Source organism: Gorilla gorilla, chromosome 3 (genome assembly GCF_029281585.2).
Source record: "Gorilla gorilla gorilla isolate KB3781 chromosome 3, NHGRI_mGorGor1-v2.1_pri, whole genome shotgun sequence".
Taxonomy (NCBI): domain Eukaryota; kingdom Metazoa; phylum Chordata; class Mammalia; order Primates; family Hominidae; genus Gorilla; species Gorilla gorilla.
Window position 1 is genome coordinate 140,102,651 of NC_073227.2, and position 72,089 is coordinate 140,174,739.

A 72,089-nucleotide genomic window follows, 5' to 3' on the forward strand; every position below is an offset into this window, starting at 1 on the left:
TCAATCCCCTGTACTCCTGTTCTTTGCTCTGTGAGAAAGATCCACCTATGACCTTAGGTCCTCAGACCGACCAGCCCAAGAAACATCTCACCAATTTCAAATCCGGTAAGCGGCCTCTTTTTACCCTCTTCTCCAACCTCCCTCACTATCCCTCAACCTCTTTCTCCTTTCAATCTTGGCGCCACATTTCAATCTCTCCCTTCTCTTAATTTCAATTCCTTTCATTTTCTGGTAGAGACAAAGGAGACACGTTTTATCCATGGACCCAAAACTCCGGCGCCGGTCACGGACTGGGAAGACAGCCTTCCCTTGGTGTTTAATCATTGCAGGGACGCCTCTCTATTCACCCACGTTTCAAAGGTGTCAGACCACGCATGGACGCCTGCCTTGGTCCTTCACCCTTAGCTGCAAGTCCCGCTTTTCTGGGGAAGGGGCAAGTACCCCAACCCCTTCTCTCCTTGTCTCTACCCCTTCTCTGCTTTTCCGGGGAAAGGGCGAGTACCCCAACCCCTTCTCTCCTTGTCTCTACCCCTTCTCTGCTTTTCTGGGAGAGGGGCAAGTACCCCTCAACCCCTTCTCCTTCACCCTTAGCAGCAAGTCCTGCTTTTCTAGGAGAGGGCCAAGTACCCCTCAACCCCTTCTCCTTCACCCTTAGCGGCAAGTCCCGCTTTTCTGGGGGAGGGGCAAGTACCCCTCAACCCCTTCTCCTTCACTCTTAGTGGCAAGTCCCGCTTTTCTAGAGGAGGGGCAAGTACCCCAACCTCGTATCTCTGCGCCCCAATCCCTTATTTCCGTGCCCCAACCTCTTATATCTCTGCACCCCAATCCCTTATTTCAGTGCTCCGACCCCTTATTTCCATGCCCCGACCCCTAATTTCTGTGCCCCTACCCCTTATTTCCGTGTCCCTACCCCTTATTTCTGTGCCCCCACCCCTTATTTCCGTGCCCCTTCCCCTTATTTCCATGCCCTGACCCCATATTTCTGCGCCCCATCCCTTATTTCTGCATCCCAACCTCTTATCTCTGCACCCCGACCTCTTATCTCTGTGCCCCAACCCCTTTTCCCACTTTTCTGGAAGGTAAGAACCCCCTAACCCCTTCCCTCTGTTTTTCTCTCTTTTCTCTAGGCTTGCTTCCTTCACTATAGGCAACCTTCCACCCTCCATTCCTCCTTCTGCTCCCTTGGCCTGTGTTCTCAAAAACTTAAAACCTCTTCAACTCACACCTGACCTAAAACCTAAATGCCTTATTTTCTTCTGCAATGCCGCTTGACCCCAATACAAACTCGACAGTAGTTCCAAATAGCCAGAAAATGGCACTTTGAATTTTTCTATCCTGCAAGATCTAAATAATTCTTGTCATAAAATAGGCAAACGGTCTGAGGTGCCTGACGTCCAGGCATTCTTTTACACATCAGTCCCTTCCTAGTCTCTGTGCCCAATGCAACTCATCCCAAATCTTCCTTCTTTCCCTCCCGTCTGTCCCCTCAGTCCCAACCCCAAGCGTCGCTGAGTCTTTGTAATCTTCCTTTTCTACAGACCCATCTGATCTCTCCCTTCCTCCCCAGGCTGCTCCTCGCCAGGCCGAGCTAGGTCCCAGTTCTTCCTCAGCCTCTGCTCCTCCACCCTATAATCTTTTTATCACCTCCCCTCCTCACACCTGGTCCGGCTTACAGTTTCCTTCCATGACTAGCCCTCCCCCACCTGCCCAGCAATTTACTCTTAAAAAGGTGGCTGGAGCCAAAGGCATAGTCAAGGTTAATGCTCCTTTTCTTTATCTCAAATCAGAAGCATTTAGGCTCTTTTTCATCAAATATAAAAATCCAGCCCAGTTCATGGCTCGGTCGGCAGCAACCCTGAGACGCTTTACAGCCCTAGACCCTAAAAGGTCAAAAGGCCGTCTTATTCTCACTATACATTTTATTACCCAATCTGCTCCCGACATTAAATAAAATTCCAAAAATTGGAATCTGGCCCTCAAACCCCACAATAGGACTTAATTAACCTCACCTTCAAGGTGTACAATAACAGAAAAAAGTTGCAATTCCTTGCCTCCACTGTGAGACAAACCCCAGCCACATCTCCAGCACACAAGAACTTCCAAACGCCTGAACCACAGCGGCCAGGCGTTCCTCCAGAACCTTCTCCCACAGGAGCTTGCTACAAGTGCCAGAAATCTGGCCACTGGGCCAAGGAATGCCCGCAGCCCGGGATTCCTTCTAAGCCGCGTCCCATCTGTGTAAGACCCCACTGAAAATCGGACGGTTCAACTCACCTGGCAGCCACTCCCAGAGCCCCTGGAACTCTGGCCCAAGGCTCTCTGACTGACTCCTTCCCAGATCTTCTCGGCTTAGCGGCTGAAGACTGACACTGCCCGATCGCCTCGGAAGCCCCCTAGACCATCACGGACACCTAGCTTCAGGTAACTCTCGCTGTGGAAGGTAAGCCTGTCCCCTTCTTAATCAATACAGAGGCTACCCACTCCAATTACCTTCTTTTCAAGGGCCTGTTTCCCTTGCCTCCATAACTGTTGTGGGTATTGACGGCCAGGCTTCTAAACCTCTTAAAACTCCCCAACTCTGGTGCCAATTTAGACAATACTCTTTTAAGCACTCCTTTTTAGTTATCCCCACCTGCCCAGTTCCCTTATTGGGCTGAGACACTTTAACTAAATTATCTGCTTCCCTGACTATTCCTGGACTACAGCTATATCTCATTGCCACCCTTCTTCCCAATCCAAAGCCTCCTTTGCATCCTCCTCTTGTATCCCCCCACCTTAACCCACAAGTATAAGATACCTCTACTCCCTCCTTGGCGACCGATCATGCACCCCTTACCATCTCATTAAAACCTAATCACCCTTACCCCACTCAACGCTAATATCCCATCCCGCAGCATGCTTTAAAAAGATTAAAGCCTGTTTTCACTCGCCTGCTACAGCATGGCCTTTTAAAGCCTATAAACTCTCCTTACAATTCCCCCATTTTACCTGTCCTAAAACCAGATAAGCCTTACAAGTTAGTTCAGGATCTGCGCCTTATCAACCAAATTGTTTTGTCTATCCACCCTGTGGTGCCCAACCCGTACACTCTTTTGTCCTCAATACCTTCCTCCACAACTCACTATTCTGTGCTTGATCTTAAAGATGCTTTTTTCACTATTCCCCTGCACCCCTTGTCCCAGCCTCTCTTTGCTTTCACTTAGACTGACCCTGACACCCATCAAGCTCAGCAAATTACCTACGCTGTTCGGCCGCAAAGCTTCACAGACAGCCCCCATTACTTCAATCAAGCCCAAATTTCTTCCTCATCTGTTACCTATCTTGGCATAATTCTCAAAAAAACACACGTGCTCTCCCTGCCAATCGTGTCCGACTGATCTCTCAAACCCAAGCACCTTCTACGAAACAACAACTCCTTTCCTTCCTAGGCATGGTTAGCGCGGTCAGAATTCTTACCCTAAAACTTAAAGTATAATAAAAAAAAAAAAAAAAAAGGAAAAAAAAAAGAATTCTTACACAAGAGCTAGGACCACACCCTGTAGCCTTTCTGTCCAAACAACTTGACCTTACTGTTTTAGCCTAGCCCTCATGTCTGCGTGCAGTGGCTGCTGCTGCTTTAATACTTTTAGAGGCCCTCAAAATCACAAACTATGCTCAACTCACTCTCTACAGTTCTCATAACTTCCAAAATCTATTTTCTTTCTCATACCTGACACATATACTTTCTGCTCCCCAGCTCCTTCAGCTGTACTCACTCTTTGTTGAGTCTCCCACAGTTACCGTTGTTCCTGGCCCAGACTTCAATCCGGCCTCCCACGTTATTCCTGATACCACACCTGACCCCCATGACTATCTCTCTGATCCACCTGACATACACCCCATTTCCCCAAGTTTCCTTCCTTCCTTTTCCTCACCCTGATCACGCTTGATTTATTGATGGCAGTTCTACCAGGCCTAATTGCCACACACCAGCAAAGGCAGGTTATACTATTAGTACTAGCCACTAGCCCGCCTCTTAGAACCTCTCATTTCCTTTCCATCGTGGAAATCTATCCTCAAGGAAATAACTTCTCAGTGTTCCATCTGCTGTTCTACTACTCCTCAGGGATTATTCAGGCCCCCTCCCTTTCCTACACATCAAGCTCAAGGATTTGCCCCCACTTAGGACTGGCAAATTAGCTTTACTCAACATGCCCTGAGTCAGATAACTAAAATACCTCTTAGTCTAGGTAGATAATTTCACTGGATAGGTAGAGGCCTTTCCTACAGGGTCTGAGAAGGCCACCGCAGTCATTTCTTCCATTCTGTCAGACATAATTCCTCAGTTTAGCCTTCCCACCTCAATACAGTCTGATAACAGACGAGCCTTTATTAGTCAAATCAGCTAAGCAGTTTTTCAGGCTCTTAGTATTCAGTGAAACCTTTATATCTCTTACGGTCCTCTGTCTTCAAGAAAAGTAGAATGGACTAAAGGTCTTTTAAAAACACACCTCACCAAGCTCAGCCACCAACTTAAAAAGGACTGGACAATACCTTTACCACTTTCCCTTCTCAGAATTCAGGCCTGTCCTCAGAATGCTACAAGGTACAGCCCATTTAAGCTCCTGTATAGACGCTCCTTTTTATTAGTCCCCAGTATCATTCCAGACACCAGACCAACTTAGACTGTGCCCCAAAAAACTTGTCATCCCTACTATCTTCTGTCTAGTCATACTCCTATTAACCTTCTCAGCTACTCATACATGCCCTGCTCTTGTTTACACTGCTGGTTTACACTGTTTTTCCAAGCCATCACAGCTGATATCTCCTGGTGCTATCCCCAAACTGCCACTCTTAACTCTTGAAGTAAATAAATAATCTTTGCTGGCAGGACTATGCTGAATCTCCTTAGGCACTCTCTAATCAGATATCCTGAGTCTTCCCAATTCTTAGACCTTTTATACCTGTTTTTCTCCTTCTGTTATTCCATTTAGTTTCTCAATTCATCCCAAACCGTATCTAGGCCATCACCAATCATTCTATACGACAAATGTTTCTTCTAACATCCTCACGATATCACCCCTTACCGCAAGACCTCCCTTCAGCTTAATCTCTCCCACTCTAGGTTCCCATGCCAACCCTAATCCCGCTTGAAGCAGCCCTGAGAAACATCGCCCATTCTCTCTCCATACCACCCCCCAAAAATTTTCGCCGCCCCAACACTTCAACACTATTTTGTTTTATTTTTCTTATTAATATAATAAGGCAGGAATGTCAGGCCTCTGAGCCCAAGCCAAGCCATCACATCCCCTGTGACTTGCACGTATATGCCCAGATGGCCTGAAGTAATTGAAGAATCACAAAAGAAGTGAATATGCCCTGCCCCACCTTAACTGACGACATTCCACCACAAAAGAAGTGTAAATGGCCGGTCCTTGCCTTAACTGATGACATTACCTTGTGAAAGTCCTTTTCCTGGCTCATCCTGGCTCAAAAAGCACCCCCACCGAGCACCTTGCGACCCCCACTCCTGCCCGCCAGAGAACAACCCCCCTTTGACTGTAATTTTCCTTTACCTACCCAAATCCTATAAAATGGCCCCACCCTTATCTCCCTTCGCTGACTCTGTTTTTGGACTCAGCCCGCCTGCACCCAGGTGAAATAAACAGCCATGTTGCTCACACAAAGCCTGTTTGGTGGTCTCTTCACAGGGACGCACATGAAAAGTAATAGCATAGAAAAGTGGGGATTTACTTTCTTTAGAAAGTTTTAAATTTATCCTTTGTGGGGCACAGTATAATATAAAATGTTTAAATTGGGCAATTATCTAGATTATTTAATATGCAATTATTTTTCAAATTAGGAGTACCATAAAGCATGGTTTAATCTTGGCCTAATCTTGACATCACAAAGCAGAAAATATAGCATGTTGGTTATTTTTAGGCATCCAATTATACAAGCTTTTTGAGAAAGGTGGGGAACTGGACAAAACTTGCTAATAGTTGAAAGAGTAAGTACTAAATAGTCTTATTCACAAGCCATAGTATCTAGAAATGACATATAAAATAAGGAGTATTGTACATTTGTATTAGGTATTACTTAATTAAATACTGGGCAATAATCAACTGTTTCACTGCTGGCGCTTTTATGTTTTGTGATATTGGACACTAAGATCAAGATGGCCAAGATTTAACCTCATTCTTTTTAATCAATTTTTGGAGATCCTACCCTTACATTCTCAGCTATCGTTAGTCTTCTGAAAAAAGATTGAAAATAGAGTAAATTTGTAATTTAGACCATATACCTTCGTTTTCTATACTTTTTCTCATTTTTTGGTCCTTCCTAGATTCCCTAATACCACTGCGGACAATCCAAATTATTTCAGAACTCCCATTGAGCTCTGCTCTTTGCTGCAGAACTAATAGGGTGACGTTTATTAAGATACTGATAATCACGTATTACCTCCCAACTGGATTTGTAACTTAATGTTTGTGAAAATAACTCACAATATAGTTTCTCTTTTTCTGTTTTAGGAAATTATAACTCTCTTTTGACAATTTTATATTCCAGCATTTTCTCTTACTTGTCCAAGAAGCTATTTTCTTCTTTGAAAGGATTAAAAGCCAGCAAATTAATGCTGGCATTGAGGCCCAAGGCCAAAATGAAATCAGTGTTTTCATAGTACCAATAATATTATGGACAAATAAAGTATGAAACAGAAATGGAAAATGGAATCACCATTCACTACAGATCTTGAGAGTACTGGCTCATTTGGCAACGTGGAAAGAAGTGTAGAAAGGCAGTGCTCTGCAAAAGTCAGTGCCCAGTGCTTTCTGAACAAAAGGTGGCTTTTTGCATTACATACTCCATCCCCCAAAGACTTACAGGCTGCTTTTATGTAACTGAGTGTGTGTGCATATATATTCCACTCAATAAATATATCATAGTAATTAATCCCCACCATTGATGAAAATTCGTTTTCTGACACAGGTAGCCTATGAGTGTTTTCCCTCTGGAATAAAATAAGATATCCATTTTATGTACCGTTCCCCTGTTTTTGGAAACCTTTAATCTTAATTACAACAGTACGTACAGACTGATTAATGATTACACAATCTTACTCCCAGCTGTGGTAAAGGCCACTATCAGCCAGTCTAATTGCCTTTGACTCACTCTAGATTACACTGTTGGGTCCTTTTACAGTTTATCAGTCCCTAGGATCTTTCTTTAAAATTAACAACTAAATTACCTTTCTCGAGGAGACGTGGTGCTTGAATACCCTGAGGGGAAAACTATCATTTACTAAGTACAGTATTTCCATATGGCAAGAATCTCCTCTATGAGTTGCAACTGACAAATCGATGGAATCTCAGCTTTTCTTTACTTTCTTTTTTTCTATCTCCTTTTCACATTTCAGAGAATTCTGTATATCTTCCCAACTCAAAAACTCACAGATGCTTGCAAAGCATATTTTTTGCCTGTTGTATTTTGCAATTGTGGATAAGATAGTCTAAAATTCTTTTCACACAAATGCAAAGATATTTAAAAGATTTTTCACAAAAATGCAATTATCCCCAAATATACCATGTCAATATTTCCATTTTTTGGAGGCTGAATACATAAATTATATTCCAGTATGTCCCCCTGAATAAATAAAGGCTAAGTCATGTTTTTAAAACACATTAAATTAGTCAAGTTAATGTATTACCACTCACTGAAATTTTATATATGCTCTTCTACCTCTTCCATTTTAAAGTATACAGACATTACTAATCCATGTAAAATCTCTACATTCTTAGAAATGTGCACATATTTATTAATATATTTTTACCAGACATTGAGCAAGCCTTTAAAAGTAATATATTTTAAGTAACATTCTTAGAACAAAAAGTAAAAATAACCTAAAACAAATAACAAAATACAAGATATAGTCCTTTACCACAACAACTTTATTGTGCTGGACAATATATAAACATACTAATATATTCTTAGTGGTACAAAGCAGCATGTAAGCCATTGCCTACTGGGGTAGGGTGCTCATGTGTTCTATGGGAACAATTAATTTGAGCTGGAATGCTCAGGGAAAACATAGTGAAGAGAAGAGCCCAAATAGCTTACCCTGTGTGTGGATATATAGAGACCAAGTGGACTGGAGGATTATAGTTAGAAAATAGAGTAAGTCTTGTTTAGGGAAGAGTAAAGTGTCTGACCTTTACTAAAGCAAAAGATCTACACTGGGAAATAGCAAAGTTAAAATTAGATCAAAAGAGCAGTTTGCATTGTGGAGGATCTTAAAAAGGACATTTTACTGGAAAAAAAAAAAGCAGAGATCCATTAGAGGTTTTAAGTTGGTAAATGAAATGGTAAAATCTGTGATTTAAGAAATAAATTTAGAGCAATATTTATTCATGTATGTTCTCAGGAATAGTAATTAATGGGGTTACTACAAAAGTGTCTGCAAGGTCAAATACATGTGAAAATAGAAAATACTGCGAGTTTTCTCTACGACTTTAAGATGTTAATAGATATTTTGACTCTCCTAAACAAAAATACAGGATTTTGCCAATGTGACCAGGGACCCTTTCTAGGAAAACCATGCATGGATCAAGGATCCCATATGTAGTGGCACCAATCTAACTCTATAAACTGAGATATATAAGAAATGTACTGTTCCACATTTTAAGTAGCTCATTTAATTTCTACTTTGATCCTTTCTTCTCAGATTGTAGAACCTCAAGATTTCTTCTTTTTCCCCATGAGGGTGTGTTCTGGAGTCTAATTGTGCCAAGGAATTAGAGAGTTGTAGAATAGTAGAGTGGCACTTATCTGGTCCTCTCTGTCATCTACGTAAGTTGGCATCTGTGAGATGGTCTAACCACTATCTGGTCCCGAACAATTGGTCTATACAACTGTTGCTGAGACATGTCTCATTCAAATCCACTGGCTCTCTTTACTTCCATACTATTCTTGGGCTGATGGAATAATTGTCCTGATTTGTTCTATGATGAGGTACAAGAAACTGTATGAATGTGCAGAGCTCCAAACTCACAAGCCACAAGAGCTCTTTTCTTCTCATATTTCTGCTATAACTTCTCTTCTTTGAGCTAAGGGCCCAATTACCATAAAGGAAGATGGATGGGGGCAAGAAATACCTGAGAAAAAAGTTTGTTATTATTTTAAAGATATTTCCTTCCACTCAGGGAATACTCTTTAGGAAATGCTAAAGAATGGAGGGTTATAAACTGATCAGTAAAAGGATGTGTGTAGTAGTGATGCTGCCTTGAGTTGTGATTATTATATGTGGCAGATTACACTAATAGCTCTCAATAGCAATGAATTACACTTTGTTTTATAGCTTTGTATTTTGTCTTTACATACCTTGTGCCATCTCCTGCATTGACTCTAAGCTTGACCATGTGACTCTGGACATTGATCAACGTGACATTAGCAAATGTGAGGCAAACAGAGGCTTGAACAGCATTTACCCTTTCTTGCTGCTGTATACACTTCTTCCTTCAAACAAATAAGGCTGAGATGGCTTATTAAAGACATGAGGACCAAATGAGAGCAAACACTAACCGATAGACACATGAGTTAGCCTCAGCGGAGCTGCGAGCTGACTGACGATGCATGAGGATCCAGGTAAGACCAGAAGAAGAACTGCACAGCTGAGCCTCCACCAAAACTCTAATGTGAGTTATGAACAAATAAAATGGTTGCCTAGGATATTGAGTTGCAGAGTAATTTTTATTGCATCAGTAAATATATACACAATACAATACAATAAAATGTAGTACAACAGACTCCTGGTTTAAAAATGCCATGATAGATTCAAGCTGGCTTCACTCTCAGGAACCAAATGTGAGAATGCATTAGTTCTCAGAGCCACAAAGAAGTGAAAAACATCTGAGCAAATGGTAAGAATGTTGGATTTTCATGTTTGTGATGACCCTCCCCAACCCCTAATCTATCTGGCACCAAAATGCAGAAAATTTCCCCTGAATCATGGTTTCTACACTGAAAAACATAAGATTGAGGTGGACACCAGCTTCCTCACCATCTTGGGTTCCCTGGCAGGAGGCCAGTCTCTGCCTCACCCCACGGGAAGCATTAGGGTGCCTGAGGAAAGAAATATCCCTGAGGACAGTTGCAGACAAAGGGAGGAAGTGGGACTACTATCCCCAGCCCTAGAAACTCTGCTTTGTGACTCCACCAAAGCAGATGTTAAATCAGAGTCGTGGTTCAGCAGCACCACATTATAGGATGTATGTTGCACAGGGGCCCTGGATACAAACCCTTAGCCAGTCTTTCCACGCTGCCTTAATATTCCCTTTAGGACTTTCCATGTTCAGGATAGGCAGTGCTCTGATTGCTTGCTAGAGCCAAGACAAACCTGGGCTTAAGGTGCCATCTAGTGCCAAAAAGAACACAACAGTCTTGTGGGGAAAAAGAAATTTAACAGTCAAATTACAAAGAATCTCTAAGCAAGCATACTGAATATAAGCCAAAACAAGCAAGACAGAGAAGATTAGAATACATAACCAATCCATCAATGCAAAGGCACAGACATATATCCACAAGAAACAGCAGCAAACAGGGAATCATGACCTCTCCAAATGAACAAAGCAAGGAACCAGTGACTGACCCTAATGAGATGGTGATATGTGAGCTTTCTGATCAAGAATGCAAAATAGCAATTTTAAGCAAATTCATTAATCTCTAAGATAGCACAGAAAAGCTACTTAAAACTTACCAATAAATTTCACGAAGATATTGAAATGATTTTAAAAAAATCAAAGAGAAATCCTGAAACAGAGAAATACATTTATATTTGCTGAACTGAAAAATTCGCTACAGGCTCTCAACAGTGGAATGAATCAAGCAAAGAAAAGAATCAGTGGGCTCAAAGACAGACGATTTGAAATTATGCAGAGGAGAAAAAAAACCAAAACAGAATACAAAGGAATGAAAATCGCCTACAAGACAAAATTACCTCAAAAGACCAAATCTAAGAAATATTGCTGCCCAAGAAGGAGTGAAGCAAAAGTAAGGTGTAGAAAGCCTTAATCAAAGAAATAACAAAAAATTTCCCAAACTTGAGAAAGATCTGAGTATTAGGTAGAGAAAAGTGAGAGAACACCAAACATATTTGACCCACACAAGACAACCCCAAGACACACAATAATTAAACTCTCAAAAGTCAAGGACAAAGAGGATGTTAAAGGCAGCAAGAGAAAAGAAGCAAATAACATAGAAAAGAGCTCCAATTTATCTGGCAACAGAGTGACAATGGAATCCATACAGGCCAGGAGGGAGTGAGAAGACATTTGCGAAGTGCTGAAAGAAAAAAACAACGGAGCTTGAGAACGAGATGACTAATAGCAATGACTTGGAAAAGTAAGAAATTCAACAGCCAAATTACAAAAAAATCTCTTTGCCAATATGAAAGAGAAAAATATCCCTGAACAGAGAAATATCAGGGTGTGGCACCCTGAATATCAGTTGTGAGCCCCAGTGATGATGTATATTCCACCTATCTTGATTATATTTTAGGAATGTATCAAATCACATAATGAGATAGTTTGAGTATTTGTTCACTCCAAATCTCTTTTTGATACCTGATCTGAAATGTGATAGGTGTGGCTAAGTGGGAGGTGTTTGGGTCATGGGGGGTGGATCCCTCATGAATGGCTTGGTGCCCTCCCCAAGGTAATGAGTGAGGGCTTGCTCTATTAGTTCACAGGAAAACTGATGGCTTAAAGTGGCTGGCATTTCCTCCCATCTCTCTTGCTTCCTCTCTTGCCATGTGACCCACCTGCTCTTCCTTCACTTTCTGCCATGTATAAGAGCTTCCTAAGTCCCTCACCAGAAGCAAATGCTGATGCCATGCTTCTTGTAAAATCTGCACAACCTTAAGCCAAATAAAATTCTTTTATTTATAAATGACCACACCTCGGGTATTGTTTTATAGCAACACAAAACAGACTAGTATGCATATACACAATATGTGCATTTATTATTAATAATAAAGTAATACAACATGGAAGAAATGGGAAGATAGATAATCATGTGGGAATATTTTCTCAAACACAGATGCATGGGATTAGGAAAAGGAAAGTTCAAATGGGAGGAGCTGGGATCTTGGAATGTCCTCATTCAGTGAGCACAGTGAAGGAGGAGCAGGTGACCTTCTCAGCAGATGACCTGTGAGCCAACCTTATGAAGAATGAGCAGATGGAGTCCTGGGTCCTGCATCATTGTGCTTGGGGCTTGCCCTGGACTCCAGGACAGCCACTGCCTAAGCATCTCTCATGACTCCTGGCATCCCCACTCACTGTTTCTCATCAAAACCAACTGAATTTTTCAAGGTACCTGAAGCATCACTGTTGTCACAAGTCATTGAGCTCTTCTCCAAGAGGGAAGTGATGTCTTCTCCAAATATGGTGAGGCAGTTTTCAATGAGAAATTGTACAATAGAAACCTGTAACACAAAAGGGAAAAATAGGGTGCTCTTTTCATTTGGCATAGCTATAAATCATATTTCATCTATGAATCTTGGAGTGAAAACATGAAATTCAGAATTCTAAGAAAAAATCAGAGTAGATGTAGAAAGATATGAACCAGTTTTCTCTAAGAAAAAACTATGATCTTTTCAACAGCATTTAGGGCACGTATCTTAAAATACTTATAATCAGTGGGCTAAAGTTATAATTTATAGCATAGCTTAATAGCTAACATTTTATATCGATGGTCACATCCTTAAAAATAGGATAATTTTCAAGCAACTCATATATGATGTTTGGGGTAAGGATATATATTCTCTAAATTTATAAAGCACCCAATGGATAAAAACTTGTGCAATTCACTTGTTAAGTATTTTAAACTTGGGAAGCAGACATTCTCTGAGGGTCTTTTGTGAAGGAAGGAGGCAGCTGGAGAGAAAATCTCTGCTCTTCTAAGTGCAGTACCTCTCCATGCATTGCCTGGCCTCAGGATTGCTCTCTGGGTGATCTTCGGAGAGAGCTGGGGTCTTTTTATTAGGTACATTGTAGCTCCATTAGGATATTCTAGAATGTTTTACTAGTTTTCTCATTCGAGTGGCAGAGACAAAATAGTAGCCAAGTAGTTCACTGAATGCCAATTGTGAGCCCCGATTGACAGAGAAAGGCAATATGTGTGGAGCCATGAGTGTTCATATTATCCAAACCACCAAAGAAGTGTCAGTAATGACCAGAGGAGCTGGGCCTTATCACTACTGCCATTGTTGAGATGAGGAAATCTTGGCTTGGAATCTTTGCCCCAGGTTACCCATCCCTCAGTGATGAGACTGAGAGTTGAATCTTAGCTTGTCAAACTCCAAAGAACAGATTTTTTTTTCTATTATGTCACACCACTTTCTTATCTCTCTGTGGTATAGTCAATCTAGTAGTGTTTTGTCTCCTAGATGGGAAAGGAGAAGTGACTCACTGCTCTCAATTTCCTATTTAACAACCTACCTTCTCATACACCTTCTACCTTCTACAACCCCTAGAATAGTATTAATGAAACTGCCACTTCAGAAGTGTAATTAAAGTGTGCGTCTTAAAAAAAGTGGTTCCTTTGAGTTAATATCCTGAATTTCAGGTTCAAAGTGAGGACTCTGTTCCCCAGGGAATAAAAATGAGAGATCTCATTACCTTTTTGGTGAACTCATTTACCACTTCTGAGCTGCAGGGAGTAGGCAGGAAAATAATGCTTGAGGCTATACACGCAGATAAATTATAAGCTGTCATCTGATTGTCTGAGGAATGCTGCTCAATGTTATGTAACACTCCAAAAAGGTATCACAAGAGAACAACATTGGCCTTTGGCAGCTGGTCTAAAAGCCTAAACACAAAAATATGCACTCTCAAAGCCAGGAATTTTACTCAGGAAGTTGTAAATACAGAGAAATAAAGCAAGTATTTTTTTTCATATAGCATTTACATAACTCAGTGAAAATACAAAAGAATAGAGAAATATGTTCTTCATATGTAGTAAGACAGCATTTTAAAATGTGTCTTAGGAGATATATCAGAAAATATTTCCTTGCAACCACTACAGTGTTTCCAGTACTTAAGCATAAAAAGGATAAAAATTCCACTTCTGTTAAGATTAAAGGATTACTATATGCCAAAGGATGAATTTTATCAATTCACGGGAGATATTTTGAGTTTTAAGACTGAGTAGTGTAAGATGAAGACATAATTACAGGAGATTTGGGACTAGGGTGGAGTTGAAGAAAGGAGCTGAAATGAGGATGCAAAGGGAAGGGGAAAGTCCCAGAGATTCATAACAGAGAGCCCATTTTGATTCATCCAAGCCCGCGTACATGGGTCTTGGCTGAAACCATCGAAAGAGTATCTTTCCCTATTGTCTTTGCCTTATGATCCTGCAGCATCTAAATCATATTTCTAGTCACTGAAGTAAAATTGACAAATCTTCTCTATCAAAGCTAGGGTTCATCATTGTCTAAAGATTTCTCCACTTTGCGATAGATTTGGATGAAAACACTTGACTCCCCCAGAGTTCTCTCTCTTCAAGAGGGCTACCAAAAAGAAGACCAGACAAAATGAGACCTACTAGCAGAGGGGCAGGCAGCTTGTCATTCTCACAAACATCCGTGAGAGAAGCTCCAAACAGCTGTCCTGGGTTTGGGGCAGGTGGAGCCATGCACAGGTTGTCTTGGCAAGGGCTAGAAGCCCACCAAAAGTCCCAGTTTATCATAGAACATCTTCTTTTAACTCCCTTCTGGTCTGAATACATAAGTAAAAAGTGAGATTATTTGATGTAGTAGTTTAATCCGCTTAACTTTATTTTGACTATTTCCATTTTACAACATGTTTGTTGTGATGTTGAGAAGAGAAACAATCATTTGTTGTGTAGATTTTCCCACATTCTGAAATTGGCTAATTGCATACTTGGCGTTAATGTGTTATTCTTCCCTATATCCCATAGACTGCAGTTAAACCTGGAGGCTTGATCAGACTTATGTTCCATTCTTCCAGTAGGAATACTTCCTAGACAGTACTAGTTACCACCTCTTGCATTCTATCATAAGGTACTTAAGATCTAGTTGTTCAAGTTTACTGATATTAATTGTAATCAGTGGAGTCACATGTCAGATCCCGCTTTAAAACCTAAAAATAGCCAGCATGGTGGCTCATGCCTGTAATCCCAGCTACTCAAAAGGCTGAGTCAGGAGAATTGCTTGAGCCCAGTAGTTAGAGTCTGCAGGAAGCTGTGATGGCGCCACGACCATTTGCTTGTGTGACAGGGAGACCCAGTCTCTACGAGAAAATAAAAAGTTAAAAATACTGGATATTCAAATAAAGTAGAGCTCAGTAATTATCTACTTTCGTAGTATGTCTCCTGCCACTCAGATTTCCTGTTGGACTTTCCGAATACTCAACCATGGTCAACTCTCTCCCATCAAAAGGATCCTGCCCTTCATGACACAACCTGCCTGACCCCACTTCTCAGTCAGCCTCTGGCTTCTTTGTTTTGGAGGCTGCAACTGTTAGGCATCTCCATGGATGTCTTGAGTCCACTTTCTCTAGTCAGTCCTTGGTTCTGTGGTAAGATCCCTGGTGGCCCTGGTCCTTCTGACACCCTGCCCAGCTATCTAGAAATAATTTTTACCTACCCAACGACCCTACCAAAGAAATGCTGAAGAAGAGCTTCTCAAGGAAAAGTGATCAGCAATAAAAGGTTGAGTTGAATGTTTCCACTGCTCAACTATAGGTGTTTTCCTAACAAGGTACTTTAATATTTTTATAAATAACCTCCTTATACCACGTACTGAAAAAGTCAACAGAGGAGGCAGGTTGTAGAAGGATAAACAAATGAGCAACATTTCACCATTTCAATGTTTCTTAAACACCCATCCACTTGGCTTCCCTGGGACATCGAGTGCATCTCTCTGTACACACACATAGTGGCAATACACATGCTGACTCACAGAGGTCAGGATGGGCTCCTGGTTCTGCTATGTAGTCAGACAACTTCCTCAGAAGTCTTTGAGCTTCAGTTTGCTCAACTTTAGCATGAATGATGCTACCTACAGCTTACTGGACTGAGTAATAGAATGGACTGCTCAGGACAAACCATGGTTCGGAGCAGTCTTGATAAAAGTAATTTTATCCCTCACTCAGATGGCCTAAGGCAGACTAGACATCAGTCTCCTCCCCCTAGAACAGATCCCACCACCATTCTCCATTTGATTTGGCAAGGTATGCAGTCACAAAGGCATGCCACCACTCTACCTAACCTAAACCTGTTGTTTTAAAAGAAGGTAAGGAAGAAGCAAAGCCATCCTTCAATCCAGAAGGATATATCTGTATGTCATCATATGCAAATATTTATTATAGTACACATTAATATATAGGTTAAGTTGTTGTACATAACCTGGTTTCCCTATTCTTAATTTGATTTTATTTTTTCTAGAACTATCCAAATGTATTCAGTTATTTAGCTTTAATAAGAGAATGTTCTTAGGAAGAATTTTCTAGCCCTTGATGCAAAGCTATATAACTAGCTACTCTCTGAATAAAGGCCAAGAGGAAAGTAGACATTGAATCCTGTACTTTCTCAAAAATATTTTCAGGCTTAGCTGCACCTTTTGTAATGCACATTATTTGGTGCAAGAGTTCCTATCACTTCTTTAAATAATAAAAGTATATGCTATTACCATGAAAAAGGCAAGATGATTAAACAAGCTAACTAGCCTTTCTTAAATAGCCCTGGAAGAATTGGGATAGTGGTTTCCGCAGGCTCAGATTAGGATATATATAAAACTTTTGAAACTTTCTGCCTATAGACTAACAGTCACAACAATAAAAATGCTTTATTTAGAAATTCTATTCTTGCCAAAATATTTCCCAAATTAATAACACATTTTCTTCAGAGAAAGAAATATCAATGGCAGGATACTGAAATGGTAGTGGGGAAAATGACGAAAAGGGAGATGAAAAAGCCCACAATCATAAATGTTCATGCCAGTTCCAGTCTAAACCTGGATCTGAAGCCGACTTGGAAAGTAAGCGTGGTGGTGGGGAGAGAGTAGAATTGAGAGTCTAATTCAGGATAGAACCCAAGGGGCACTTCAGCCCCAGTCCAGAGTAGACTGCAGTTCAGTTCTATAACTGCTTCTCTCTAGATATGCCACTCCAGATGTGTTTAAACCATGCCATCATTTGATCACCTCCTGCTTTGGGCTCAGCTCATCAGCAAAACCCTGGATAGAAAATGCCTGAGTTTCCAGGCCTTCAAAAGCCATATTCTCACCAGACACACAGACTGCACACACATAATTATATGTGTAGATTGTTCTGAGGATACAGAGAAGAGTGTATCTACCTACTTATACACATGAAAGAAATCTTCCTAGAAGTGAGTTGGGCCTTGACTTCAGACATTTCAAGTTTCTCTAAGTCTGATTCTGGACAGGTATTGGCTTCCTGCCTATACTGTCCTCCTTCCTCTGCATGGAGAACGTGTCTGTGTCATGGGCTTGGTTTTAGGAATGGAGACTCGATCTGAGAGAAGGCACTTGCAAGAAGGAAAGGCACTCACCACTCCCCTGCTGGCCTCTGGCTGGCTGCCTGGGCTTCAGAATGAACCCGCCTTCTATGTCTGGGGATGGCTGTTCCGGGAAGGGCTCCTGGAGTGTGGAAGAAGAGGTGGAGCTCCCTGGTTCCTGTGGCAGGAGCATAGTGCCTTGAAGGTGGCTCATTTCAGTTCCACAGGGATGTTCATGTCCTGCGTGAAGCAAAATCTAAATACAGGTTCAGGCTGATGGTGATGGATGTGATCAAACCTACCTATTGTGGGTGAATGCACCCCACTGGTGCCTGCTGTAGTAATCTGGGAGCTTCTAGAATAAGGAAGTCTGTGTCTCCCGAGCAAGCATCATGTGCACTCTCTCTGGAGAGTCCCCACAAAGCAGGCATGCAAGCAGAAGAATTTTTAAAAGTACAGAGAAAAATAAAGTTGGAACATGTTGTGTCACTTGGGATGCGTAGATGCATCAGTGCATTGCACAATGGTGACTTTTGCTCTGTTTCCATTTGAAGATATTTAAGAACTTCTAGTTTCTGTCTCGACAAATCTAGATATTTACGTCTTAGACAAATGACCCCTTTACGCTTACAGTCATCATTTTAAATACTTACCCTTCCTATCATACAGACTTATGAAGATAAAAGTAAATACATTCCTTCACACTGGTGGTTAATATTTATTGAATAACTCCATATATACAACATGTGTTAAATAATTCCATGTCAAGAATAGCTATGATCGCTATTCTCTTACACATGATGTCAGTTTAACGGAGATTTTATCTCCCTTAGTCAGTTTTGTAGCCAGGGCTTCTCAAGAGCAGAGGAGCAGGGTGTTTGCCTCTGACCTTTCCTCCCACTTCTGCCCTAATTGGAGGAAGGAGCTCCTCATAGGTACCAGCCAGAGGGAAGGCTGCAGGGTGTTGGAAGTCCAGACACAACAGGCAAAACAGTTTTTGCAGAATGGAAAACCACACTGCAATCAACAGGAGTTGCCTGCCAAGGGATGTGTTTTCCCCTTTCATGTTTTAAATAGTTTCCTTTCCATAGAATACGTGGTGTGAGGTAGTTTTTTTTTTTAATTATATGATCCATTATTTATTTTATTTATTTATTTTTATTTTTCCATAAGTTATTGGGGGTACAGGTGGTATTTGGTTACATGAGTAAGCTCTTTAGTGGTGATTTGTGAGATTTTGGTGCACCCTTCAACTTAGCAGTATAAACTGCACCGTATTTGTAGTCTTTTATCTCTCATCCCCCTCCCAGCCTTCCCCAAAAGTCCCCAAAGTTCATTGTATCATTCTTATACATTTACATCCACATACATCTCACATATCAGTGAGAACATATGATGTTTGGTTTTCCATTCCTGAGTTACTTCACTTAGAATAATAGTCGCCAATCTCATCCAGGTCACTGCAAATGCTGTTAATTCATTCCTTTCTATGGCTGCATAATATTCCCTCATATATACATATATATATATACGTGTGTGTGTGTGTATATATATATATATAAAATAGTTTCTTTATCCACTCATTGATTGATGGGCAATTGGGTTGGTTCCACAATTTTGCTATTGTGAATTGTGCTGCTATAAACATGTGTGGGCAAGTATCTTTTCCTCTGGGTAGATACCCAGTAGTGGGATTGCTGGCTCAAATGGTAGTTCCACTTTTAGTTTCTTTAAGGAATCTCCACATTGTTTTCCATAGTGGCTGTACTAGTTTACATTCCCACCAGCAGTGTAGGAGTGTTCCCTGTTCACCACATCCATGCCAACATCTACTGTTTTTTGATTTTTTGATTATGGCCATTCTTGCAGGAGTAAGGTGGTATCGCCTTGTGGTTTTGATTTGCATTTCCCTGATCATTGGTGATGTTGAGCATTTTTTCATATGTCTGTTGGCCATTTGTATATCTTCTTTTGAGAATTGTCTATTCATGTCCTTAGCTCACTTTTTGATGGGATTGTTTGTTTTTTTCTAACTGATTTGTTTGAGTTTGTTGTAGATTATGGGTATTAGCCTTTGTCAGATGTATAGATTGTGAAGATTTTTCCCCCACTCTATGGGTTGTCTGTTTATTCTGCTGACTGTTCCTTTTGCCGTGCAAAAGCTCTTTAGTTTAATTAGGTCCCAGTTATTTATCTCTATTTTTATTGCATTTGCTTTTGGGTTCTTAGTCATGAAATCCTTGCCTAAGCCAATATCTAGAAGGGTTTTTCCAATGTTATCTTCTAGAATTTTTACAGTTTCAGGTCTTAGGTTTAAGTTCTTAATCCATTTTAAGTTGCTTTTTGTATATAGTTAGAGATGAGGATCCAGTTTCATTCTCCTACATGTGGCTAGCCAATTATTCCAGCACCATTTGTTGAAAAGAGTGTCCTCTCCCCACTTTCTGTTTTTGTTTGATTTGTCAAAGATCATTTGGCTGTAAGTATTTGGGTGTATTTCTGGGTTCTCTATTCTCTTCCATTGGTCTATGTGCCTATTTTTATACCAGTACCATGTTGTTTTGGTGACTATGACCTTATAGTATAGTTTGAAATCAGGTAGTGTGTTGCCTCCAGATTTGTTCTTTTTGCTTAGTCTTGCTTTGGCTATGTGGGCTCTTTTTTGGTTCCATATGAATTTTAGAATTGTTTTTTTCTAATTCTGTGAAGAATGATGGTAGTATTTTGATGGGGATTACATTGAATTTGTAGATTGCTTTTGGTAATAAGGTCACTTTCACAAAATTGATTCTACCTATCCATGAGCATGGGATGCATTTCCATTTGTTTGTATCATCTATGATTTCTTTCAGCAGTGTTTTGTAGTTTTCCTTGTAGAGGTCTTTTGACTCCTTGGTTAGGTATATTCCTAAGTTTGTTTTTTTTTTTTCCAGCTATTGTAAAAGGGGTTGAGTTTTTTATTTTATTCTCCACTTTGTCGCTGTTGGTGTATTGAAGAGCTACCGATTTGTGTACATTAATCTTGTATCCAGAAACTTCGCTGAATTCTTTTATCAGTTCTAGGAGGTTTCTAGAGGAGTCCTTACAGTTTTGAGGGTAAACGATCATATCATCAGCAAACAGGGACAGTTTTACTTCCTCTTTACCAATTTGAATGGCCTTTATTTCTTTATCTTGTCTGATTGCTCTGGCTAGGAGTTCCAGTACTATGTTGAAGAGGAGTGGTAAAAGTGGGCATCCTTGTCTTATTCCAGTTCTAAGAAGGAATGCTTTCACTTTTTTGCATTCAATATTATGTTGGCTGTGGGTTTGTCATAAACAGCTTTTATTACATTAAGTTATGTCCATTGTATGTTGATTTTGCTGAGGAGTTTAATTATAAAGGGATGCTAGATTTTGTTGCTTTTTCTGCATCTAATCATGTGATTTTTGTTTTTACTTCTGTTTATGTGGTGTGTCACATTTATTGACTTGCATATGTTAAACCATCCCTGCATCCCTGGTATGAAACCCACTTGATCAAGGTGGATTATCTTCTTGATATGTTGTTGGATTCAGTTAGCTAGTATTTTGTTAACAATTTTAGCATCTATGTTCATCAAGGATATTGGCCTGTAGTTTTCTTTTTTGGTTGTGTCCTTTCCTGGTTTTGGTATTAGGGTGATGCTGGCTTCGTGGAATGAATCAGTGAGGATTCCTTCTTTCTCTGTCCTGTGGAATAGTGTCAAAAGGATTGGTACCAATTCTTCTTTGAATGTCTGGTAGATCTGCTGTGAGTCCATCTTGTCCTGGACTTTTTTTTTGTTGGTAATTTTTAAATTACGATTTCATTCTTGCTGCTTGTTATTGGTCTGCTCAGGGTATCTAATTCTTCCTGATTTAAGCTAAGAGGGTTGTATTTTTCCAGGAATTTATCCATCTCTTCTAGGTTTTCTAGTTTATGTGCATAAAGGTGTTCATAGTCGCCTTGAATGATCATTTGTATTTCAGTGGCGTCCATTGTAATATCTCCTGTTTCATTTCTTAGTGAGTTTATTTGGGTTTTCTCTCTTCTTTTCTTGGTTAATCTTGCTAATGTTCTATCAATTTAATTTTTCTTTACAAAGAACCAGTTTTTTGTTTTATTTACCTTTAGTATTTTTTGTTTGTTTGTTTCAATTTCATTTAGTTCTGCTCTGATCTTGGTAATTTCCTTTCTTCTGCTGGATTTGGGTTTGGTTTGCTTTTGATTCTCTAGTTCCTTGAGGTGTGACCTTAGAATGTCAGTTAGTGATCTTTCAGTCTTTTTGATGTAGGCATTTAGGGCTATGAACTTTCCTCTTAGCACCACCTTAGCTGTATCCCAGAGGTTTAGATAGGTTGTGTCATTGTCATTCAGTTAGAAGAATTTTTAAATTTCCATCTTGATTTTGTTTTTGACCCAATGTTCATTCAGGAGCAGGTTATTTAATTTCCATGTATTTGCATTGTTCTGAAGGTTCCTTTTGGAGTTGACTTCCAATTTTATTCTCTTGTGATCTGAGAGAGCACTTGATATAATTTCAATTTTCTGAAATTTATTGAGGCTCATTCTATGGCCTATCATATGGTCTATCTTAGAGAAAGTTCCATATGCTGCTGAATAGAATGTGTATTCTGTGTTTGTTGGATGAAATGTTCTGTATATATTTGTTAAGTCCATTTGTACCAAGGCATAGTTTAAATCCATTGTTTCTTTGTTGTCTTTCTGTCTTGATGACCTGTCTAGTGCTGTCAGTGGAGTACTGAAGTCCCCCACTATTATTGTGTTGCTGTCTATCTCATTTCTTCGGTCTATTAGTAATTTTTTTATAAATTTGGGAGCTCCAGTTTTAGGTGTGTATATGTTTAGGGTTGTGATATTTTCCTGTGGGACAAGACCTTCTACTAGCAAATAATGTCCTGCTTTGTCTCTTTTAACTGCTGTTGCTTTAAAATTTGTTTAGTCTGATATAAGAATAGCTACTCCTGCTTGCTTTTGGTGTCCATTTGCATGAAATGCCTTTTTCCACCCTTTTACTTTAAGTTTATGTAAGTCCTTATGTGTTAGGTGAGTCTCCTGAAGGCAGCAGATAGTTGGTTGGTGAATTCTTATCCATTCTGTGGTTCTGTATCTTTTAAGTGGAGCATTTAAGCCATTTAAATTCAATATTAGTTTTGAAATGTGAGGTGCTATTGCATTCATGGTGTTTTTTGTTGCCTGTGTACTTTGGGTTTTTTTTTTTTGCTTTTGCTTTTTAACATGTATTTTTGTTTTATAGGTCCTGAGTGATTTATGCTTTAAAGAGGTTCTGTTTTGATGTGTTTCCAGGATTTGTTTTCAAGATTTAGAGCGCCTTTTAGCAACTCTTGTATTGGTGGCTTGGTAATGGTTAATTCTCTGAGCATTTGTTTGTCTGAAAATTACTATATCTTTCCTTCATATATGATGCATAGTTTCGCTGGATACAAAATTCTTGGCTGATAATTGTTTTGTTTGAAGAGGCTGAGGACAGGGCCCCAATCCCTTCTGGTTTGTAGGGTTTCTGCTGAGAAATCTGCTGTTAATCTGATATGTTTTCCTTTATAGGTAGGTTACCTGGTGTTTCTGTCTCACAGCTCTTAAGATTTTTTTTTTTTTTTTTTAAGAATAAAGTTCCCTTTTCCCATTTTTCACTGAATTTATCCTGGTGAGCTCTTGTTTTTTCTTTTTCATCTGGCATTGATAGTATATCAATACTTTGTTTAGAACATGAATTACAATTTGCATTTTGTAAGGCAAAAGAAGCTTCTATGATAGCTACACAATAAAACCAAATCCTCAGGATAACCAGCAGTTAATCCACAATCAATAATTGAGAACATGTTAAAATATGCATTCAGCATGGCTACTCAGGAGCCATCATGAGTGATAGACTCTTCGGATTTCTTAGTGCTAGCCATGATGAGTGGTGCTGCTCTAGGCCTAAGAGTTATCTGTCATTTAGACACTGTTTTAGCTAAATTAAAGCATTTTATTTAAATAAATATATTTCCAGTATTCATTTACTCTTTTTAACTTACTTCATTGCTAATATTTTTGCAAAGATGTCAACATTAATTTCAAAAATGAAATGGATGACTGAATTTTATTCTCAGCTATGTACTTGGTGACACTGTTTTCTAGATGAGAATGTATATTACATAGAAAACAACTTGGTAGTTTAGATTTTTTGGATCACTTGAAAACATCCTGCATTACACAGTAATGGCCTCACATGATTCTTGAAAGGATAAAGGAAAAGAGAGAAAGAATGCAGGTAAGAGGGAACGCTCTATGACTTTTAGCAGAAATCATCACCATCACGCTATTGCAAGGTCAGCCACAGATCCAATCCCCTCCCTTGTTTTAATCACTCTGTTTCTATTAATCACATTTAACAATGTTGGTAATCTAAGAATTATCTTTCATTAGATAAATTACCCTAATACCTGTTTTAGGATAGGCATAATCTACTCATCAATAACCTCAAGGACAAATGCTAGAAAATTCAACCTAAGAAACAGCAAAGTCCAAGTTGGTCAGTCAGGAAAGCTCTTCAGAAGTCTGAATCATGTTTTCATTGTCCTGAAAAAAGTTCTGGGCATTAAGCAGGTGTTAAATAAATATTTGTACTTGGATTCAGAGGTATGACTGGGTTTTAGAAATTCCTTACAAAGTAGAAGTTACCTAGTAGTTAGGAAATGAAACAGAGTTTTCACACGGGGAAAAAGAAATTCGAATACATGCTAATTTTATGACAAAAAAATAGTTTCTTTCAAGAAAGCTCTTTGTCAATTAAAAGAGCAGACAGTTAAAAAAAAAAACATTTTTCTTCCCAATTAGACCATAAATTGCTGAATGAATAGACGTTATCAGGTACCTGGGATAAAGTAAGTGTTTGGCCATTATTTGTTGAATGTATGAATAAATATTGCATAAGATTGTTGCTTTTAAACATGTTCAACCTTAAGACCGAGCAACAAACAATCAATACTTGGAGACTTTAGAGTTCCAATTTTGAACCCAATCAATCTCATTTTAGATTTTCCTTGACACTTAGGAAAGTGGGGATGGGGACTCTTTTTTGCCAGACCTGACCCATAACTGGTAATCTTTCTCAGTGCCCTTAGAGACAAAATGAACTACTAAAGCATTACAACAAATCTTTCACAGTAAATATTTGAAGAGGATCACATTTCCTTAGGATTTCTACATTTTCAGAAAGGAAAGGAACTAGGACCAGTCAAAATGCAATTTTATCTATGGGGCTGGCCATGGTTTTTGAGTTAACAGGGCTGATTTTAGTAACCCCTGTTTTCCCCCCAGCTTCTAATAAACTATTCCAGATTCTTGCCTTGTCCCTTTTGAAAGGCCATGGATCTGTGAAACCACAGTGCAATCAATCCCTCACTTTCTGAGTGACCCATGGAATACAAAATCACATATACACTCCCTCACTAAGAAAGAAAAGGCTAGCTGGGGAGTCATGCTTTCTGCTATACAGACTTTTTGGAGAATGTTGAACTTTGCCTTCACATCTCCCTGCCCAGACAAGCCTGTTGCACAGAAAAGCGATACATCCACATGGAAGGCATCAGAAGCTCATCAACCCTGAGCACAAAGAGACAAATGCCCAAGAGGTCTTGAGGAGATGTGAGAGTGAGGTCAGGCCTCTGGCTTTCATTCAGATAAGCCCTACTGTGAGGAGAGAAGGGACAAACACTGACCTGGGGACCAGGCCAGATGCAAAGAACAATTACCCACAGCAGAAGTATTGCCCAGCAATACTGGCAATCTTGCCACAGACATATCTAAATTATGTAGACTGCTGAATTATTGTAAATAGTCTTTCAAGAAAGGCTAAAGTGAAAGCATGTTTCAAATGGAGTTATTCTTGATAAGCACTATGATTGCCCTTCATTCCTTAATAAAAATCATGGCCTGGTCCTTATAGAGTGTCCTAGGTAGCGAGGCTCTCTGCCTTTCTGTCTCTCTCTCTCTCATGCACACACACGTACACACACACACAGAGAGCGAGAGAGAGCATATTTGCTCAAAATTGTATTGCAAATAGGGAGTAAGATCTAATAAAAATCTTTTAATGTAAAGTTTGGAGGCGTTCTGTTGAAATCCCTTAAGTCAGGTATATATATCTAGCCAAATAACCTTTTTTTTTTGTTTTTTTTTTAAACAGAGTCTCGCTCTGTCACCCAGGCTGTAGTGCAGTGGTGCGATCTCAGCTCACTGCAGCCTCTGCCTCCCTGGTTCACGCCATTCTCATGCCTTAGCCTCCTGAGTAGCTGGGACTACAGGCACCCACCACCATGCCCGGCTAATTTTTTGTATTTTTAGTAGAGACGGGGTTTCACTGTGTTAGCCAGGATGGTCTCGATCTCCTGACCTCATGATCTGTCTGCCTCAGCCTCCCAAAGTGCTGGGATTACAGGCGTGAGCCAACCCGCCCGGCCATAACCTCAATTCTTGATCGCAATAGGATTCCTTTGTTGTCTAGTAAGACTGGTCATTTTTTAAAAAAGGAAAATCACAAACCTGAAATAAATTAAGCTGCATTTTCTTTTTAATTAATCTTCCCAATCCCACACCTAAAACCACTTGCTATCTTCAAGACAAGATTGCATTCTTCTTTTTTATTCTTTTTTTTTTTTTTTTTTTTTTTGAGACAGAGTCTTGCTCTGTTGCCCAGGCTGGAGTGCAATGGGGCAGTCTCGGCTCACTGCAACCTCTGCCTCCCAGGTTCAAGCAATTCTCCTGCCTCAGCCTTCCCAGTAGCTGGGATTACAGGTGCCCCCTACCACGACTGGCTAATTTTTTTTTTGTTTTTAGTAGAGGCAGGGTTTCACCATGTTGGCCAGGCTGGTGTTGAACTCCTGACCTCAGGTGATCCACCCACCTCGGCCTCCCAAACTGCTGGGATTACAGGCGTGAGCCACCGTGCCCAGCCCAAGATTACATTCTTATAGGTCACACGTATCATATAGGTTAGAAAGCAATGCAAAAGTGTCTGCTTTACTTAGTACATACAAATTCAATTTTGTTTTAAATGTGTTTCACAAATCCACTAGTACAGAAATAATTGATTTCTTATGTGAAATTCTGGTTGTTGTGAGTTTTTAAGGGGCTTTATTATAACACTCAAACAAAACTTAAAATATTCACATCATGTCACCACAACAACATGTTTTCATGTTTGTGGGAAGTTTTATATAAGAAGCCATGCTATACAAGTATTTTCTTGTTTCTGTCCATCTGAATGTCACTCTTCAATAAAAGTTCTCAATTATGTGAACTTACCTCTTTCCTCTTATGCAACTCTCATCTTCATCCTCAAATATGTCAACCTCTTCCACTAAAAAAACTCAACAACTTATACTAGCTCCATCAAAACATAAAGAAACAGACACTTGAAAACAAAAGTCATGCAAACCTGGAGGCCATGGATTTGTAGGCACTGGTGGACACACCACTCTTCCTTTATAAATTCAGGAGAGGCATCAGATATCGAATTCTCAGGATCAGCAGCCAGGGGATGTGGTTTCTAGCCAGGTGTTCTTTGTGCCAAACTTACAACAACATATATGCTTTAGGACTCTTCATACTGAGATTGAGCCCTTGGTGATAATCAGAGTGAGTAATAAGTACGAGAGGAGAGGAACCAGGAAAAAAGATATTGAAAGAATAGTGCAGTCAAAGAGTTTGGAACTTTTTATCAAGAATTTTACAAAATTTTATTGTATATATGTACCCATCGTAAGAAAGCTGATTATTATAGATATCAAAGTCATATTTTGTACTCCCACACTTAGGAATTGAAGGCAACAAAGGTATAATATAATATTAGCTTATATATGGGTACACTTCTTGTATTTCCATTTTAAATTTGGTGTGAACTGAAAGTACTAGCATAATTATATTAGTGCTCTAAAATCGTATGTATATATCAACTTTCAATATATATTTGATTATATAGTTGAATATATATCAAATTTCAATATATACTCAAACATATATTGAAATCAGGCTACAATTTTAGAGCACCAATAGCATATATATTTACACATATATGTTAGTGCTAAAATTGTAGCCTGATTTCATTATGTTTTCACTTTCAGTTCACACCAAATTTAAAATATACCTTTGTTAGGCCGGGCGCGGTGGCTAATGCCTGTAATCCCAGCACTTTGGGAGGCCAAGGCGGGTGGATCACGAGGTCAAGAGATGGAGACCATCCTGGCCAACATGGTGAAACCCTGTCTCTACTAAAAATACAAAAATTAGCCGGGCGTGGTGGCGGGTGCCTGTAGTCCCAGCTACTTGGGAGGCTGAGGCAGGAGAATCACTTGAACCTGGGAGGCGGAAATTGCAGTAAGCCGAAATTGCGCTGCTGCACTCCAGCCTGGCGACAGAGTGAGCTCCATCTAAAAAATTAAAAAAAAAAAAAAATACCTTTGTTGCCTTCCATTCCTAAATGTGGGAGTACAAAATATGACTTTGATACCTATAATAGCTGTCTTATCATGGGAGGTGCATTATACAAACACATGTGTGTATGTGTGTTCATATACATATACACATATATAGTTGAATGTATATAAATTCAAAAATCAAAGTTGGTTTTTAACAAAAATAACTTATAGATAACTTAGAGTTATTCCTAGCTTTAGTAGTGACATGTCGATTATGTCATTTGTTGCGTCTGAATTTGTTATTGCTATGGTTATAGACCGTAAAAAAGAAATGAGAAAAATTACTATAAATTTGGAATTTTAATGCATAAGATTAAATAATTATTGTCAAATTATTAGCTGTATTCCAAAGACACAGCTTATTTCCAGGTAATGACAAAGTTAAGCACATGTAGAGCCTGAATCCTTAATTATAATTTATTTTCATTCCTTTATATAACATGAAGCCAGTACAAAGAATTTCAGTAAAACATATATCTCTCTCTTAAAATAAAGGACTTGTGGCACTTGTGAGATAACAGCACAGTCAAGAAATAGAAAGACTGAGAATTCACAGAGGGCACAGGGGCTGCGCCTCAGCCTCTGGAGGCTACTTGCACAATGGAGAGAACAGTTTAAAAAGGAGGAGCTGGGCCGTTTCTCTCTTCCTGGGTTGTGTTTTTATCATATGGCTTATATCTTTGCACATCACAAATGCAGTTCTAGTAAAATCAGAATAAGAACTAGCTATAAAAGACATCTTTTAAACACCTGTGTGGCAAGCATTTTCTCTGTGCTGGATATCATGGTTACTAAGAACTTCATTGTTGAAATCTATTGAGGCAATTAAATAAAATTTTAGAAATTTAAGTTCCATTTCCAACTCTGCCAACAAATAGGGTATCTATAATAGCTCTCTACTGCACTTCACATTGAGAAACTGCTCCATAAAAACAGGAAGACAACTTGCAGAAAATAACCCAAAAGGATTAATAGGATTCTGAGATGACAACTATTGCACTCTGAATTTCAAAATACATTATTTTAAAATAAGGCAATATGTAACTAAGAACACTTACTATGCATATGCATCCATAATGAGGGCTCCTTTCTCTGATAAACAGTGCTTAAAGAAGACAAAAAGCGTAAGTGGACTCTCATGTGCCTTAAAGATGATGTTAAAAACAAAATTAGAGGAAACTCTTTTACAATTCATTACCATTCTTTTCGTTGTATTTTTCTTTCTTATGGACTAACTGCTTGACAGGACAGATGGTCCTGAAAGTTATTAATTGGATTTTTATGAACAAAGTCATCTTATATTCATCGATTTCAAACTGTGCTGCTTGTAGATCTAAGGATTGTGAAAAAGTGTCTCAGAATCCAACAGCAGGGCTCAGAGCACCCAAACTCAGGGATATCAGGGGCTGCTTACACTAAAGTGTCTAGGAGGGTGCAAGCTCTGGGCTCTAGTGTGGGATTTAATTAGAAGGAAATGTTCTGCTATTTTTTAAAATGTCTGAAAGTCCTTTCATATAATTTTACAATTCTACCATGAAATCTTTGGTGAAGTAAAAATCTCTTTTAAAATGACAATATGCATCTCTTAATATGGTTTGTAGGATAATGGGTTTTCATGGCATAAGGAACATATTAAGTCCCAAATAATAATTACAAAGGTATGTGTATTTCTTCCTAATGCTGTTCTCCTTGTAGACAACACAGAAAAATTCCAGTAGGTAGTGCTGTTTATAAACAAGTATTTTTAAAAAATAAACTGTTAAATAATTTCCTAAAAAATTGAAATGTGGCTATTTTCTTCATATGAGCTAAAGTGTTTCTTAACATATGAAAATCTAGGAAAATGTAACCAATTCCGATTGAGGCCAACTTTAAGGTGATCTAGATGTTCAAATTATGAAACAAAAAACAGTTGTTATAATTATGCTCAATTATGTAAAGAAAAATAATTTCACAAGTAACAATATAGACAATCTCATCATAGACATAGTATATATTTCAAAACAGGCATTTTAAATCTGACAAATACATGAAAATATTTACTCGATGTGCTAAATAGCATAACTGAGATAACAAATGAAAGAATCAGTGAAATTGAAAATAAATCCATAGAAAGTGTCCAATCTGAAGAAGGAGAAAAAAAAAGGGATTAAAAATAAATGAACAGAGCCTAAGGGACCTGTGAACAATATCAACAGGTTCAATAAATGCATTCTGTCACTCATATGTGAAAGCTAAAGAAAACTTGATCTTAAGAAATTAAAAAGGAAAATAGAGGCTACTAGATGCTGGGAAGGGCAGGGGAAATGAAGGATAAGAAGAGATTTGTAAAAGGACACAAAATTACAGCTAGATAGGAGGGATAACTTCTAGTGTTTTATCACACTGTAGGATGATTATAGTTAACAATAATATACATTTTCAAATATCTAGAAGAGAGAAAATTGAATGTTCACAACACAAAAAAAGGGTAAATGTTTGAGATGATGAATATGCTAATTACCTTGATCTGATCATTATACATGGCATGTATTGAAACATCACTATTTACCCCATAAATGTGTATAATTGTGTGTCTAAAAATAAAAATGAAATTTTAAAAAGTTTTACATGGGATGGGTGCAGTAGCTCACACCTGTAATCCTAGAACTTTGGGAGGCTGAGGAGGGCAGATCACTTGAGGTCAGGAGTTCAAGACCAGCCTGGCCAACATGGTAAAACCCTGTTTCTACTAAAAATACAAAAATTGCTTGGCATGGTGGTGAGTGCCTGCAATTGCAGCTACTTGGGAGGCTGATGCAGGAGAATTGCTTGAACTCAGGTGGCAGAGGTTGCAGTGAGCCGAGATCATGCCACTGCACTCCAGCCTGGGTGACAGAGTGAGACCCTGTCTCAAAAGAAAAAAAAAAAAGTTTTACATGTAACTGGAATCCCAGAATGACAGAAGAAAGAAAATGGGACAGAAAAAAAATGCTTGAAGTAATAACGGCTAAAAATTTCCCAAATTTGGTAAAACATAAAAATTAACAAAATCAATAACTTCAGAAAATGCCAACTAGAATAAATTCAAAGAAAACTGGGCTTTGACACATCATAACCAAACTACTCAAGGCCAAAAATAAATAGAAAATACTGAAAGCAGTAAAAATAAGATGAAAAATCAAAGACAGAAGATCAATGTTTAATGATGTTAGACTACTCATCAGAAAGCAAAGAGAACAAAAAACAGTGAAGTAGCATTGAAGTGTTGAAAGAAAAATATTGGCAAGGAAAATTCTATATCTAATGAGAATATCTTTCAAGAGTGAAGGTGAAATAAAGACATTTTTTAAATTAAAAATAAACTAAGAAAATTTGCTGGCACCAGACCTACACTATAAGAAATGGTAAGAAAAGTTTCTATAAAATGAAATGAAACAGTATTAAAGGGAAACTTGGAGCTGCAGAAATGAGTGATGAGCATTAGAAATGTTTCTTTCATCTAAATTATAACTAAATAAAGTTTACTTTTTTAAATTTCAGGGCAAGTTTTCATGAAAAGTGCTGAATGTTATCATTTGCCACAATGAAATCAAAGCAGGCAGACAAGAGTGTCCTTCCCCACAGGAGACCTCTCTAGTCTCAACTCCCTCAAGCAATGCATCTGGTATTTGGAAATAGGTCAGAACATTCGCATGGCTTTTGCTATTGGCCAGGAAATAACTCTTTTGAAATATCATTTTTTCCTCCTACAGATACTATTTTGCATGATCAGAGCTGCTGTAAAGAGTAAGGTGCCATAAAAATATATGAAGAATATCTTGTCATCATTATGAACAACCTGGCTACTGCACTACAACTTCAGATATCAAAACTTACACAATATTTGAAGGTAAAAGTTTGATTTTTTAAAAACCAACAGCATAAAAGGAATGAGGTAGAAACATGCTGATCACTTAAAAGTGATGTCCCTTTCAGCTCAGTTCAATTCTGACATTCTTCAGAATGAAAGACTTAAAACTCTGTGTATTTGACATAGCAATTAACTGCATTACCTGTGCTAGAAAGGGAACATTATTTGGGTCAACTGACAAAATCGGAACGTGAATGGGAGATTAAAATATGCGACAATGTTAAGTTTACTAAAGTTGACAGCTGAATGATGGTTATGAAGAGAATAACCTTATTCTTAGGAAATGCATAAGTATTTAAGAATCAGGGGCCATAGTGTATATAACTGTCCTTTGAAACAGGTGTACGCATACACATAAATGGAGAAAAAAGAGAGAGAGACAGAGACAGAGAATGAAAATAAATGGAAAATCAATGTGGTAAACTGGTACAACATAGGTGAATCTGGGTAAATAGCATACGGGTGTTCTTTGCATTATTTTGTATTTTTCTGTATGTTTACAATTATTTCCAAGTGAATAACTTTTAAAAATAAAATAAACGTTTTTTAAAAACGTGGAAACAACCAAAACTACTGTGTCTGTAAGTAGTGACAATTGGAAAAAAAAATGTTTAATTTCAACAAGAAATTCCTGCTTGCGAAAATCACTTTACTACAACAAACCACTAGAGTCTACAGACATTTAACATGCAATATTCCTTTCAAGCTTAAGCACTGTAGTTAAAATGGATCCTCTTGCTTCATATTGCCTAGCACTTTCTTTTTATACATGCAAAAGCATACACGAATATATAAAAATATAGTTTTCCATGTGGTACTTTTTAAATACTCTTTCTCTCCTCCCTTTATCTCTCCTTCCCTTCCTCCCCATTCTAGCTCTATCAACTCTGTCTCTCCCTTTCATTCCGCCTAAGTCTGGAATTTTGAATTTAATTTTTGGTCTTAAAAACACTTACAGAGGCATATTTCTTGATGTCCTCAGTGAAGATTTGAAGGGGAATGTTCTTCAGGTGGTCCTTTTCTGTGGCTAGATTTATGTACCTAATATAATAATAAATTAAATCTAATAATAAATCTAATAATAAATTAGATTTATCTAATAAATAAAATAAATCTAATAAATTAGATTTAATAATAATGCCAGAGTAGCATAAATTAGCTAAGAGCTTATTATTGAATCAATCTTTGTTGCTAATATTTTTAGTATGCCTTATGTTATTTTTTAAAATGTACGACTAGACTAAGCAAGATCAAATTGTGGATTGGGAAAATGCACAGAATATTTCAGGAAAATAAGACATGTCCCAGAAAATAACAGATTGCTCTGTAATAAAATATATGGGCAGCAGAACCAATCTCATTCTCATGCACTCCTGCCTGGATTGGAAGGCCTACCATCTTTCGGGGTTCAAGAGTAGAAAGTAGCAGCTGCTTTGAGAATCACTCAGTAGAGTAACCTACATTTATGAAAATTTTTTCTTTCATTATTTTTTAATTTTTATTTTAATGGAGAGATGGAGTCTCACTACTGGCCAGGATGGTCTTGAACTCCTGGCCTAGAGCAATCATCCTGCCTCAGCCTCTGGAGTAGCTGGGATTACAGGCACAAGCCACCATTCCTGGCTTGGAAATTTACTATATGTCTTAAGAATAGGCTGGGCATGGTGGCTCACACCTGTAATCCCAGCACTTTGGGAGGCCAAGGTGGGTGGGTTGCTTGAGCCCAGGAGTTTGAGACCAACTTTGGCAAGATGGTCTAACTCTTCTTCTACAAAATGATACAAAAAATTAGCTAGGCATAATGGTGTACACCTGTAATCCGGAGGCTGACGTGAGAGGATCACCTGAGCCCAGGGATGTTGAGGCTGCAGTGAGCCATGATCCTGCTACTGCCCTCCAGCTTGGGCAACCGAGTGAGACTCTGTCTCAAAAATAAATAAAAGAATAATGTTATCTCCCATCTATAGTGGGGAGAGAAGAGAAAGATGAGAGTGGTAATCAGCACTTCCTCAAAAATAAAAATTAAAAAAATATGCAGGTAAATGAGAGAACATTATTTACAAGGCAGCCAGGATAAATTGTTTGAGGATAGTCTAAAAATTTCTATTATAAAACGGGGAATGTGAATAGAGATTTGCATTTTTATCACAAGTTAAATATTTAAAATACGTATACTGACAGAATAAAATGCCTTTCTAGGAAAGAGCACCAGCATTCCTTCAGTTCTGAAGAACTACAATTTTTAAAAATGGGAGAAAAAGTTAAACTACATAAAATATTTGTAACAACATATTAGGACTGTCATTCTAGATAAAAATGTCGGCAGCTGGTTGTTATGATGTGGGTACATGTGTAAATTGTACCTTCCTCATAACTGGGCCTTGATGGGCCCTGCTCTTTCACGGGCAGTATTACAGTGAGGGGAAATAGATCTCAGAGTGGAAGACAGGTTGGTTTGGAAGTTAAACACTTAATTATAACTATGTGATGCAAGCTATGTCATCACAGGCAAGTCACTTAACTGCTCTGAGCTCCGGTTTCCACAACTGAAAAGCGGGTTAATTAAACCTCCAATTGTTCTTATAGCTTGAAGTGCTATTCAAATATAAAGAATATTATTTTTCAGGTTAAATCAGACTTAAGAAATTTGGCATTTGGATGGAACACTCTTGGCCAAGAAACAATACATTTTTTAGAGAAAAAAACCACAATATTTTATTTCTTTACAAGATAAATAAATTGCAATAGGTTAATTGGTTCCTAGAAAACTTACTCTTCATTGCTACAATTCTCTGATTGAGATCAATTCACCTGTTTCTTACTAATGATTAATATTTTCTCCACTATTTCACTGCAGTGTTCCATATCCAAATTGAGAATATGTTAAGGCTCATTTGTAAGGACTTATAAACCTCTAGCTTTTTTTTTTTAAAAAAGTAGCAAATTGCATATAGCATACAATTGTCCATTAGTGACATTTAGTACATTCACAATATTTTGAAACCAGCTATACATTCTAGTTTCAGAACATTTTCATTACCGCTAAAGCACACACTATGCCTGTTAAGCAGTCACTCACCCCTCATTCCCCGCTGCCCTCAGCACCTGTACCACATTTTGTTTATCTGTTCATCAGCTGATGAACATTTGTTTGTTTCCACTTCTTGGCAATTATATATTAATACAATACTGCTATAAACATTTGTGCCAAAGTTTTGTGTAGATGTTATGTTTTTTATTTTTATTCAGTCTATACTTAGGAATAAATTGCCAAGTCAAATGGTAATTCTGTGTTTAACTTATTATGGAACCATCAAACTTTTCCACAGGGTCTGCCACATTTTATATATCCACTAGCAACAGCTCTCCCACTCCCAATTGCCACTGCCCACTGCCCCCAATCTGCATACCTATATGGATACAGTGTCTTATTACTCAGGCCAAACTGTAGAAGAGTAATAACAGCAAATAGCAAAAGAACTAGTTGCCAGGCATTGTTGTAATTGCCTTTTACATATCCATATGGCTTTATAGCCAATATGACATTTGTAAACCTGGTTTCCACATTTCCTCCATCATTAAAGAAAGTTTTCTTAGAAACCTTCTAATCAAAGGCTTCTCTTTGATTGAAAGGTATTTAAACTGCTTGCTTTCACCTGCAACATGGAGAAGGCATTAAGCAATAGAAACTATCACCTTTACGGAAATCTGTCATGGAAAACAAGATATGCAGGGAATGACACAAACATGTATTTGTTCCCAGTAAGCTTTGGAAATGCTTTCCTTAAGTAAGTAGGTGAATTATAGAATTTAGTAGATTAAGAACTTGGAAACATTTTAGTTGTTTCAATTTTATGATGATGCATGAGATTTTGGTGGAGTGGAGTGAGGAGGAAAGAAGAGTGTTGAGTGCATACGTTGAACCCTTGCTGTGTAATGACACTTGGTGTGTGGTTGCTCAGAGCAGGAGATACATGTTGCATGATCCCTGTGAACCTGAACCCGATGTCAACGAAAGGATATGCAGGGTAGGAAGCCACATTACCCATCCTCATACCAGACTAAGAATGTGTATTGGAAAACTAGCCTACGCTCTATTAATCAAACTATTCTTTTAGATTGTTATCTCTCTATGGATACCAAATATGATGGTCTGCTACATAACAATTCAGGCAACCCAGTATTGGTGATGTCATTAATTTTATTTGTATGTATATACTTTTTTTTAAGATGGGGTCTTGCTATGTTGCTCAGACTGGTCTCAAACTCCTAACCTCAAGTGATCCTCCCACCTCGCCTCCCAAAATGCTAGGATTATAAACATAAGACACTGCACCAGGTCTATTTGTATCATTAAATACTATTTATTTGGGAAATCAGTTTAGGAGTATAAAAGCATTTTTTCAAGCTTAAATGGACTATTGAATAATACTCAGTGAAGAATGATCTATTCTAGAAGTTTAAAAACACAGATAAGACTGGGCATAATGGAAGGAGGATGTTGGAGAGGGAGGCCTAGAGCCTTGTTCCCTCAACTCTCCACAGCCCCTGCACACTCACTCCCCAAGTACTCAAAGAGCACTGTCGAAAAACAACTGACCAAAGCCGAAGAAAATTGTTCTAATGGTTCCACAATTTAATGACTATTTACACATATCTGCACATAAAAACCTCTTTGGGGAAAGTACAAAGCATATAAGTGTCATAGAGGAGGTCAAAAGTGAGTTACTGGCTTAATAGACATCATATTATAATGTTTTGCATTTCAAGAAAGTTCAGAGAATATTTTAATTACATTTTCTACCTGTCCTACACACTATGAAGTTGACTGTGTTCTTTCATAGCTAACTCCTATAAACACAGGGCCAAGCTGGGGTCTTACCAGAAGGTGGCCACGAAATTCACCATGGGCCAGCCCAACAGAAGGCACCCCTTGGCACAGGTGTGGCCTTTCCCAACTTTGTCCGCACAGTCAGCTGCACACAGCTTGTTCAGAGGTATTTTATTTTTTACCAGAAAAATTTCTATACCTAGAAAGACAATCAAACAAGATCTCTGTTTGTTTCTTAAATATTGTAGGAGCAGCTCTGCTCATGGGAAGACACCAGTTCTCCCTGCTCCAGGGCAAAGCATGCCTCTCATTCATCTCTATTACTGGACACACGCCATGGAATAGCCAGATGGGCATTTGCAAAGTGTGTCCTGAGAGAAGCCTGGCCACACACTTTATGGAGGGTAGAAAACAGCTGTGGACCATACTTTATCTTATAAAGATACTGCTTTTTTATATAACCATTAATTCATTTATTATCTATGTCTTGCTTCAAAAAATTTAGGTTCTGAACAAAAATTTAAAAGTACACGGTTTTTAAAAGTATTTATAAAATTTGTACTTAGACTAAAAAATATAACCTTGGATTACAGGGATGTAAAATACATTTTAACTTTGATTTTTGTAATACTTTCTAGCCTTTAAAGCATAGGTTATTTTAAATTTCCTTTCTTAAGATTTTGTTCACACCACTTTTTTATATATTCTGATTAAAACTGAAAAACTATAGCCTACAGACTGAATCTAACTTAGAAAACAAAACCAAACAAATCCCAACCAGAGGCCAGCAGTTCTTCTGTATAAGTCATGGACATGCTTCCCATTTATCTATGGAGAGTAAGAAGGTGATCAACTTCGTCAGCAGTGAAATTGCTTTTTGACCATTTCTGCCTAATCCACCTTAGCCCTCTAACATAGAAACCACCATATCTCCTGGGTTAATTTACAAATTTAATGCTCAGGTGGACCTGCGTTTTAAATAGTTAGAAGCCTGATGAAGGATTCACAGGCACTGTGGGCACAGCACTCGGGGACTTCCCACTAGTCAGAAGTACTTGTGGAAACACTAAAGCTACAACAAGATCAAAGACATCTCATGTGGAAATCTCCCTGTGACTTCATTCATTCATGGGACACTTAACGTTAAAACTCTTCAATGGAATTTATGAAATGGAAATAACTTTGCTGGAAGCACACATGAAGAATAATCTAGATGCAAAGCTTAGGGCACATTGATTATAAGAATACAGGATAGAAAAGTGTCTTGTGATAAAAGGGGGCATCTTTCTATATTTTTTAACATTTTTTACCCTATGTTTGTGTAATTGAAGATTTTTATGAAACAATAAATTATCAGATAAAATTATTTTTCCAGGTAGCAGCTCTAAAGGTACTAATCAAACTAAAAATGTATGTTCTACTCAGAATACAGACACACACTTGCTTGTTTTTACAGATTTTTAAATTTTCTAATGTAGGTATCTATCTGCACAAATACCTAACATTCTGTATGGAAACTTCCATATATATTGACCTGAATAACTTATTTGAGTACTTTTCCCTTTAGTTCAATAAAGTGCTAAGATTATCCACTTCCTTGAAACCAAACCAAGGAGTTATCAAAGTCCAGAACATAGTTTCCATTCTCCTACAATATTTATTAAGCATCTACCATGTGCTAATCACTCTTCTAAGTATTTTATGCACATTATTTTATTTACTCCTCAAATAGCTACATGAAATAGTCGCTATTAGCCCCATTTTATAGATGAAGAAACTCATGGAGAGGTTAAGTAAATTGCCCACATTGTAATACAGACGACCTAACTTGCAAGCCTATCCTCAAAATTACTTAACATCTGCGGGTGTTGACCCACCTTCTAAAGCTCTTGCATGGAAGAATAGTCCCTTCATCATTCTTGCCCTCGCCCTTCTTTTCCCCAGAGTCATCAGGTTTGCTGATGGAATTGTTCTTTGAGAGTGAGGGGATAAATCTTATGACATTATATCAACAAAGCTAGATACCTTGGAAATGTTTTAAATGTATTACAACATAGCTTTGTGTTCAGACGGATTCTTGTAGGGTCCCTCTGTTTCTTTAATCACTGACAGTGTTATACTATTTCAATAGAAATGAGAAAGTATGAATCTAACATAAACTGGCTCATAGGAGGAGGAGGAAGATGAGGAAGCATAGGAGTAGCAGCAAAAGAAGGGAAAGAGGAAGAAGAAGTAAGAGAAGAGGGAGAAAAAAGGGGGAGAGGAGGAAGAAGTAAGAGAAGAGGGAGAAAAAAGGGGGAGAGGAGGAAGAGAAGAAGTAGGATGAAAGAGGAGAAAGAAGAAGAAAAAGGAGAAGGAGGAGGATGAGGAGGAGATCTACCTGTCTTTATACTGGAGTAGAAGCCCCAGTGAACCACGAAAATTTACAGGATTCTAAGGATATTTCCCCAGTTCTAAGATAGAGATGTTCCCTCGGATGCTTCTGAGTAAGGGTCGTGGCATATTCCATAAGTATCTGTTTGTAATTCCATTGATAATAAGTCAATAGTCATCTTCATTTTTGACCTAAACAAAATTCATTTTTCATTCTCTATTTTTTAAATAAGATGGCAGTGGTGGCTAAAGAGGGTGTGAGCTAAGTACAGCCTCTTTCTTTTTGTAAGTTCTTCATGGACCTCCACTAGTATTAATACCTTAATATTTATAAAGCACATTCTGTCTTTATGTCCTTTGTAGGGACATGGATGAAATTGGAAATCATCATTCTCAGTAAACTATCGCAAGAACAAAAAACCAAACACCGAATATTCTCACTCATAGGTGGGAATTGAACAAGGAGAACACATGGACACAGGAAGGGGAACATCACACTCTGGGGACTTGTGGGGTTGGGGGAGAGGGGAGGGATAGCATTGGGAGCTATACCTAATGCTAGATGACGAGTTAGTGGGTGCAGCGCACCAGCATGGCACATGTATACATATGTAACTAACCTGCACATTGTGCACATGTACCCTAAAACTTAAAGTATAATAATAATAAATAAAAAAAGAAAAAAATAAATAAAAAATAAAAGTCATAATTTTATTGGAAAAACAACTTTCTATTTATCATTCTAATGAATATAAACAGTAATCATGAAGTCCTCATCTGATTTTAATATTTGAGAGCAGAATTTTCTAACGTAAAAATTATGGTAAAAACTTGTACAAGGTGGTAGCATTCAGTGCTGATAGCCACTTTCTAAAAAATCTGTTTTCTCTATCTCAAAGACTTTGGGCTTACAAACCAATTTCAGATGTTTTAGATGACTTACACTTTCTAATAATCCCAATGAATGTAAAATGTATATAAAAATGATCTTTCAGGAACAGCATATCTTAAACAAGGATATTATTAAATAACTTTATATATATTTCATCACATCATGAAAACATTTGCGTGGATACAAAGAACTATCTCAAAGCAGTATTCAAAAAATGAAAAATGTTGCACATGTGTGTAATAATGAGCCAAGGAAAATAAAAATTCAGCTCTTAAATATATGAAATTTTCTAGCAGAAAGGGAACGTTGTCTTTACAGGAAATGTCTTTAGCAAAATACTACGGGTTCTATAAAACCCATTAACGGGTTATCAGTGTCTAGGACATAAATGGCTTCTGGTAAGAAAATTAAGGTCTACTCTCCCTGAATACTATCATAATTACAAAGGTTAAGAAAAAAGAAATAAAGTAAAACATGTGTCCCTTAAAAATCAAGCATGAGTGGTCACAAGGTCCTAAGAAGCAGAGAATGAGAACTCCAGTTGCTTGTTTATCTCTCAGGCTGAGCGTGGTTGGTTACAATGAGCGGTAGCAGGAAGAGCACAGCCTTGGACTCCAGTCCAAGGAACTCCAGTCTCTCCTGCAATTTCCCAGTGTTTGACCTTGGGCCACTTACTGTTCCTTTCTCAGCCTCCATTTTCATATCTAAAACCTGGAGATGATAATACCTGCCTTGGAAGACACTTTGGAAAACTAGGTGAGCCCTCGGTGATGTTTCTAGTATGGTCCTGTGAATCTCTCCAGTAAATTTTAGTTTCCTATATGTACTTACTTGGGTTAAATACAGAGAATGGTAACTAATCTAAAAATATTTCTCAATAGTAACTTATTCTCTATCAGTGGCTCTTTCAGGGCACTTCACTTGGACCTCACGCCCAGACCTAGATAATCTTCTGTGCTCTTTATGACCTCACCAGCTTGACAGTTACATATTTAGGCAATTGCACTCATCCAAAATATATTTTATTATCTTCATTTTTGTCTCTGACTTTTTTCATAGCTGGACTTCTCATTCATTTCTCCAGTCACTGTGCAATCTGCTCCATTTTTTACTGCATACCAAGCAGATGCAAGTTGGTCTTTTACTCACGGCAAGAGAAAGGTTGATTTTGCTGGTAAGAGAAAAACCAAATAGTTGTGGCATCTTCTATAAAATCCAAAAGAAAAGAAATAAAGAATAGAGGCAGGAGCACTACATGTTGGGTAACAGCCTGTGTTTTGAAATAAACAGATCGAATTTCAAATGTGAACTCCACTAACTAATAACGTGGTGACCTGGGGGAAGCATTAGACCTCTGAGCCTCAAGGCCTTCTGTAAAACACGGAAAATAGCCCCGTCTCAATCTCACAAGAGCAGCTGTAAGGATTAGACAAGATTGGGCACATAAAGTCCTTAGCATAAGACCTGACACATAATCTGCCCCTGATAAATCATACCTATCATTACTGTCACCCTGGTTAAATATGGCATTTAAAAAAATTATCACTTGATCTTGCATATCTTATCTATGACACAGACTAATTGGAAACCAGGATGAGGGCAGCAGAGAAAAGGTGTTTCTTTCTTCCTTTTTTTTTTCCACCCTGGTGATTACAAAGCTTTGTGATGAGATTTAATGTGTTGAAATATTATTTGTTTTCATGATATTTTATAAATATTGAAAACAGAAATGTAGCAGGTAAACAGATGGCCATCCATTCAGTTCTTTCCATCTCCCTGATGTCAGATATTTATTAAGAAATCACCATTTTTCTAGTATTGCATTTGTGTTCCGTGTGGAGAGGAAAGTACATGCAGTTGGTTCTGCCTCCAACATAGATTCTAAATCTGCCTTCTGCATCATTCGTGTCTAATGTTGCTTCCAACATAGAGCCATTGTCATCATTTTTCAGAACGATTGCCTCCCTAACTAGTCTCCCTGCTTCCACTTTTCCTTGCCCTCCAATCCGTTATCTACCAACAGCCAGAACAATATACGAAAAATATTTACCGGATTTGGTCATTCCCCTACTGACCCTTCAGAATAATATTCCAACCCCTCACTATGCCCTATGAAGACCTGTGTGACCACTCTCGTGTCTGACATCACGTCTCCAGGCATTTGTTTCCAGTCACATCAGCCTTCCTGGAGCCCCTCCCTCCAAAGGACCAAGCTGCACCCACCATAAGCCTGTTGTCCCCTCAGCCTAGAAGGTTCAGCCACCTGGTCTAGGAATGCTGCTGCTTCTCATCCCAGAGCTCAGGTTTAAATGTCATCACCTCACAGAGGCCCTCTTGGATGACACCTCTCTAACCCTGTGACATCTTCTCCACATGGTACCCTATCTGTCTTCTTCTTAGAATCACTATTCACAATCTGCAATTTCCCCTCTCTTAGTTTTATCATCTGTCATTAAGTCCCAGGCAAAAGGGACCCTGCCTGTCACATTCTTGATGATATTCTCTACAGGGGTGCTGCACACAACAGGACCTCCAGGAATACCTGTTGAGTAAATGAAGGATCAAGGCATTTGCAAAAGCAGAAGAAAAAATTATATTTTCATATAGTAAGGATTAATTAAAATGCAATTTGTTAGTAAAAATGCATCTTATGATAATCAGGAGAGCATGTCGTGTATATGTACTTGCTATTAGACACAAGCAACAAATCATTAAACAGAAAGAGGTGCCACTTCTGCCTCCTCCAGCCTCTTTTGAGTTCTACAGAGCCATAGATTGGCAGGGTACAATTGGCACCCTTCTCACTGTGGGTGTCCATCTCAGAAAAAGAGCTTTTCCTGCAACACATTGCACACAACAAAACAAAGCGTCAGTAGTCAAACATATGATAGAGTTTTATGCCAAATTTCAAGGGTGATACAATGCTAAAAATTATGGTCAATCTGTCATTGCTGGCAGGAGCCACAAGGAAAGCATGAAAAGAAATACCGCCACACCCTAGGAACAAACCCAGCCCCGAGTGACAGCTCGCAAGGAAGGGGGACCTCAGTACACAACCTCAAGTAAATGAATTTACCCCAAAATTTGATTGAGCTCATCAGAAGCAATTTCTTCTGGAGAGCCTCCAATAAGAAATGCAGCCCTGACAACACCTTGATCAGTCTTATGGGACCCCAATCAGAGGACCCAGTCAAGCCCACATAATCTTGTGATGTACACAACTGCAACATAATACATTCTTGTTGCTTTAAGCAACTAAATGTATGGTAATTGGTTATAATGGCTAAAAAACAAATATAGATTGTGATACTTGAAAGTGAGGTGCTACTGTAATAAACACTTAAAATGCAGAAGGAACATTGGAATCAGCAGTAAGTGGACATTGGAAGAATTTTGAGGAGCATGATGGAAAAAACTATCTAGATTGTCTTGAACAGACTGCTAGCAAAAATATGGACATTAAAGACTCTGCCAGTAAGCGTTCAGAAGATACTGAGGAGTATTATAGGGAAAAATCTAACTTGCCTTAGAGACTACTTACATCACCCCAAACAAACAACTGTTGGTGGAAATACGGATTTTAAAGGCACTGCTGCTGAGGGCTCAGAAGAAACATGTTATTGAAAAGTGGAGAGGGGAGATCCTTGTTATAAGCAGGCAAAACACTTAGTAAAATAGTGCCCTCTAGTTATGTGGAAAGTGGACTTTTTAAATGATGAACTTGGATCTTTAGGTGAAGAGATTTTCAAGCAGATAGTTGAAAGAAGTGGCTTTTTGTTTTTTCTTGCTACTTACAGTAACATGTGAGAAGAGAAAGATAAGTTGAAAGAGAAATTGTTAAACAAAAGATAACCCAAACTTGTTCAATGAAAGAGAACCCACACTTGATGAGTTGGGAGATTCTCACCCTATACAGATGCCAAAGACAGCAAAATTAAGAGGATGCTTCAGAAAATGTGGCATAAAAAATACAGAGTGTGATTGTACAATCTGTTACTAAACCTTCATAAAGATCAAATGATGATAGTACTCAGGCACAGAAAAAGCTCTTTGAAGAGATTAAGGATGTGGGTCATAGATCCCCTCAATATAGCCAGAAGGACTCAAAAAGCTTAGGGGCCTTGTCTTGCAGCCATCTAGGCAGCAGATAAAAATACAAAGGGATTATGTCAGAAAACTTGGTACACATAACTTCTAGCTAATGAAGTGATCAGTAGGAATGGTAACCATGGAGACCCATAAAGTTCTTGAGAATTTTATATTAGCAGAAGCACCATCAGGTTGGCTTGAAAAAGACAGAAAGAGTACAGAATAACAGAAGGCTGTCAGACTCATAAATCCTATTGGCAGAAAACAGACAGACAAAACTCCTCAGCTGCAAACAAGTGCTACTTTTCATGAGCATGTAAACATGACACAGAAAGCAGTGCCCAAAGTCCGGAGGGAAAACCAAGGACCCAGAGGGTGGAGCCAAGAGCCACAGAGGATTATGTTTGAAGTATCCCTGGAGAGACTTCTAAAGTTAATAATATAATATACACTATGCCTTGCATATGTAATATATGTCAAAAGACTATTAAAACAATTTAAATTACCAGGTCTCTAATCTGGCAAAATGTCAATGATAGTAATAAAATAGAACATATAATCTGGAAAAATAGTATCTTCATAGGGTTATAATGAGACTTAAAATGAAGTAAGCTATGAAAAGCATTCTTAAACTGTAAAGCTCTCCATAAATATTTATTACTAGTTAATTCTGAATAAAAGTCACAGATATGTCATCCTTAGAGATAGGGTTTCACTGTATTTTTAAAAATATAATCACATTTCCCTAATGTTTTAAACCAATTTATATTTTTTAGAAGTATCTTTCCACTGAATCACCTAACATTTACTCTACCTAAGCCCTATGTTGCACTGTGCAAAAAAAGACTCAGATGGATCTGATATTTTTTGCATACCAAGCATTTACTAATAAAAATAAAAACAAGCACACAGACACAAGACATCCTAACATATACAAAACAAAATTATATAGAGGTTTGCAAACAAGTAATTAAAATTTGGCTCCTCATCAGCATGAAAATTTAGGTAACTGAGGATCCTGGAAAATTCACTCCCATCTTACTGAAATAAATATTGAAATTTTGGTAAAATAATTACTAAAGAACACCAAATAATACTGGAAACATCAAAAACTTGCTAAACTGAACAAAGTGCTTAAATATTATTTGGTTGAGCTATAATCAAGCTCCAACAGTACTCTGTGGTCATAATAGGCAATACCAGCTAGATTGAATAGAGCATAAAGACTCTTAAAAATAGGGCAGACATTTTCATAGACCTACAGAAAATTGTCTCCTATAGAGCCAAGAAAGTATCTTCCCTGAGAATACAAAGACACCTCTCTTGAGCTCAGCAGCACTAAATCTCATGAACATGACTAACTCCACGAAACCAGTTCTAAAGTTAAGAATAAGTTCATATGTTTTAGAGGAAACAAGACACAAAACTTTTTTGATGATCAAAAATTATATATTAAAAGAATATCTTGTGCAATGATGCTTTAAATGACCACCTTTTTGATTGATGTGAACATCCTTCATTCTTCCATTCTTGGTATTGAAAATCAGTCATGTCTGCGGCACCTTGCAGAGCACTACAGGCAAATCTTTGAAGCCCGAGGATTCCTCAGTAGTCAGAATCACTCACCATTATGATGTCAAGGTTCTAAGGCTCATCTAATAACTGACAAACTGACATACTTCTTTCCCAGATTGCGCTCATCTTTTAACTTTTTAAATCTAAGCTTTTTATTGTTAGATAATTGTATAATAGATTCACATGTGGTTGCAAGAAATAATACAGAAAGATTCCATTAACCTTTCATCCAGTTTCCTTTAATGATAATATCTTCCAAATCTATAGTACAATAACATAACCAGGATATTAACATTGATGCAATCAAGATAATAGACATTTCCATTACCACAAAGATCTTCTATATTTCCCTTTTACAGCCACACCAACTTCCTTCCCATCTCCACCACGTTTAATCCCTGGCAACCACTAATCTGTTCTCCATTTCTATAATTATGTCTTTTCATTAACGTTATGTAAACAATCATATGGTACATTTGCAGATTTTTTTTCATTTGGCATAATTGGAGATTCATGCAGATTTTTGCAGATATTTATAGCTCATCTATTTGTCTCACTTAGTAGTATTCTATGGTATGGTTGTACTTCAGTTTGTTTAACCACTCACCTGTTGAAGGACTTCTGGTTTGTTTCCAGGTTGAGGTTATAACAAATAAATCCTCTATAAACATTTGTGTACAGGTTTTTGAATCAACGTAAGCCTTCATTTCTCTGGAATAAATGCCCAGGAATGTGATTTCTGGGTAGTAGTCTCATGTTTAATTTTTAAAGAAACGATCGGTTTTCCAGAGTGTCTGTATCACTTCACAATTCCACCAGCACTATATGAGTGATCCACTTTCCCCATGTCCACACCGGTATTTGGTGTCACTGTTCATGCTAGCTGTGCTAACAGGTGTGTAGCGATATCTCACTGTGGACTTAACTTGAATTTCCCTGATGGTTAATTATGCTGAACTTCTTTTCATGTGTTGATTTTTCATCTGTATATCTTCTTCAGTATTATAGAACTTACAGTATTCTGCTAAAAACATTTTATATAAAAACAGCATTGCCTTTCCACTAGAAGACTGACCTTTTCACAGAGGAGGGGGTGGCTGCACAAATAGGTGAAATGCCTGGAAGCCAAGCAACCATGAAATAACATGGGGACTCAAATCCAGCTGATGTAGGAGGTCACAAGCCCAGGGCAGTGAGGCCACCTCAGTCTTCTCATGTGGAGAGTCTCCTTCCTTTGGCATCCTTGTAGGACTGAAATTTGATCTTACTAATAAAGTTTATGGTTTCCCTTACAGTTCCTTAAATACTTATTTGAATATGTATTTTTCATTCCCCTCTAGACTCTGAAAACTTGAAGGAAAGAGGCTATATCGGATTTATTATTTAATTCTCACACACTTTGGCACTTTAGGGACATCTGAAAAACTTTGTTGAATGAATAAATTGTTTTATTCCATGGATGGGGACAAGAAAGTCTCTATTTTGTTTACTTCATTCATTTAACAAATAGTATTTGAACCTGTAGCAGGAGAAAGGCACTTGGTTAGATCTGGGTGGCAGGGAACAAAAAGGAGCCAGGTCAAACTTTCACAAAAACTAGATTTAAATGAGAAAGGTAAACATTTACCGAATACTCACATCAATAACTGTTTAACATCAAACTTTGGTAAATACTGCAAATAAAAATGAAAGAGTGAGGCACAAGATATAAAGAGGGAGTGATACCTTATTTAGATTATGGAGAGGCAGGCAAGGAAGGCCTCTTTGAAGAGCTCATTTGAAATAAGCTTTAAAAAAATAATTTGGAATTGACTGGGGTGGGGTGGTGGATAGGGAAAAAGAGAGAAGACAGGTGGGAGGAGAAAATGTGTTGAGAGGAGAAATTTCATAATTTAATGAAGAAGGGATATAATTTGATTATACCAAGTTTCAGAGACATAAAATAGTTTGCAGAATTGGAGACACCAACTGAAAGTACAGGAAAGTGAAAAAATTCTAGAGTGGTAGGTAGGTAGAGGCCAAAAATGCAAATCCCATTAGTCCATTTAGACCTTGTTAAGGCCTTTTATCCTAAAAACAAACTGGCATAGAAACGGCTTCTAGATAGTGGCCTCAACAGACATCTAACAGCTTTTAAAGGGACAGTACTAGTTTGGGACCAGCCTGACTTTTAGAATCTTGAAATTTCATTGGTAACACTTTCTGGCCTCCCATGAAACATCTGTCAGAACATATTCAAGGTAAGAAATGTAGGCTGACTTACCTCTGTACCTTTCCTAATTCCCGAATTATCTCAGGGTGACTCTTCCTCTCCCTGCTCCTCTGTTACACAGAGTTAGAGACCTCTCTCCTTCTAGAACTAGTCACTGGCAACCAAATCTTATATGCATTATAATTACTTGTGGGAGTTTTTATGCACCCGCCCCCAACTGCACTCCAGAGGTGCTGATTTATCAAATACAAAAAAACCCTGTATTTTTAAAAAGCTTTTCAGGTGATTCTTACATGTAACCAGTATTGTGAATGATGTTTTTAGGCATATATTGAAAAAAATGTGATGTTCTGATAACATCTTCTCATAGTGAAGCAAAGGAGAGAAAACATTTCCTTAGACAGATGAAGGGAGCTTGCTGGGTGCAGTGGCTTACACCTGTAATCCCAGCACTTTGGGAGGCTGAGGCAGGTGGATCACTTGAGGTCAAGAGTTCGAGACCAGCCTGGCCAACATGGTGAAACGCCATCTCCACAAAACATATACAAAAATTAGCCGGGTGTGGTGTTGCACACCTGTAATCCCAACTACTCAGGAGGCTGAGGCAGGAAAATCTCCTGAACCTGGGAGGTAGAGGTTGCAGTGAGCCAAGATTGTGCCACTGCACTCCAGCTTGGGCGGCAGAGTAAGTTAGACTTGGTCTCAGAAAAAAAAAAAAAAAAAAGGTGAATGGAGCTTTCCTTAGTCATGTAATAATTATTTTTACATGTAATAGCTAAAGTTCAATCTCTTCCAAAATATAATTGTTCAGAGAATTCTGGGAAGACTAGGAAGCACCAGAAATTTGTCTCCCACCAAAAATCTACACCTCCCCGCAATTGTTATAAGCCCCTGGCCCTCAGGCTGAAGTTAATTCCAGGGGATATAAAGTACCACTGGTCTTTCCCCATACCCCTTCATTTTTCTGTTTTTTCCGCCTTTGGGAGCCAGACAATATAGACTAGGACATTCAAAAACAACTGCAAAATGGGGAAAATGAGAAAGTGAACACTTATGCCCAGGGAAAAATACAGGCTCAGAAAATACCTCAGAAGACCTTAAATTTATACTTCAGGCTGATCCTTGTTATAGAAACAACCTAAAACAATTTTTAAAAATACACAAAAACAATAACAGAAAACAGCAAAACCTGAAGAAGGGAGAGAATCTGATTTCCAGGATTCTCACGTTACATTCAAATGGCCAGTTTTCCCCAAAAAGGTGTACAAGAAAACAAGAAAGCACTGTCATTCAAAGGAAAAAAATTGTTCAATAGAACCTGTTCTCTGAAGTAGGCCTAATGGCAAATCTATTAGAAAAAGATTTTAAAACAATTGCCTAAAAGATGCTCAAAGAACTAAAGGAGGATGTGGAGAAAGCCAAGAAAACAGTGCATGAACAATATGGAAATATTAATAAAGAGATAGAAAACCTAAAAAGAAACTAACAATTCTGGAGCTGAAAAGTACACTAACTGAACAGAAAGGTTCATTAGGTGGGTTCAGAGGCAGATTTGAGCAGGAAGAAGAAAGAATCAGCAAATGTAAAGAAAAGACAGTGAAAAACATCAAGTCTAAGGAATATAAAGAAAAGAGATTAAATAAAAGTTTTTTAATTTTTATTTATTTATTTATTTTTTTGAGAGAAAGTCTTGCTCTTGTCACCCAGGCTGGAGTGCAATGGTACGATCTTGGCTCACTGAAACCTCCGCCTCCTGGGTTCAAGCGATTCTCCTGCCTCAGCCTCCCGAGTAGCTAGGATTACAGGCACCTGCCACTACACCTGGCTAATTTTTAGTAGAGACAGGGTTTCACCATGTTGGCCAGGCTGGTCTCCAACTCCCGACCTCAGGCGATCTGCCCGCCTCGGCCTACCAAAATGCTGGGATTACAGGCGTAAGCCACTGCACCCAGCCGTTCAAGTTTTGTCATAGAACTACAGCAATTCAGTTTCATCTTTAGGTTCTACTTATAATTCTAGTTCTCTTGCTATTTCCACCACATATGTGCTTACTTCCTCCACTGAAGTCTTGCACACTTCACACTCATGCATGAGGGATGGAATCAACTTCTTACAAACTCCTGTTAATGTTTATATTTTGACCTCCTCCCAGAAATCATAAATGTTCTTAATGACATCTAGGATGGTGAGTCCTTTCCAGAAGGTTTTCAGTTTGCTTTGCTCAGATCCATCAGAAGGATCACTATCTATGACAGCTATATCCTTAAAAAATGTATTCTTAAATAATATCCACGTGCCACAGTATGGATGCTGTGTTAGCAGGCACAAAAACAACTCTAATCTCCTTGCACATTTCCATTAGAGCTCTTGGGTGACCAGGTGTATTATCAGTAAGCAGTAACATTTTGAAAGCAATCTTTTTTTTTTTTTCCGAGCATTAGTTCTCAGCAGTGGGCTTAAAATGCCATGCTATAAACAGATGTGCTGACATTCAGACTTTGTTGTTCCATTTCTAGTGCGCAGAGTAGATTTGGCATCATTCTTGAGGGCCCTAGGATGTTCTGAATGGTAAACGAGCATTGGCTTCGACTTAAAGCCACCAGCTGCATCAAACCCTAACAAGAAAGTCAGCTTGTCCTGTGAAGATTGGAAGCCAGGCATTGACTTCTACTCTGTAGCTATGAAAGTCCTAGATGGCATGTTCTTCCAATATAAAGGCTGTTTGATCTACATTGAAGAATTTGTTGTTTAGTGTGGCCACCATCTTCAGTGATCTTATTTAGATCTTCAGGATCACTTGATGCAGCTTTTATTTACACCAGCATTTGCTGCTTCATGTTGCCCTTTCATGTTATGGAGATGCTTCTTCACTTTAACCTCATCAACCAACCTCTGCTAGCTTCCAACTTCTTTTCTTCAGCTTCTTCACCTCTCTCAGGTTTAAGAGAATTGAAGAGAGTTAGGCCTTGCTCTGGAATAGGCTTTGGCTTAAGGGAATGCTGTGGCTGGTTTGATCTTCCATCCAGACCACTAGAACTTTCTCCATATTGGAATAAGGCTGTTTTGCTTTCTTATCATTCATGTGTTCACTAGATTAGCACTTTTACTGTCCTTTAAGAATCTTTACTCTGCATTCACAACTTGGCTAACTGTTGCAAGACTCTTCAGTCTTCCTGGCTTTTGACATGCTTTCCTCACTAAACTTAATCATTTGTACCTTTTGATTTAAAGTGAAAGACATGCAACACTTTCACTTGAACACTTAGAGGTGATTAAGTTCATCATCTTAAGTTCACAGGACACCAAAATAATCACAATAGTAACATCAGAGATCACTGATCACAAAAATGAGTATCATCATAATGAAGAAGTGTGAAATATTGTGAGAATTGCCAAAATGTGACAGAGACACAAAGTGACTGTGTGTCGTTAGTAAAAAAAACACTGATAGATTTGCTCTATGCAGGGTTCCCACAAAGCTTCGATTTGTGAAAAATGCAGTATCTGTGTGTGTGATAAAATGCACAACAAAACAAGGTATGCCTGTATTAATTTATGTTTTGGGGCACACAGTGTATACAAATATGATTTTAAGACATCAACCAAAAGGAGTAGGGACGAACCTGTAAGGGAGCACAGATGTGGATGTTATTGAGGTGAAGCTGGTAAAAATTCCAATTAGATTGGCATAACTTTAGGATGTCAGATGTAATCCCCATGGTAGCCACAAAGAAAAATCGCTATAAAATAGTAAAAATGGAAATGAGAAAGAAATGTAAACGTTTTAATATAAAATATCAAGTGAACACAAAAGAAGACAGTAATGCAGAAAATTATTGACAAAAAAATACAAACCATATAGAAAACAAGTAGCAAACTGTTAGAAGTCCCTTTGTTGTTAGTAATTACTTTAAATGTAAATGCATTAAACACTCCAATTAAAGGATTGGCCAAATGGATTAAAAACTATAATCCAAATATATGTTACATGCAGGAGGCTCACTTTATTTTTTTTTAATTTTAAAATTTTTGATGAGATATGGGATCTCACTATGTTGCCCAGGCTGGACTCGAACTCCTGGGCTCAAATGGTCCTCCTGCTTCAGCCTCCCCGGGTTGCTATCACTACAGGCATATACTACTGTGCCTGACATTGAGATTCACTTTAGATACAAAGGCACAAATAGATGGAATGTGAAAGAATGAAAAAAAGATGTTCCATGCAAACAGTAACCAGAAGCGAGAAGAGATGGCTATACAAATATTTTTTTAAAAGAAGCTTTAAATCAGAAAAGACAAGAACAAGAGACAAAGGAGGAGACAAAGAAGGACATTGCACACTTAGAGGGCTCAACCCAGCAAGAAGTTGTAACAAGTATAAACATGCATGCATCTAAAAACAGTCAATTAAAATATATAAAGCAAAAACTGAAAATTGAATGGATAATCAGTTCTACAATAATAGTTGGAGATTTTAATATCCCATTGTCAATAATGAATAGGACAACCACACAAAAAATAGGTAGGAAATAGTGAACTTAAACAACACATGAATCAGCTATATCTATCAGACAAAATTATGATTACAAAAAGAAGCATGGTGGTTACCAGGGGCTGGAGGGAGGGGAGAATGAGGGGTTATTGTTTAATGGTAATAGCATTTCCATTTTACAAGATGAAAAAGGTTATGGAGATGGATGGTGGTGATGGTTGCCCAACATTATGAATGTATTTAATACTACTGATTGTACACTTAAAATAATATGATGGCAAATTTATGTTATGTAAAAAACAATTTAAAAAACTAGAAAAAAATGAGAAAAAAGCCAATAAAAATTATTCTTGTTATTTATTTTAATTTGATAGATGAGCTCTTAATAGAATAACAGTCACAGAGTCTGTGTCTCAGTCAGCTCAAGCCACCATAACCAAATCCCATAGACTGGGTTACTTAAAAAACAAAAGTTTATTTCTCACAGAAAAAATTATTTCTCACAGGAGGTTTGAAGTCCAAGATCAAGGTGCTGGCATTTTCAGTTTCTGGTAGGGGCTCTCTTTCTGGCTTGTAGACAGCCACTTTTTAACTATATTTTTACATGGCAGGGAGAGAGAGAGGTGAGGGCGTCAATATACGAATTTAGGGGGACACAATTCAGTCCATAGCAGTCTCTCATTTATTTCTTTAAACTGAATTTTCACCCTAAAAATCAAATAGAAGAGATAGTACAAGGTGATGCTATGCCAGTAATACCAACATTTAAGCACATCACGAAGACAAAACTACACTATTTCCTCTTTCTCTCTTTCTCTCTCTTTCTCCCTCTCTCTCTTTCTTTTCTTTTTTATTTTCTTAATTCTATTTTTTTCTCTTAAAATTTTTAATCGATGATGAAATGTCTGTATAGAAAAGGAGGTTGTATACTGTTAAGAGCATGAGCTCTGGAATCAAACTACTACCTGGTTTTGAACCTCTGATCATTACTCACTACCTATGTGACACTGGGAAAACCAGTTATACTATTAAAGACTCCATGTCCTCATCTGCAAGACAGAGATGATGATAAGTTACCTCATAGGGTTGTTATGAATTTTAAATAATACCATAGAAAACTTTCTATGGTACCCAACATAGTAATCTCTCAGCTAATGTCAATTATGCTTATGGGAAGACTTTACATTTCAAAATAGCAAGCAATATTACAGATATTCTTCCATGACCAAAGAGAAGGCAGAGAGAAAAGGTAGTAAAGTCGAGCAACTACAGGTGGCCAAGCTCTCTGCCAGGTAGTTCATGTACATCATTTGCATTTCCTCGAAGTAGCCTTATGAGATAAGTATTTTCATTTTTACAGATGGAGAAACTGAGGCTCCATCAGTTAAGTAACCAAGAGCCACATACCGAACAATTCAGAGAGCCCAGTGTGTCTGATTCCAAAGTCACATGGTGTTTCCACAACGAAACAATGTTTCCTCCCAGATGTGTGTTGGCTCGGGGGGCAGGACTATATTTTAAAGCACATCGCATTTAGGCAGGCTCCTAAATTATTTAGCTGGCATGTACATGCGAATATCGTCATCATCCTTCAGCATTTGTATTTGGTGCTCATACTCCACTCAATCTCTCCTCCCCAAAATGGCTGGTTCTGGAACCCCTAAGCACTTGGCAGCATGTTACCAACTCTCAGACAGGAAGTTTTCATTCTCTTCCACAGTTGATAGTAGATGCCTGAGACTTTAAGGAGCCACACCGCGGGCTTGAGACGCTGGGAGTCGCAGTCAGGACTGCGAAAGAACTCTAAGTGATGATTCACCTCCTGAGGTCTACTTGCTCACATCTCTATGGCAGACACCGGGCTGCGAACTGTGGCTCCCTTTTGACTAAACCTTTTCACTCCCTGCTTAGCCTGGTCTCTATCCTGTGTCACTGTCACTGTGAGTAGTTTCCCTTCTAATTCTGGCCATCTGGACCTCTACTTCCCAGTTCCTGATTTTTGCCTCCACAAAGTGAAGGATGCCCAGGCCCTGAGAGCAAGCACGTACTCCACTGCCCTTTGCTGCCCTCTGCTGACCATAACTGGAAATGATGGTTACTCTTTCAGGCCCTGTCTCAAGGCAGGTACTACAGTGAGAAGAACGAAGCCTGGAACACAAAATTTTGAGGGTGAGCCCCCAAACTAACTAAATTAGATAAATAATATTTTAATGCAATATTTTTAAAAGTCAAAATAACTGTAAAAAATACATGATGAACAAAATATGTAAATGCACCCTAAATCATACTCCTAGCTTCTGTGTACACAAGCCATGGCATCTGTCTTTTTATTAAAGGGAAAGTCCTAGTATCACAGTAGAAAACCATGCTACCAGTATTGATCACCTTTTTTCCATCATTCACATAGATTTTTAAAACTCACAAAATTTAGGAGAAATAAACAGCAAAAATGAGAAGGTCCAAGTGGAGCAGATACACTAGGTGACTCCTGAAGAAAGTAGGTAATTAAGAGAACAGAAGAAAAATTGATCTTTTAACAAATATTAACATCTTCATAGTTAAGAAGCAAATGAATGGGTGGCTAGAATCAAGCACAGTAAAAAATGTTTATGTTTTATGTTTAATTTCTTGGATATTAAAGATACAGGCTAAATGAATAATTTAATAAGAAGGCTTGAAGATTGAGTTTATGGACTCCTTTTTGATCTTGTCACTTGGAACATTCATCGTTCAGTATTAATGAACTAGATTACATTTTCTCCCCTTAATAGGTAGACTCATGCTATTTGATCCATCAATAAGGGGTAATTTAATAATCAGGATAATGAAAATGCTATTTCAATTTGTAGAGTCAACAAATCAACGAAACTGGAAGACAATAATAACTATAAAAGAGAATCTAACTAGTATTAAAATTGATAATGGAAAAAAAACAAAAGTCTGAATGTTAAGGTAGCAGAGAGATGTGGCCAGCAATGTCAGACACAAATTCTCGTACCTTCTATAGCAAGGAATCAACATACTAAAATTGATGTAACAAAATATAGAGTTTGAACATATTCTTTAAAATTATAAAGATAACCACCAGAAGAAAATAATATGACTAGAAAAACTCAGTAGATGGATAAAGAAATACGAACTAAGTTTCTCATCTTTCAATAGATGTGACCTAAAGTTGAAAAACAAACAAACAAAATAGGAATATTAACATATGCTTAAAGGTATGGTGATAACCACTAACAGAACAAAATATGTTTGAAAATAAGGAGCTAGATTAGAAGTGGGGAGTGGGGGAATGAAGACAGGTGGATAATTTACTCTTCATTTGGTACCATTCTGTACTGTTTGATTTTATTAACTTATGAGTATATTAATTTTACACCATAAAAGTTAAAAAAATGAAAACAAAACTTTCTGCAGCTGCAGCTCTTGGCACTATTTCTTTCCCCAGCTGCAGTCACTCTCCTCATACTCATGGTCAGGTCCAATTGAGACAGGAAGAAATTAAAGGGCAACAGAAAAAGTACCTGTCCTGAAGTTCAGGATTTCTGGGGTCTTCCTTCAATTTACTGTGTTCTGTCTTTACAGGGGCCTAATTATTTGGAATACTAAGTTTTGACTATTTCAATCCATCAGATCTAGAATCTCCTTAAAGCTTTGCTAAACTTTGACATCATTCTCTTATTTCTTGAGAAGAGTAAGCTTGACTCCCTGGCTCTTTCTGTGATCCTTGAGTTTTAACTTTTTTTTTTTTTTAATTTTGACTATGGTTAACTATTGGTCAGCTGGGACCAACCTGACCTGCCTAGGAAGGAATGAAAAGCCTATGGAATAGTGGTGACAATTACTATTATCTGAATAAATAAAATGTGATATATTATTAAATTAAAATAGTTAGTGCTAAGGGAGTAGAGTGATGGTCACTACTCCATTCCTCATGTTTCCACAAAGGAGAGACTTCACGCTCCTAGAGAGAACGCACCTGAAGGTATTTGGGAATAGAGGTTTAATCTAGGCTAATCACAGTCTTGCACTGAAGTGCTAAAAGCATGAAATGCAAGACATGAAGAAATCAGAACATCTAAATTTTCTAAGAAGGAATAATGTCTCAAATGCCATTCACTGAGAAAGTAGGTAATATACATGGGGAGTTTGCCAGAAGCATTGCCACCACACCTACCACCACCACCACCACACACACACACACACACATTAAACATGTGGAAGCATAATTGTTGATGGGCAGTTTCTGCTCAGTGTGTATAGATTTACAGCCTGTGAACTCTTGACACTGGCACAGCTGACTGGCCCTCCCTGGAACAGAAACCCAGCTGTTTTCAGGTCCTTCTGTCTACAACACAGGTACCATTAAGTTATCTGCCATGCTCTTTGGGTGGCAACAGCCGTGTCAAAAAAGATTACACCATTCACTTAATTTGGGGACCATAATTTTGCTTGTAATAACTTACATAGTGGAGCTGCAGTTTCTTTTGTGATTAGTTACCCCTTGGAGAGCTGAACTAGTTAGAAATTTGAATTAATTTTGAAGAGACTGAAGAAGCTGTAACCATTCCTATGAAAGACGGCCCAGGTTACAGCTGAATTTATAGGAACCCAGAGATCAGTGTAAGACCCTCTGGCTCAGAATGAGCCAATTGTATAGAATTGGGAATGAAGGAATTTGACCTTAATTTCTATGGGCTTTTCATTTGCAAGGGAATTTAGTTTGGAGGGTTAAAAAATGAGAAGAGTTTCATATTGTTCAACTTCAGAATATTTTTATGTTGTTGATCTGGTCTTGGCATTCATTTCATGAATACATTCATGAATGTATACATGAATATAAAATGAATACATTCATTCATTCTGGACATGACTGAGCATAATCAGTAATAGGAAATAGAGTGGGGAATACATTTTCTGCTTAGGGTGCTGCATGCAGTTCTGTCTGACTCATGTTGCTAGAGACTTTTGTTGGCAAAAAGCGATATGCCCATTGGGGCAGCTCTGGAGGGAATTAGTGTGGAAAGAAGGAGGGTTTAGGAAAGTGAGAACACAATGGCCCTGTGAGCAAGCAACTTCCCTGCTGAGAGGAACAGCCCACCCTGGCTTACTTCCAAGTTGCTTAAGTCCAGTGGGTTATGACATTGTTTCCCAGCCTTCCTTCATATGTATGTGGCCTTCGTGTCTGCATATCGCTCACACTAATACTGATATAATATTTTTCCTTAAATATTGTGTATACTTTTAAAATCTTTCGCTCAATTTTTTACTCATGATAAACAATGTTACATATTTTTCTGATTACAACATATATATTATTACCAAAACTTTTTTAAAAAATGCCTGTCATCATGCTACCTAAAATCAACTTACATAATGCCAGTGGAACACACACTGTAATATACCAAGAGATGAAAAAGCTGGCAAATAGCAGGAGGGATGCTTGTTACTCCACTCTTAGGGTTTCTGTTCCAATCCTGATGACAGAAAACAGCACTGGAGTAACGTTCTGGGGCCCTCTCTCCACTTTTTCTCTCAGCCCATCCCAAGCAGCAAAGAAGAAATTTTTCCATGGCTTGTAGCAGCTCGAGTACAGTGCTTTCTAATTTTGCCCTTGGCAATTCAGCATGCAAGGCTTCCTCCTAGGTTGGAGTTGGGCTGGAGAAGGAAGAATGAAGTTGTCTGGCCCTTCCACCTGTGACTACACAGGCTGCTTGGTTCACTTAAGAAGGAGTAGCAAACCCTATTTCTGACTTAAGTGTAAGGCTCATTCTCCAACCCAGCTTTACTATAGAGTGCTGTAATTTGGGTAATAATATATACAATAAATTTCAATCTTCTTCTGTTTCCTGCATCTATGTCTCAAGTTGGTTAAAACTCACAAAGTAGAAGGATCAGGATTACATATGTTAAACACAAATTCCAACACACCTTTGGTTACAAAAACAAGTGAAAGAATTAGAGAAGAAATGTTGCTGGAAAGAAAATGAATGCTCCTGTTTTAAAGCAAAATGCCCTGTGTGAACATTTAATGGCAGTATTATGAAAAGTTAATGCAATATTCAAATATTTTGACTACAAGTTCTTACTTCCTCAATTTGGAGTGAGATTCACATGGTATTCTAGTCTCTTTGTAGCTAAGTCTGGAGCAGGAGAACCCTCCTCTGTCCCCTAGACTCTGAGAGGAAACAAGATATAATAAAAGGATTTGGTTCCTATTGGTTTGGGAATTGGGCCAGCACATGGATTCTGGATGTTTGCAGTTGGGCAAATTACTTAAACTTCCTGAATCTTAGTTCTTAAATCTATAAAGTGGGGATATCAATTCTCACAGGGTTGTTGCAAGGATTGAGATAATGCATGTAATGAATGAATTTGAAGCCTGATCCCCTCCCTGCCCACAAACTGAGCTAAAGATGTTCTATAAAGGATTCGGACTCCCCAGTGTTTCTTCATGGTTTTGCTTTATGGGTCTCCTCTGGGGCGATGGAGGCATCAGCGGAGTTGTAGAACTTCCATTTTGGATGCAGTCCTTCTCTCCCCACCCTCTTCTCCCTCACAGCCCTAAATTGAGGTTTGGGGGCTGTTCCTTGCTCCAGAGGACTCCTCATTTGGAACTCAGACTCAATTTCCTTTATCTCATGGCTCTCCCCATGTCCCATCATCAGTTTCTAAGACCACAGCTTGTGGCCCAAGTCTTCCATTTCCCCACTAACCCCAACCTCCATTAATTTAGGAGTCAGCTGAACAGATGTAAAGCACTTCAGTGGTGCCTGGCACACAGTAGATGATCAATACTCATGAATTTCCTATCCTAGACTTGGAGGCTGTAGGCTTTACAGCCTGTTTTTAAAGAGCTGTACTATTATGAGTGTGAACACAGTGATCCAATAACTGCATGTTAGATATGAAATATTTTGCACATCACAGACCCAATCTTTAAAACCACTAGCATCTGTACTTGGTCAGTGAGACTGCCATTTCAGAAAGAAATTCATATCCATGTCTAGGCATCCACTAGATATGTCCATATCTAGAGAGTTTTTTAAAGTGTTTGGAATCTTTCCCTTGCAAGGAAATGGACTATGGGTGGTCCAGCTTATATTTGGGATGCCTTTTTCCGCACAGATAAAATTCCAAGACAATAAGATTTTGATCTCATGTAAGTTCCTTTGTGCAAACAAGCTTGCATAGCAAAATGTTGCAGATAAATGTAGATGAAATGGGCTTTGTACAAGTAAATGTAACTATATTATGTTTCTCTGGTATAAAAATAGATCACATGGTGGAGGACAAAAATAGGTGACATGGTAACATAAACCGACTTGTGTAATCAGAGGGTCAACTCTGACATTTTTCACTCTAGGCCTTTTCTAATAGTCTTGTTGCTAGGGCTACAATGTTTTTGCCAGATTGGAACAGAATTGTCAACTCTAATGAAGATTAAGTAGCTTGCCCAACTATGTTTTGTTTTTTTCTTTTTTTTTTTTTTTTTAGCCTCAGTGAATACTGCTGGCTTTAAAAGTCATGATTATGAAGAATGGAAAGATGTCTAAAAGGTCTATTTTAAAAAATATATAACTAATAAAATTTAAAATGGAGTAGACAGTTTCCATTTCACAGCTATTCCAATATAAACTTTTATCAGTCACATTGAACAAAATAACTAGAAATATTTCATACATTTAAAAAAAGAATAAGAAATTATTTACAAGTTAAGCTGCAAACAATTCACCAAAAACTGAGTAATTAAGGTTACTTAACAAACAATTCTTCTGATTAGTTGGAAAATTATGTTTCATTACTGTTCACAAATTCATACCTGATTTACTCTGTAGACAATATAGATTAGGCATAGGATAAAATCCTCTGTATTTGGTTCCTCCCAATCATTGGTCAAAGTCATCTGACAACAGACTATCTGAGGAAAGTGTAAATGCAAAGTCACCCAATAAAACATGAACAAGTTTTGCAAAGCACAGTAAAGGAAAACCAGTTTGTTCTGAACACTTTATTGCTAAAAGGATGTAAAGGGTAAGAGGAAAAAGGTGATGAAACACTCCTTTTGATATGCTTGTTGGGGAGTCAGGATGAACTTCCTTGGCTAGGGATAGAAGGAAGAGATCATCTAAACTTCAAAAACCACAATACAATTTGCATACTTCCTTGTCCAGGGATAGAAGAGATCATCTAAACTTCAAAAACCACGACACAATTTGCTTGCCCATTGACCCCTAGTTTTACTTGTGCACAAAAGCATGAGAATTAAATAAAAATTCATGTGAAGTGACTAGTAAATAATAAATGCAAAGTGTTTATTCCCCTAATGTAGTTATATATTTGTTGCCAGGAATTCCAATGCTGAGTAACCTTGCTTTCCCAGTAAGCTTATAGCCTTTAGAACCAAAAGAAAGCCATCTTAATTTGAATATTACAGCATTAGTGACATCTGGTGAAAAATATAAGAGTTACAAAGTAGCATTACATAGCTATTCTGATCTTTCATGTAAATTTTAGATAAATTTTACATACTAAATGAAAACAAGATGAAGAAATGGTCTATGAAGTTATCTACCTTATTGTGCTAATAATCTTTGAATCTATATGCTAAAATATATAGGAAGTTAATGAACAGAAGAAACATTAGTTAGCTTTTATTAGTATAATTAGCATTATACTAATAAAAACATTTTTCAGCATGCATGTCTATATAGTGAAAAAATGATTAAAAATAGGCATGGGCTCTTTATCCTATTGTGAGTCTCATAAAAAGGGTCTCTTTTTTAAAGGAGAGCCCATACCTCTCTTTTTATGGCATCACATGCCAAAGAACCTCCCTTAACAAGTTTTCAGATCAAATTGTGAACTGTGGGGTGTGTTAGGAAGTATGTCAAGAAAATAGCTAGTTGTGCTTCAGAGAATATGGAATTTAGGTATATTTGGGAGAGACATTCTGTTTGAGATACTATGGATGGAGGCAACAAACGATGTTTTGCAAGTGAGCTTTAAATATTACGGTATCAAATGCTCTGAACTAGGGAGGGGTTCAAGTATTTGTGACCAAAAGAGCAAACTGTGATCTGTTACAGGACTGGTAAGCTACAACCCTGGGGCCGAAGCAAACAGCCATGTTTTTTTCTTATTGGAACACACTCACGCTCATTCATTTATGTATTGTCTATGGCTGCTTTCAGCCTCTTGAGTAGGTGCAAGAGACCATATGCCTTCAAAAGCAGAACTATTTACTACCTGGCCATTTACAGAAAGTTTGCCAACCTCTAGTCCATTAGATAACTGTCATCAAACTTCTCGGTGCCATTCCCACCACCTCCATGGGAGGAGTATACTTCCTGGTCCCATTAAAGTTAGGCTCGGCCTTCACTTGCTTTGGTCAGTGTGAAAAAGCTGGCCTTCAGAGTCCTGACGAACCAATGTCCCTCCAACAGAATGAGATAGGTGCAGCAAAAGCCAACCAATACATGAGACTGTTATACCTCTGCACAAGCATTCTCACAGAGGTTTGACTTCTCTGATTGATGACACTGGGAAAAGGATCCTGAAAGCCAGATACAGTTCAATTCCTCCTGGGCTCTACTTCAGACCTTGATGGGCTTAACCTCTGTTCATCCCTCTAAATATGGTAAGCGACACTGAGCCAGAGTCCAGGCCAGGCCTAGAGGCCCATCATGCTGTCTTAGAACCTTCTCTTTAACATGGTGTAGAAACCACTCACAAGTCTTTCAGCTGTTGATTTAAACATCATCCTCCTGAGGTAAGCCTCAAGATCTAGAAAGAGGATGGGACAGTCCACTTGGAGCTACAGGGCAAAGCTTTTCCAGTCTAGCTTCACCTCAATAAAGCTCATAGTTTGGCTCCCACTCAGCTCCAAAATGTGTATTTCTTTTTTATTTATTATTTTTTGAGATGGAGCCTTGCTCTATCGCCCAGGCTAGAGTACAGTGGCACGGTCTTGGCTCACTGCAAACTCCACCTCATGGGTTCAAGCGATTTCTCCTGCCTCAGCCTCCCAAGTAGCTGAGATGTGACCGCCACCACGCCCAGCTAATTTTTGTATTTTTAGTAGAGACGGGGTTTGACCATCTTGGCCAGGCTGGTCTCAAACTCCTGACCTCGTGATCCACCTGCCTCGGCCTCCCAAAGTGCTGGGATTACAGGTGCGAGCCACTGCGCCCAGCCCAAAATGTGTATTTCTTAATTGATTATATAATCTGTAATGGGTAAAATGACTCATCATGACTAGCTCTCCAGAAACCTCAGAGTAAATAGTAGCATGCAAATGATACAAAAATCTAAGAATTTAATCCTGTTAATAATGGTAGCTGAGTTGAAATGACCAGAGTATACACACAACCTTTAAAAATGTGATTTCAGCCGGGCGCAGCAGCTCACGCCTGTAATCCCAATGCTTTGTGAGGTCAAGGCGGGCAGATCACGAGGTCAGGAGTTCAAGACTAGCCTGGCCAACATGGTGAAACCCCCTCTCTACTAAAAATATAAAAATTAGCCAGGTGTGGTGGCACGTGCCTGTAATCCCAGCTACTCAGGAGGCTGAGAAGGAAGAATGGCTGGAATCCGGGAGGCGGAGGCTGTAGTGAGCTGAGCTGCGTCACTGTACTCCAGCCTGGGCGACAGAATAAGACTCCATCTTGGGGGGAAAAAAAGTGATTTCACAGAATTTAGTCTGACTTCTCAAATAGTCAAAATACAAATGAAGCATTTAATTGCCACTTTTCTTGAAATCATCTAGCTTGGTAACACCAGTGGTCCACTTATTCCATAAAGATATGAAGAGTCTACAAATTTGTCACTGAGAACCCAGAAACTGCCATTGATCCACAGTATTTGCTCAATATGTAATTTCTGAATGAACAGATTCAGACTATGTGCAATTACTTAAAAATAGTGAAGGTTAAATAATACACATAAAGAACTTAGAGTGTCTAATAATAAGCATTAATAAACTGAATTTTTACAAAATGAGGTCAGATTTAGATTAGAGATTAGAGAAGACTTTACAAATCTGCCTTAAACTGACCTTGGAAAAACAGGTGAGAACTGGATAGAAAGCATGTACCAGATGAGGGTATTAATGAAAGCACAGGAATAAGCATAGTATTTAAATATATAAGGAAAAGTAGGCTGACAATAAGGCTAAGAGTATAGTAAAGTACTAAAATCAACACTTGTTCAACTGGAATTGTTGGACTAATTCCAAAGGACATTTATCCTTTCACAATGATGAAGTAATAGCCTTGTCTATTGCTATGAGATGAACAGGATGTGATCAAAGTTTATCCATTAGATTGAAGACACCACAAGACTCACTCGACTTTGGACCCTTAAGTTCTATAACTTCGTAGGAACAAGAATTCATTAGCTATGCTGAATCAATTCTAATTACCATTTAACTATATCAACACCAAACCAGTATCAAAATGTTTTAAGACAAATTTAAAACAAACTTAACTTTATTTCCTCACTTTCACTTAAAACTTGATTTTATAAAACACACGAAAAAACATTTTTAAGAGTTCTGTATCACAGAACATTAAACAGTACAATATCCATTGCTTCATAGGTTCAAGTTACATAAATTAAAGTCAAATAATTGGAAACTGATTCAATAGGGAAAACTATACATGAAATGAAGGTCAAAAGGAGCTATACAGCAATATTTCATTGTTTATAGATTATGAGTTACTTTCAGGACCTTAACAAAGATTCTGAATATTTAGACTTCCTTTGTTGTATTTTATACTTAAATATCTCCCTACCTATACTGAGTCAAGCTACTTGACCAAAACATCTGATTTAGGAAAGCATCTAGCTTTATAACACAAGTTTTTCCATCTACAGTTACTATCTTCAAAGGAATATACATCACAATGTTGACAAAAAAACCTCCTGGTTCCTTTTGAACAATGCGCAATAAATTCATGATGTTAACTCCATGGTAAGTCAAATAGGTACCAAAAAATAAAAGGAACAATTACACACAGTTCAGTAAGTATCATTTTGGTTTTCTCCATGTAAAAATTAACCAATGAAATAAAACATATCAACTATAGATGACTTGATTTCAGGAAAACCACATTTCAAAATTACAATTACATTATTTTCCTCATGTCATCCTCAGTCATTGACAGGAATTTTGTAGGCCACCATGCTATTTACTTTGTGGATTGTAGTAGTAAATGAACGAAGGCGGACTTCCTCAGAATTGGTAATAAACTGTGGTCCCGACTCTTCCCATTTTTCAGGTACAACCAAATCTTTGTCTGTATAAATCAGCAGATCAAATGAACCTAAATTGGGGATAAGATCATTGAAGTACATTATTTTCTAAAAGTAAAACTAATCTTGCTGCCTCTCTTCTATTTTGAACCACTCACTGCTGGAAAAGGTCATTTGGCTTGGTCTCCAATCACTAGTTAATTTATTTTGCTCAATGAACATTTATTTCAGTAAAGAAAATATTGTATCTAACTTCTGTGCAATTTAGTGATTGTGTTCAAGTAACCCTTATCTTATTTAATAATGGTCCCAAAGCGCAAGAATAGTGATGCCAGCATATTGTTATAATTGTTCCAGTTTATTATTAACTCTTAATTTACATATTAAATTTTATCATAGGTATGTATGCATAAGAAAAAAACATTATATAGGGTTCATACTATCCATGGTTTCAGGTATTCACTGTGGGTCTCCCTGTGGAAAGGGAGACTACGATACATTACTTTTGCATGATAACGTTTTTCCTTCAATTTATATTACATAAATCTGATAAATAAGACAAAATTTAATAAAGGGGTGATTATGGCAGAAGCTTAGTCTTTTTGCCAATCAATTTAATTCAACAAGAAGTTGTATAATACTTACAAGAAACTTCCAACAGTGGCAGAAATGTCACTGTAGCTGTGATCTGTCTGATCACTGAACGGATTTCATCCTGGATAGCTTTCTGAGACTTTTCTCTGGGTGCACTGTCAAAAAAAAATCAAATCAATTAATTCATTTCAGGTCTTAACAAATTATTTCAAACATAGTGGTTAGATTATTTATCTGATTAAATGCTCTCAACATCAAATAAGCAGGGCTTATTTGAGAAAGGAGGTTTGTAAAAAATGTGAGTGAAAGTATCCTTCGGACCTACAACCTAGTAGGCACAACATTCATCCTTATTACTTCATTTATCCTGCCAGTCATCTTTTAGAGCTGGTCTTAGTGTCAGGTCATTTAGTATCAGATGACTAGAAAATTTGCCACTCACTTCAAGTCGGGAAACTTCAGCATCTCTTGAAATAAAAATAAGTGATATCTAAAATATTTATTGGTATAATCATTTTGGCATTTTTAGTAATGCCTAAATGTCTAATTTCCTATTTTCTCAAATAAAACATTAAATTGTATATCAAATTATTTTATAAGCTAAAAATTTCCTAAAATACACCAAAGCCTTCAGAAGCAAACTACATTTCACTATAAGAAATGGTTCTCAGTTTATAGAAAAGCATGCCTAGGACAATGCATTTCTCTTCCAGGGAGTCTGGAACCTTCAGAAATTTATGAAGTGTCTTAGGAAGTAGATGGCATTAAAGGAAGTACAGCAGAGCTACATCTTAAATTGTGTGAGTCTAATATCATTCCTTATAGTTAAAAATATCTTAGAACAATTCATTAAATGGTTCATCTAGTATATCATGTGTAGTTTTGTATATATCACCATAAATACTGTTTGAAAACTACTGATTTAGACTAAAGGCAATTATGTTAAAATTATATTATATATACAAATCAATGATATGCTAAACTGAGCACAATTCTTTTCCATAGGTGACTGAGGATATCTTAGAAAATATAAATTAGAAACAAACTATATTTTATATAAAACTAGTTCAATATAATTAGAACTCAATTAGTAATAAAAACAAGTTTTGAAAAAAATATATCAAAGTAGAAATAATGTAATTCCTATTTACCTGTCATCTTTTGCAGTCTTGTCACACTCAATATCAAACTGCCATCTTTCCAGGACCTCACCACTTTCAATATTTGAGATAACTACAACCAGTTTCTGAACTGAACACTTGTATAACCAATCTGCAACACATAAAAAGGAAGGCATCTTTCTTGGTCCACTGCATCATAAAGTAGCTCTCTTCTCGGGTCCCACTCCCTATCCTCAGCAAATTCCTACCACTGCTATCTGGGACCTCCTCCTATGTGCAAGAAAATTTGCACCATCAATAATCTAACTTCTGTTTTCAAATTCTCAGTATCTGTATCAGGTACAGTAATTGGTGCTGAGGACAGAATACTGAACATGTGGTAGTTTCATCCTAATCCAAGATAAAAGCATAGGAGATGGACATTAATCTACTCATCACACCAATAAATGAGAAATTATCATTGTAATGGCTGCTATGAAAGAAAGATGTAAGATGCAATGAGAGCATAAAAAAATGAAAATATGAGCCACTCAGGGAGGTCAGAAAAGGTCTGAGTTTAGCTCTAGGGATAAACAGCATTAAATATGCAAAAGGATAGGAAAGAAGATACAGGCCTCAAATACTCCCAAGGGAAGAGCATATAGAGGGCTGGAAGCAGCCCACTACAAGTGCAATCAAGAAACAAACAAACAAACAAAATAAAACAAAGTAATCCTTGCAAGATTAATAGGAGCCAGACCACGCAAAGCCTGGTGCATCTAATTAAAAAAATACACACTTCAAGACCAGGGAAGTCATTACTGTGTGTGAACAGGATGTAAAGCAATTAGACTTGTATTTCAAAACTATCATTCTAGCTGTGATACGGAAAGTAGACTGGAGATGTTAAAGAGGGGATCTAGAGACACTAGTTAGTCAATCAGTAATTCAAGCAAGAGTTAATGAAAGCTAGTAGGAGGATAAACTGGTAGATATGGAGCAGTAGGTAGATTTAAGAGATTTCATGGTTAAAATGTATTGGGTTTAGTCATGATAGTAAGGAAGAAGCATGATTCAGGGACAGCTTCCAAGTTTCTTTTATTTCTGGCTGGACAGTTTAGTCATTCACTGAGAGAAAAAAAGAGAATTAAAGAGTATCAGTCTTGGAGACGATCCTAAATTTAGTTTTTAGTATGCTTGAGTGTACATTGTCTCTGGGATAGCTACATAAAGATATAGCTGCTGGATATATGAGTCTGGAGAAAGAGGCTTGGGATAGATGTAAGTTTGTGAGTTGACTACACAGAGGTTGTTAGTGAAGCTATACACAGGTCAGAGATCACCTATAGAGAAATTATAAACACAGAACGGGGGCTCAGATTGAGTCTTGAAGTAATCTTGGAAATTGAAACAGCATATTCAGGAGTCAGCAAAGTTTTTGTAAAGAAACAGAGTAATTACTAAATATTTTAGGCTTATTGGCCACCAAGATCTCTGTTGCTTATTTTTAAACAAACCTGTAAGTGTAAAAACACTCTTAGCTTGTGGGCAGTGCAAAAAACAGGCCACTTGTTGGATGTGGCCTGTGGGCCTTGTGATCCCTGGCATTTATCAACAACTTTTTATTAGTTTCACTCTGAAAAGGAGGAGACTGGGTGGTAATTTGCTCTTCCTTTAAAACTGGAGAGATGAAACCAATGGGGATAATTAAAATCAAAACACAGAAGCAGAAAATATAAGAAAGAACAGGATAAACACCCTGAAAAAGGCTAGAGGAAATTACATTCAAAACAAAACAATTGGCCGGCAAAACAAAACATGAGCAGCCACTCATGCCTGTAATCCCAGCACTTTGGGAGGCAGAGGTGGGTGGATCACGAGGTCAGGAGTTCGACACCAGCCTGGCCAAGATGGTGAAACCCTGTCTCTAGTAAAAACATAAAAATTAGCCAGGCACGGTGGCAGGCGCTTATAATCTCAGCTACTCGGGAGGCTGTGGTGCGGGGGCAGAGGCTGCAGTGAGCAGAGATCACGCCACTGCACTCCAGCCTGGGTGCCAGAGTGAGACTCCAAACAAAAAACAAACAGAACAACTTGTCTCTAGGGAAGAGCAATTTTTCCACTTTAACTAAAATAAAAGGGAGAAGTTAAATAGGAAGGTCTAGACACAAATAAGGTAAAATGTCATTAATGCAGTCTCAAAGGAGACAACCTAAAAACCATTGGCTTAGGCAATGCTTGCTTCTCCAGCAAATTAAGATAAAAACACACATCCATAGTTGTCTAGAGGTTCCAGGCCGAACGACCTGAGTACAGCCCTATGAATCACTATAGATGATTTATTCCTGACCCCCAATTTTGGATGCAACTCTGGGAGAGGTGGACACTCTTATCAGTGTCTTTCCTGTGTACACTTGAGAACAGAGGTCTATTCCCACACCAAAAGAGGTCTCATCTTGCTATTTTGACAATACCAATCTACTATAGCAGAAGTTCTCAACCAAGGGCAGTTTTGTCCCCTAGGGCACATCTGGCAATATAATACATGGAGGCATTTCTGGTTGTCAGAGCAAGGGGGTTTGTTACTGGCATTTGGTGAGTAAAGGCCATAGCTGTTGGTAAACATTCTATAACACACAGAAAAGCACCCACACCAAAGCACAGAAAAGCACCCATACCAAAGAAATACCCAGGCCAAAATGTCAACAGGGCTATCTTCCCTTGCCTGTTAATTTGAGACCTGACATCCACAGGTTGTTGTGGGATTCCCCTCCTGTACACATAAATGGCAAGGCAATGTTAACAGTTTATCTAGAGGATAGTATAGCTTGAAAGAGAGTTACCAAGCTAAAAAAGTTCACATGGCCATCATTGGAAGGCGATATTAAAAATGGGTTAGTAAAAATGCAATAAAAAAGGTAAAAAAGACACATTTCTGGTCAACAACAAAAGAAATAATTTCTAAATTTAAAAAAAAGATGGCCGCTGTAGTACTTTTTAAAATTTTAGAAGATCAAATGGGAGAAACACTTGAACAATTAGAAATGAGAATCCTAAGTGGAGGGTAACATGAAAGAAAAACTAACAGGAATTCTAGAAAGGAAAAAGAAATCGATGAAGAACAAGTATTCACCCAACAGGTAATAACATCCATGTCTTCAGCTAAAGAAAAACGAGTGTTCAGACAGAAAAGGCTTACTGAATCACTGGCAGAACTTTTGAAAAAGACAAATAGAAATACGTGAAAAACAAACAAACAAAAAAACTGTGAGTGTTCTGTTATTTAGTAGCTAATCTTTTCTCTTTTTGAAGTTTAGTTCTCTGGTTGAATCTGATTTCCTTGATCTTAATGTAATGATAACATTAGACTACAGAAAATTAATTAGTTACAGAAAATTAATACATTATATTGAGAATATGTAGTGTATATTGTCTCGGATAGTGAACACCATTATAATTATGTAAAATTCCAACCTGTTCCATTTGGCCACATTTACTGCAAAAGCCACTTCTAAGGGAGTTGATGAAGACTATTTTTTTAGCCATATCAGATTTCTAACATCAAAATATTCAGCCCACTCACAATGTAGTGGGGGAAGAGTGTATTTCTTCCATTTCATATATTATTTTCTTCCTCTCAATTGAAAATATATTTGAGATGTCAGTACACTTCTATGTGCAGAGCGGAAAAATGACTGCTTAAGATGCTAGAAAATCTGCAAGACTCAAATTGTTTCCAATGATTAAAATACCTTTCAGTTGTTCCACCACATTATTTAGGTATTTTATGAGCTCAAGATCAGTAGTTACAAGCAAGGTGAGTCCGTATTTCTGCACTCGAGTAAAGGTTTCAGATGGATATATGCCACGCTGATATAAAATGCTGTTGATGCCGAATGCTGCAAGCAAAAGAAATGTTACAGAAAATTCATTATCACTGCATAACTCTGGAAAATAAAATATATTTAGATGTTGCTATATTTTCATTAGGCTATACAGCTATAAATGACTGAACACACGTGTATCTTGCTGAAAGCAGAGTAGGTACAAAGTGGCATTAAAAATCCTTAAGTCTTGCTTCTAAGTAAAAAAGATAATTGCTTTCATGTGGCACACACACAAAAAAGCCAAAGTGTATCAACTTATTATTGCCAAATTTCACCTCATTGTAATCCAAGTCCAAATTCAGATTATGAGGCTAGAGGATGTCAAAATAGGCTGTTGCATTCGAGTTAGCAACTGACTGAATAGTCACTGTGCTCCAGACAAGCCTTTATCTTCCCCTTTCCCTCCCAAATCCTGCCAGGTTCCTTTAGAACGTGCAGCTGGCCTGTTCGAGAACAAGGGTTCCCAAAGTCTTGTCTACTGCCAGCCTCATGCCCAATAATCACTTTGAGTGGGAGGGTGAGGGTGCTCTCGCAGTTAAAAAAAAAAAAAAAGAAAAACACACACACACGCATATACTGGGGCCCACCCCAGTCACACTGTGTCCTGTATCGGAAAGTAAGGGGTGGGAGGTGGGACGGATCTGCACTTAAACGAAGAAACGCTCCGGAAGAGGCTACGCCGCGAGGTAGGCCCCAGCAGCACGCAGGCCTGCAGCTCCACGTTAGCAACGCGTCTGGAGGAAGCGCCTGCAGCCGCCTCTCCCCAGATTACTTCTCTGGTATCAGAGGCCGAGCTGTGGGCCTGCTGAGCCGTCACGACTCCGTTCCCCTCGATATATTGGCCTGCGCGAGAACTTACAGAAGAACTCGGCCACGATTTCGGCGCTCCCGCGCAGGGTGATTCCCTGCTCCCGGGAGAGCTGCAGCGCCATGGCCAGGGACACAAACAAAGGCACGCGCTTCCACTCCGCGGACAGCAACCACAGCGGCTCCAACAGCACTTCCCCGCCAAGCGTTTCAAAAGTAACGACGCAGCACGTCGTCAGGCCCTTTGCGCAGGCGCGACGAGCCTTTAAGCCCAGCCCCACGGAGCGGAGACCTGCCCTTTCTCTCAGCCTTCCTGCGATGTCGCGGGAGCGGCCGGTTCGCGCAGGCGCAGTTGGTGGACCTGGTCGCGCTGTGCCGGGTGTGACACTACGGTAGGTGTAGGTTAGGGTATGTCTTCTGGTCGTGGTCTATTAGTTGGGGCCGAGGGAAGAAGATGACGATTCCAATTTCAGTAGCCACTCTCTAGGCTTATGAACTGAAAGACCAAGGAGCACAATTTCCGAGTTTCAAAGATACTTTCAAACTGAAAGGAACTGTTCGCCAGCTGCTCGCGAAGTGGCCCATGTGACCCCTAGTGAACGGTCTAAACTTCCGCTAGATGCTTTGGGAATTCGTAAAGCGACTGCGTGCGCGGCAGCCAAGCCACAGCTTTACAGGGTTCGCCTTCTGTGTGGGAACGCGGCTTTTCCCGAGAAATTGGGTTAGGGATTAAAGAGAAGAACTGCATCCTTTTTACTGCCCTTTTTCCACGTCTGTCCTGGGCTTAGGGCACTCCTCAGAGGCCAGAGGGGTAGGCGAGTCCGGGGCGGTAAGGGGCTGCGTCCGGAAGTCCAGGCTGCGTTCTGTCCACCCTGCCCACCCTTAGGGGGCAGTTCAGGAATAAGGTCACCTCACCAAAGAGGCCCATCAACATTGAAGAATATTTCAGTGAATCTTGACTCACCAAGCTCAATGACTTTTCATTGAAAAGGGTGAGAATTATTAAGGAGATATTGCACAATTAATGTTCATGTCAAGTTTGAGAAAAATTTATTCTTAAAGCAGCT

At 38.3% G+C, this 72,089-nt stretch overlaps 1 protein-coding gene and 1 long non-coding RNA gene across 2 annotated transcripts in view; both read right to left on the reverse strand.

Annotated features, from left to right (window-relative positions):
* Nucleotides 1-11,976: 11,976 nt before the first annotated feature.
* LOC129533041 (uncharacterized) lies at nucleotides 11,977-45,713 on the reverse strand. The gene is made up of 3 exons (XR_008679053.2): nucleotides 45,590-45,713; nucleotides 13,656-13,845; nucleotides 11,977-12,460 (listed from the first exon to the last, which is right to left on the reverse strand). It is a non-coding gene; the product is annotated as an uncharacterized lncRNA (long non-coding RNA).
* Nucleotides 45,714-63,838: 18,125 nt separating this feature from the next.
* Nucleotides 63,839-72,089, reverse strand: part of MAD2L1 (mitotic arrest deficient 2 like 1) — a 10,774-nt gene continuing 2,523 nt past the window's right edge. The window contains exons 1-5 of the mRNA XM_004040331.5: nucleotides 71,075-72,089; nucleotides 70,081-70,227; nucleotides 66,380-66,500; nucleotides 65,280-65,383; nucleotides 63,839-64,705 (exon numbers count right to left, since the gene is read on the reverse strand). The exon at nucleotides 71,075-72,089 is cut by the window's right edge and continues 2,523 nt beyond it. Of these exons, the coding sequence (XP_004040379.1) occupies nucleotides 64,533-64,705; nucleotides 65,280-65,383; nucleotides 66,380-66,500; nucleotides 70,081-70,227; nucleotides 71,075-71,147 (618 nt within the window). The 5' untranslated portion in view covers nucleotides 71,148-72,089 and the 3' untranslated portion in view covers nucleotides 63,839-64,532. The remainder of the gene's footprint in view (nucleotides 64,706-65,279; nucleotides 65,384-66,379; nucleotides 66,501-70,080; nucleotides 70,228-71,074) is intronic.